At 37.1% G+C, this 72,089-nt stretch overlaps 2 protein-coding genes across 3 annotated transcripts; one reads left to right on the top strand and one right to left on the bottom strand.

Annotated features, from left to right (window-relative positions):
- Window positions 1–27,612: 27,612 nt before the first annotated feature.
- LOC113319337 (3-dehydrosphinganine reductase TSC10A-like) lies at window positions 27,613–29,424 on the top strand. Of its 2 annotated transcripts, none has more exons than XM_026567600.1 (3): window positions 27,613–28,209; window positions 28,408–28,558; window positions 28,669–29,424. In XM_026567600.1, the coding sequence occupies exons 1-3, from the start codon at window positions 27,685–27,687 to the stop codon at window positions 28,998–29,000; spliced, it is 1,008 nt and encodes a 335-aa protein (XP_026423385.1). In that variant the 5' UTR covers window positions 27,613–27,684; the 3' UTR covers window positions 29,001–29,424. The 2 variants fall into 2 exon arrangements, with proteins under 2 accessions (XP_026423385.1, XP_026423386.1); XM_026567601.1 differs by having other exon boundaries at window positions 27,685–28,209; window positions 28,411–28,558.
- A 109-nt stretch (window positions 29,425–29,533) lies between these two features.
- Window positions 29,534–30,897, bottom strand: LOC113315138 (NADPH-dependent aldehyde reductase 1, chloroplastic-like). Its single transcript, XM_026563446.1, has 3 exons — window positions 30,736–30,897; window positions 29,863–30,598; window positions 29,534–29,760 (listed from the first exon to the last, which is right to left on the bottom strand). The coding sequence occupies exons 1-3, from the start codon at window positions 30,856–30,858 to the stop codon at window positions 29,738–29,740; spliced, it is 882 nt and encodes a 293-aa protein (XP_026419231.1). The 5' UTR covers window positions 30,859–30,897; the 3' UTR covers window positions 29,534–29,737.
- Window positions 30,898–72,089: the final 41,192 nt, after the last annotated feature.

Genomic DNA, 72,089 nt, shown 5'->3' with positions numbered 1-72,089 from the left:
TACTCGTAGAGCTTCTTGATCCCACAAAAGTCTTTAAACGAGCGGTCGTAAGATAGTTCACCTAATCAGGATACTTTCCTCTCTGAATAGACAGCTCAACCAGAAACAACAAGAAATGAAGTTTTCCTGCTCTTAGGATAGTTTGCTATAAATTGAAGCTTAGGTATTTATAAACCAAGGATGTTTGGACATCAAGGAATTTCCAAAACCGAAAATATTCTCAAGATATGCGATGAATAGGAAAATTCGGGTTTCTTAATTCCAATAAATACTTGTCCAATATTTTCGAAATCACTCAATAGAAAATCTCCAATTAGTAAATGCACATTACTAATTTTTATTCTCTAGAAATATACATTTAATTGCTGGTAATTAAAGTATATAAAACCAAAAACCCTTAATTAAAAGATTCTCAATTTATTTCGGCACGAGATCACCTTGAGTACTAAGGAATATCTTTGAACAATAAATGATAAGAGTTATTGCTCGTGTTCAAAGTATGTTGACATCTTTTGCACTGTAAATCCTTATTTCATATTTACATGGATTTACATTCTTGGAATCGGTCATACCACACTTCCAAACAAGTTTAGAATTGGTTTCCCTGTATTCCAAGACTACTATGTGATAGATCAAATACCAAATCACATGCATGGGTTCAATCGTTTATATCAATCACTAGGATCAGTTATACCTCAATATGGAAATACTTGTGATCGGTCATACCAGTTACCAGTACCGGTTCCACCAGTTACTAGAATCGGTTCCATCTACACATGGTAATTCTTGTGGTCGGTCACACCGGTTACCAAGACCAGTTAGATCAGTTAGGAGGACCGGTTACACCAATTACAAGGATCTATTAAACATATGTTCATGATCGGTCACACCAATTACTAGGATCGGTTACACCAATTACTAGGATCGGTCGCACCAATTATAAGGATCGATCATACCATCACATGGTGAATACTTGGGATCGGTTACACCAATCAATAAAAACCAGTCATACCAAATCATAAGTCAGGCATTGTGATTAGTTATACCAAGATACATAACCTAAGTTAAGATTGGTTCTACCATCTCACACATATTGGTTATCCAAATATTTGCAATGAATAGCCGGACCAATAAGCCTAATGATTTCCCTTTCGATTCATAAAACAAATTCATAAACGTACATCCTTTAAACAAATGTAAAATATTGTTTCCTAGGATGAAATCTTCACCATAATCCATTCACATAATCATAACAATATATACAAGATTATGTCGATGTCATATCTACGAAGTTCAAAAGATAAGTGTTATGCTTCGTAGTTTAATTCCCTAATACTATGATCATATTATTATGATAATGTCACATCACTAGAGTATAATACAATATGTACAGTATATACAGCTTCGTAGTTATGTTTTCATTATAGCACGACTTGAAAGATATGTTAGGAATGAAACATTTCAAGTCAATATTACTAACCTCAAGTGGAAGGATGATGTCGTTATTTTAGTTCGCTACTTCTTCACATTCTTCAGGTCTTTGGAGTAATACTTGTATGTTTCAACATTACTAGACTTTCTAGTCTATCCTAAACGAAGTTAACTCTAGTATTTAATCAAGCGACTTTAGATGAGTTTTGACACACTAAAATATGACAACAAAAATTGACATACCAACGCTTGGTGGGTTCAACCGAGTTATGCTCTAACAGTTGGGTTATAAGAGTCCTGTAAAAACTGTGCTCTATATAAAAAAGATGTTTATTCTCTTGTCGGTTTTTAATATCGAGTATGTTATCTGTATTAATCTTTATTTCTTCTTTTTAGTGATGGTTGGAATAAGATCCACTATCTCATTTCATAGGAAAGATTAAGCCTCAAAGCCTAAGTAAATTTGTTAAAAAAATTTATTCTAAAATGTAGTAATACTTACCATAAGCTAATGGCCAATTTCTCATTTGGGTCCTAAATTTTGGTACCTATTAGTATTGGCATCAAGTTTTTCCGTTGATGGTTTTGGTCGCTTGACCTTTACTTGACCACTCAACAGTTAAATATGTGGCTAGCACATGCGTGGATCTTTTAATTGAATTTTATTGTCAAGAATTGCTCCACAATCTATCATGAAGACTATCACTACGAACCTAATCAATAAACTTTCTCACATTGATAAATAAAAATCTTCTAACTTGTGGAAAAATCTTGACTTGTGCGACAAGAGAGGATGGAAATAACCCAAAACCGACCAAAACTCGGAAGTTGCTATTTTTGTAAAATTTGAGGTTTTCCTAAATAATGAAAATATATACTTATGAAAAGAAACTACGAGCCATAAACGAAGACTCAAACGGGCGCCTAACAAAGAAGTTATTAGCAAAATGAAACTTTCGTAAAACGGTAGAAAGCGCTTTTACCATGCCTCAGTTCGTCTGATAAGGGTATATGCCCTCGCTTATACATGATGACATTCATAAAAAGTAAGAATTCATCGTCCATTTTTCCAGCATGTGGACTTCCTGTTACGTTCCCCATATCGCCAGAGTATGAGCATTTTTTATGGTGTCGGGGGCATTTGATACCTTCTTTTATGATGCGGTGTTGCTTAACTCATCTATCACTAGTTGTACTTGAAATTTCATCAAGGAAGATCTCAAGTTATGTAAGTTTCTTCAGTACCTAATGCTTAGTCTAGTTTTTCATTAGTTTATCACTATCTCGAGGTTTTATTTTAGGATTGATTTAGTTTGAGTATGTCATTATGGAAGGGGCATGACTTGTCTTACGAGATTTCTTTTTAACGAAAGTTCACCTCCAAGTATTGTACTTTATCTTGGAGGGAGCTTGTTAGAAAAATAAATTATCTCCGGAGGTAGTGGAACATTGTGGTGGAAGCATGTTAGCAAGATAAATGATATTCAGTCATAATACATCCTCGTGGATGAAGCATACCAGAAGGATTAATCATCTCTGGACGTGATATAACATCGCAGAGGAAGTATGTGTAATCAACGTCGCATAGGTAGCATGAAAGTAAGAGAAATCATCTACAAAAGTATTACATCGTCGCGGAGGAAGCACACCATAAAGAAATCATCTGTGGACGTAATACAACATCATGGAGGAAGCATGTGTGAAGGATAAATCATCTTTGTATGTAATACATCATCGTGGAGAATGCATGCGAGAAAGATAAATTATCTTCGGTCGTAATACAACATCGCGGAGAAGTATACGAGAAGGATAAATCACCTCTGAACGTAATACATCATCATAGAGGAAGCATATGATAAAGATAAATATGATTTAATTATTAGAAATAATATGATTAAGTTTCGGGGATAATATATGTCCCTTTTTGGATATTGGTTGTTCGTTGGTTGTTCATCCTTTGGAATCCACTTTCTACCTGTTACAACCAGTCTTTTCCTTTTTTTAAATATTCATGTTGTGGATTGCTTCGCAACAGAATATGATAGGTCGGTTAGCCCACTTAACATGGCATCCAGTTTGATTTCGCAAAACATTATGTCATGAAATCTTTTCTCTGTTGTTCGATTATGACGTCTATTCGAACTCGTATTTGTTTGCTTCTTCGTTGTCTTAATTTCTTCCTGGTCTTCTCTGCTTCTTCCTGTAGCCTTTTCTTATCCGTGTCCATGTACTCTTTTTCTCAGGTTTGTCCCGAATGACATTCAAGTTGGCTACATAGATTTATTTATATTGTTGGGTGCTTATAAATTTTGTAGGTGTCTTCTAGTTCTTTGATTTTTATTTGTGGAAAGACGTTGAATGGGTATGATAGCTCCACTCTGTTTTTGCTCGTTGTTGTTAGGTTACCTCTGCTGATGGGTAGGCATGGACACTTATAATTAATTCTCCCGAAGGGTTCAGAACGTTTTGGATGCCGACGTAGTTTTTTCGTTTAACTAATCCACGAACCGTATAACTACTCTCTAAGGTGATCGAAAATTTTCGAATGTTGGCGTATCTATTGGTTAGCTAATCCGCATACCATATTTAAAGACAAAAAGGAAGTAAACACGCATTGGGACTGTAAAAACTGAAAAAGCGGGGGTCTAACAACCACACCAAATATTTCGTTCGGCAATCTGTATGGACTAACTCCAATATAATTACAAGAGAATCAACTAGACAGTCAGACTCAATCAAGGAAAAATATCCAAAAGCTATATCTCAATTTCTCAATACAATCTACAATCAAACAGATAGAAATCTGTGAGCATGATTAATATGAGAAATAACTTGGACGATATCAAAGACTAATGCCCAAGTGTCAATCAATCTATATCAACAACCAAAGGTTGGATTTACCAATTGATTGAACTACGCACGACCTGTGATATTTCAATTATATAAACGAATATAATGCGGAAAAGAAATAACACAGACACCAGAAATTTTGTTAATGAGGAACCGCAAATGCAGAAAAACCCTGGGACCTAGTCCAGATTTGAACACCACACTGTATTAAGCCGCTACAGACACTAGCCTACTACAAGTTAACTTTGGACTGGAATGTAATTGATCCCTAACCAAGTCTTACACCAGTTAAGTTACAGTCGCGTTCCTTACGTCTCTAAATCCCAGCAGGACTCTATGCACTTTATTCCCTTAGTTGATCTCACCCACAACTAAGAGTTGCTACGACCCAAAGTCGAAGACTTATAAACAAATTTGTCTCCCACAGAAATGTTTATTCTGATATATATAAATCTGTCTCCCACATAAGTACCTATGAAGTTTTGTTCCATCTTTTGATAAATCAAGGTGAACAGGAACCAATTGATAATCTGGTCTTATATTCCCGAAGAAAATTCTAGAAATATCAATCACCTCATAATAACTAAACTATATGGTAGTAAAACAAGTTATTGTGGAATCACAAATAATGAGACGAAGAGCTTTGTGATTACCTTTTGTATCTTACCTATCGGACATAAATCTCGAGCAAATCTTAGAGAAGATACAATAGAAACTTTTTAATTAATACTCGATTATTTAATAAACTCTCTTAAATAATATTTTTTTCTGGTCCCGAGTCGGGGACAACGTGCCAAATTAGTAATTCGCTAAAATTATAAGATAATACATTTTTGATTACCTATGTAGACCCCATATGAAATATAAATTAATAATCCATAAATATATATATATATATATATATATATATAATACAATAGTGATTTACGAAGACTTTCTGAAAAATGATTTAATTGACTTCTATTTTTTTCTAAAATCAATATCCCATTGAATTTCATCTTTAATTTTTCTTATCATTGTAAGAATTTTTGGTGTTGTTTTCTCATAGCTCAGCAAGAAATTATTCAATGTGATTGCCGCTTTAATAGCCTCGTTTCGTGAAGGGGGTCTATTGTATAACTTTCATCATCTTCTTCCATCTTTATCAGTTCCCGTAACGCTCTCGATTATTTTTTTCATCAGTCAACAATTGTGTAACTTCATTTTCTTTCGGATAATTTAGGACATCTTCGACAATCATTGAATTGCGATAGCCTAATTTCTCGATCAAATTTTGCAAGTCTTGAGTGATTTCACTATCTGTATGTTCATCCAAATTGTCTATAACTTGTGTTATCTATTGATCGAAGTTTACAATGACGAAAGCATCAACTTTGTCTAACATTATGAATATGAAATTTATCTATAAGTTAATAAAATATTAATTAATGTATAAATTAATAATTATTAATTTATCGGTTAATTAATATCTCGTTTAATTAATAAATTTTGATGGTCCCGACAACATTAATTTATAAAGTTTCTACTGTAGTACTCAATACGTTAGAACAAGTAAGATCGGAACACACAACTACAGATAAAATAGTTGTCTGGCTTCAGAATCCCAATGAAGTCTTTAAGTCGTTAACCTATAATGGTTTTAGGAAAAACCTAGGTTAAAGGAGAATCGACTCTAGCCGCAACTAGTATCACACAGAAGTGTGGGGATTAAGTTTTTCCAGTTTCTAGAGTTCTCCCTTATATAGTCTTAGCAATATATCTCTACCATTAGATGGTCTTATCTTTTTACACACACATGAAATATAACTTCATTTAGATATGGTTAACCGTACCTGGTGTATATTGAGTTGGCTCAACAATAGTTAACCAAAGTTAGCCATAGGAACACTTTTGTCTTAACCATATTCATCAAACACTTCTAGATCAAATATGATGATCAATCAAGCATGAAAGATAATCGAATGAATTTAATTGTGTTACTCATAGAGTTGTTCAATTGTTTATATTCTCATAGAATTACACACGACACAATTGAAACAAAATCGGATTTGATTCATGATTGTACAAAGTACTTATTCAAGAATCAATTCATAAACATTAAGCCACGGTTTGCAAAGATTGCATTCTTTAATTTATAAATGTATTTGTTCGTGAGTATGAAATCATACTTAACCGATTTTAGAAATTTAACCGCTTAGTTTGAAAACGGGCACACAAACTTAAGTTCCGGACTTTGGTCTTGTCCAGCAGTTTGCAAATCGGTATGCATACTACCGTTCCGGGACGTAACTCAGGTAGAACCGTTCTCATACTTGTATGCATACTTGGTTCCGGACTTCAACAGTTAAAACCATTTGCATACTGGTGTACAAACTTGGTTTCCGGACCTGAATCATACCACAACATTTTACATACTGGTATACATACTGTGATGTATCCAGAAAAAGGTTAATTGTTCTAAACTCTCATTTCAATCATTGAAACATCCTTAGAAGACGACAATAGCTGTCTCACACAAACTATTGGATTATAAGTAATTTTCAAGTGATCGAATGATCAGTACGAAAATTCCAAGTCGACATCAAATGACTGTCTCACACAAATCATGTAAGATGTTTCAAGGAAATTTTCACATGATCATATTTTGACTTATTATTTAGTTTACAACAAATAAATTGTTTCCAGCTGAACTCGTCAAGAATAATGATGAACGTAGCTAAAGCAAAAATCTTTCAACACATATTTCGAAAAATGGATAACCGAGTTAAACTCAGCTCGAAATATCAAATGTGTATAATGTAAAAGTCTATATATCTATACGACCTAGTCTCAATAGGAGATGGAATAGAATAGACTTCTGAGTGATGGATAAGTTTTAGTCTCCACATACCTTTTGTTGATGAAGTTCCTCCAAGCTTTCCTCAGTAGATCTTCGTCTTCAATCGATGAACGCCGTGAAGTCTAAAGCTCAACTACACATTCTATCCTAATCCGAGACATAGCTATAAGTAAACTAGAAATCAAGACTTATAGTTTTGATCACCTAAACTTGACAAACAAGCTTGAGATAGCAACGCTTGCGAGTTCGACCGAGCAGTGCTCTAACAAAAACTGACGATAATGTCCAGTATACGGACTATACATGTTGACTTTCATTTTTTTCAAGGTTATTCCAAGCTAATATCCGTATTGGATACACTTTATTAATATACTTACGTGTTTTCGTAATACTTATGCGATTTTCAGACGCACCACTAAAGTATTTTAAAAAACTTGTTTTTCTTGCATAACTTATACATTAACAAAATAATTAAATAGTTTTTTGTTGGAGAGTTTTACTAGCTTAACTATAATAGTTTAAAAAGTGATTTGTGGGTGAGTTTTCACGAATATATTCCTCCGACAGAGAACTCACAAAACAACATATCTTTCCGTGTTATATGAACAAATAATGCACGATTGGAATCATAAACTACTGAAAGTAACATAAGTAAAGCTTGAAAGCGAAGATAATGTTGCGAAATAACTATGCGAAAAATAAACTTAAAGAAACTTATGTGAGAAGCAAAAATTAATAGTAAAAAATATAAATCAAAGCATAACTTACTAAAATTTCCCAACTACATAAGGTTGGGTCGAAAGCTCCCCTTAGTCGGCGATAAAATATAGAGAAAAACTCATTACCAAGATAGAACATAAGTAAACAGGCACTTAGAGAAATAACTTGCACTTCGTTGATATAATCTTCAAGGTGGGACCTTAAGGAGTTCAAGATGGGATTCTTAGCTTTAGGGCTAAGATTAAATATTTATAGTCTTGAGGGAGCATCTCCTTAGTGATCCGGTGCTCCTCACGGGAGTATACTAGCTAAGTTACATAGACTCTACAATATTCCTAGACTTGGACTTGGGGTTGATGCCTCTTTATAATACTAGACTTATGGGATTATGGAATATGATATCCATAATTATTTAAAACTTCCATCGTCTATAATTTTTATTTTCGAACTAGGTATGATTTAAATGAGAATGTTATAAATACCCTCCATTTTTGTTGATCATGCACAAATACTTCTGAGGGGTAAAAAAATAATCTTTTTCGAAGTTAACTTGAGAAAAGTTGCTTTCTCTTCTGGAAACAACTTGTACTAGTTTCTTTCGCCGTTGGAAGCAACTTGTTCTAGTTTTGCCCACTTTTGGAAACAAGTTGTTCTAGTTGCTTCTACTTTTAGAAGGTATGGGTTCTTTTTAAGTTTGATAAGAGTAGATTTTAAGAGGTAGATTTTGAGGGATATTTAAATAAGTTTCCTTTAATTTAAAGATCGGATTTTGAGAGTGAGTTTGAATTTGTGTAATTAGTATTCAGTGTTTTTAATAAAAAATTACTTTTTTTTTGTGATTTTAGGTTGTCTTTCTTTTTTTTCCTAATGTTATTGTTCATATTCGATGGCTACTTCATACCATGTGTACTATTTATGTTTGTCATGAGTGCATTTCTACTATTGCTTTGCATTTCGATTGGAATTGGATGATATATCGGAGCATATCTCCGAAGACGATCAGTTTGGGCATGTCGATCATCAACATTTAGTCAAACATGATCAATGGCTAATAGAATTGGTTATGATTATGATGTCTAGTGTAAATTATCCTTTTAATAAAAGATTTTCTCTTAATTCTAAATGGTGGAAACATAATCATAACGCAGTCATTCGAATTACATCGATTACTTCTCTACTAAACAACTATTATGTAATGTTATTGTATTAACATTTTCGTGTTGTTTTAATACCTTGTTTTTGTAATATTATGTTGTATCTCTACACTGTACTTGAATTAGTATGTTTATGGCTTCCAATCTTACTAATATCTTACTAAGGTCGGTTTCTATGGGCATGGAAAACTATGAATTTTGCCATTTTCGCACCCACTATGGAGCTGGCTAACTGGTAAACAGGTCTGGCTAAGTGGAAAATTTTCCACTTAGCTAGGAAAGGTCCAGTCCTTACCGAGTGATCGAGACTCGACCTGGCGATCTAGTTTAGACCGGGAGATCAAGAATTGACCGCTAACAGTTGAGTGTTTATCGCTCAGTGGTTCTTTTACATTTTAACACATCTTCTATCCTACTTTTTCTTATTCTAATACTATTTTAATTTCATGCGGGTCCCACTAAATATATCAAAATCTTTGCACCCACTATGGAGCTGGCTAACTAGCAAACATGCCTGGCTAAGTGGAAAATTTTCCACTTAACCAGGCCAGGTCGAGTCCCTACCGAGCGATCGAGACTCGACCTGGTGATCTAGTTTAGACCGGGCGATCAAGAATTGACCACTAACGGTTGAGTGTTTATCGCTCTGTGGTTTTCTTATATTTTAACACATCTTCTCTCCTACTTTTTCTTATTCCAATACTATTTATTTCATGCGGGTCCCACTAAATATATCAAAATCTTACAATTACCCCATTATACACATACAAATAACTTTTTTTTTTATCAAAAAGGGTCCCACTTATCTAGTGGAGAAACATATTTGTCATGCCACATGGAATAGCAAAACAACTCTTTTGCCTTCCCCCATAGGAACCGAGCTAATATAAAGAAAAGAGATCTTTTCCGACCGTGACCACCCTTAATTACAAAACTATCCTCACCGATTTCACCATCACAACTTTGTATCCGAGGGTGACCCTGTAACTTCACAACTTTCCTATGTTGCACGGACACTCCAAAAAAGATGCGGTAACCATGTCGGACGCGCGAACGGACACTCGATGGACACGCCACATCACGTGCCGCATAAAAATTAATATTGGACATTTTCCGAACGCCAATTGGACACTTCCGAACACGTTATAAATGATTTATTTTGGTTTGGAAAATCAAAATAAACTAAATGCGACACTAATTTATTCTTCAATTAGTCAAATCCAGGCATTATTCATGAAAAACTTTACCATTATTACATTATTATTAACATTATATAACTAGTACAACCGTTGCCACGGTGGGAGGGCCGGCCGAAGAAGAATTTGAAGATGGGTTTGTCTGCGACTACTTTTGCTCAGTTTAGGGAACAATGATATTTTCGCTTAGTTTCGGAAAAAATGATACTTTCGTCCCGTTTCTGTAAAAATGATACTTTCGTCCCGTTTCAGAAAAGTGATACTTTCGCTAAACAGAGCGAAAGTACCACTTTTCCATGAAACGGGGAGAAAGTATCACTTTTCCCGAAACGGAGTGAAAATATCACTTTTTCCGAAACGGAATGTGAAAGTATCACTTTTTCTAAAACGTAAAATTAGTTGATCCATGAACCAAAATATGGTTGCATGATGTGTCATGCATCCTTTGTGGTGGTTTGCATAATGACTATGCATTCAATTTTCGAGAATTGTGACTAAAATGAAAGTATCACTTTTCTTGAAACAGAGGGAGTACATCGTTTTATTAGTTGCAACGCAAAGTTAGTTGCATAAACCAAAATATGGCTACATAATGTGTATTATGTATCCTTTGTAGTGGTTTGCATAATAGATATACATTTAATTTTCTAAAATTGTGCCTAAAATGATAAATACCTCCTAATTTTTCGTAAAAATTCTAAATTTGATATTGTTATTTGTACTCATTGCGTAGCTTTTTTTATTACCTTTCCAAAGAGATAAAATTTGTAAAATTCCAAGACACGGATTTTTATATATGTTATATTAAAGTTTGCTTTCCAATTATACCCCTAAGACACACAAGGAGTTATAGCAATTGGACTAAAAGGGAGGGATAATTGTGTAAGGTGAAAAAGACCAACCATGGACACCAAATCCAATCTTTTTGTATCAATTGATGACTTAGGATTTACAAATAAGTGGTCATATAAAGATCCTCCCTCGTTTCGCTCGGTCTGCCCAATTAGTAATCAATTATTTTAAAAATAACCTCGTTTCGCTCGGTCTGCCCAATTAGTAATCAATTATTTTAAAAATAAGAACAATTATTTTGTTGTGTAGATTGTAGTAATATTTGATTTTAATGATGTGAGTAATATATATAACGTGTCCCCGTAACTCATTTTTTTGAGATTTGACGTGTCCCCATAACCGTGTCGTAACTGTGTCACGTGTCCGTGCAACACAACAACTTTCTTTACCCCCTCTTCTTTTCCCTGAACACCTCCACCGTTAACCATCACCACCACTATAACCAGATCACCACCATCAGAACCACCACCGTAATCAGCAGATTCAGCACCTCCACCAACTTTCATGAAAACCAAAATTAAAAAGCTACAATTTTAATAAATTCCAACTCGAATGATCATTGAGTCTTTCATCACCACCACTACCATAAACAGCAGTAGTACCACCACCAAATTTGAAAAATTAATGAAAGGGTAAGAATAAGATCATAATTAAGACCTCATATAGAATTCTCGGAAATACCCTAATCTTCCCAACACCAGCGATTAACATTCACCTATAATCCACAAGTAGAGTGCACGTGCATTGCACGTCAAACGTTGAGTTTCAAATACACCAATCCGGTTAGACCATTCCAAGATGCATAAGAAATGATGGAGAAAGCAAGTCACGAAAAGTTCTCTTGCGACTTAGAGACTGCAAAATTCCTAAAGCATGTTTTTAGAAAGTTTCGTTCTTACTGCAACGTTATTCTAATTCATACACATTCACACAGTCATGATTCTCTAACATTACCCTTATAGGTCAGTTGTTGGCTTAGAGCTTTGAAATGACAATGCATTCCTGCATGATCAAAGTTATCGGACTTTCTTAGACATTAATCAACATTTACAAAGAACGAAGAGAGTTCAAAAAATGTTACCAAGGCTAAATCAATGGATTGCACTGCTAACAATCAAAGGCACGATTCATTATCAAATCCAAAAAAACACTCAAAAGGACAGCCATATCAAACTTTATGTTGAATCATAAAGTAAGTAGATATATGAGTCATAAGCTTTAAAGAATGAGAGAAATATCTCGTTCAATTCATCAAACAACAATCGATAAAATTTTACAGATTTGCAGGCATAAGTGTAAATGAACTTGACAGATCTCCCAGGCTCACTACTAAGTGATAAAAAATGTCCAGCTTTATTTTAACCAATCTAGCAAATAGAATCACTGATGCTCAAAATAAGATCTCGATAGAGAGCTTAAATCATATCAGATTCATAAAGAAAAATCTAAATCAATTCATATACAACCAAGATCTAAACCCAAATCAATTTTGAAATCAAATCCAACACAATAGAAATCATAATATAAGTAGATTGATATTATTACAAGTGCACGATTAGAAGAATCGGTACGATTAGACGATGAAAAAATCACCATTTCTGCAACTCTAGAAGAACCTCTCGGGGAAGGAGAGAAGAAATCATCTTTTTTACGTTTCTGGTCCTTACAAATATATAAATAGTATTTGAGTTTTAGTCCTCGCAGTTGTTGCTTGTTTACAGAGAGATCCATATCGATCAAACGACTGAGTTTTAAGAACTTGAGATCGCACGGCATAAATCAAAAGTACGTGGATAGACCAAACATACGTGCGGGGTACGAAAAATACGTACGGAGGCGAAAAATACGTGCGGATACCAAAAATGGCCAAGGATTTTGTTTCCCTTGTTGTCATTAAAGGGGGAAGATTTTGCAAATTTTAACGAATTAGATCAACCTGAAGTTCAACTTATATCAAATTCGAAAAAATGGAAAATTTAATTCTTTGTCAAAACCAACAAATTGATTCACTTAGCTATTGATTACTTCATTTCGACACATGCCCCTCCTGTTTTCACTGAGTTGGGGACGCAATTAGTGGGACGGTGTTAGTATGAGGGTAAGAACAGAGTTATTAGCAGGAGGGGGAGAAGACAAATGCGCTTTAGAGTTTGGGTTTCGAACGACATCGCCTTGCTGCCTTATGAAAACCAAGTCGAGGCAAAACATGTCGTGAGCTCCCGGACATGTGGCTTCTTTTCCCCCCCTTTGATAACCAGAGACATGTGTCATGGTGAAGGCAATACTATTTTTTTTCTTTCCTTCTTCATTTATAATCGTTAATTTTTTCTATTGAAATTGATAATCCAACAACAGATCACTGTAGTTTATTTTTCCTCTCAAAGTTTAAATGCAAAAATATTGAGCTCGCTCTTGGGATAATTTTGTTGCTCCAACAAATATTTTTGTTGTTGTGTAAATGGATATTAAGAATCGCACAAATATTAAAATGCGTAGTCATTAAGGCAAGTGCATCGTGCGTGCGATTTTACTAGTTAATATAATCTAAAGAGGTATTTCTCCTTTTTTTAAAAAAAAAAATCAACTGGATAACTTGGAAAATAAATAATTTCTGAAAAATTTAATTCTAAAAGCTTAGAGATACGTATCACAAATAATTAAAAACTAAAAATAATAATAAAATTTTGAATCATAAATCTAATATATATATATATATATATATCCTACATCAGGTCCGCCATCTTGAAAAGACTTGGACCTTTAGTTCACCAAATACTGCAAACGACACGTGAGACATGTCCGTCAAATAATATACTTTAAATAAGTTGATGATCGCAGAATAGAACAATATATTGTCATAGATGAACATATATATATTTTTGAACTATAAAGAACTCATATAATTCTGGTTAGACTGGTCATGGTCAGCTCAACAGACATGTGATCAATAAACTTCAAGTATTGAAGTAACTTGTCAATACTGCTACTACAACAGTAAGTTAACATGTGTTCAAAATTTGAACATTGATATGCATGTAGAACAAGCTCAAGGAAATTCAGTTTAGGAAGTTCTGCGACTTGAGACTAGTTCAATATGTATTCTTAATTTTTTTTTGGAATGTCAGATGTAAATACAAACATCATACTTCTGATACAGAGCGGAGGCGATTATACAATTTTTTCCTTCATCAAAAATTCATCATTGACACTTCCACAGTGAGCTATACACAACTTAGACACATTAGTCTTAATTGATTTTTAATTTTTAACACATTTTATGCACATCTGAAAAATGCGGACGCCATTAGGAGATTTATTCCAAATATTAATGGTTGTTTCTTAGACAAAGTTTTGTCCTAATCTTGAACCGAGAATTGAGCTTATCTGATAATAGAAAGTTAACAACTCAACTTCATGTCTCTAACGAAAAATATCACAAACATAGGTTAATTTATGTATCCAACGTAGATCTAGCGAGTTAAATGTTATCCCTGAAGAATTTAAGTCTCTAAAACAACTTTTACATTATTTTATGATCGTGGAAAGGCTATGTTGAGGCCTTTGTGTCGACGCTAAAATATAGCTACTAAGTTACTGGACAACATATACTCAATGTTAGAGCATTGCTCGGTTGAACCCATAAGTTTTGCTATCTCAAGCTTGTTGTCAATATTAGGTGATCAAAACTATATCTTGATTTCTAGTCTACTAAGTTAAGTTTTGGATAGGTTAAAATTGTAGTTGAGTATCAGAGATCACCTTTGAAGGCTGAATATCGACAAAGACATTTGGAGAACTTCTGTATCAGGTATGTGAAGACTGAACTATTCTATTTTACTCATTGTACCATCATTCTATCTATTGAGACTATGTCGTATGGCTTATAGTAGATTAACAAAGAAGATGTTTCGACTCAAGCTTGTCTTGTGAAAATCTCGAAGTATGATTTAACGATTGGATGTTTAAAGGTCTTTAACAATATTAGTTCTATGAATTAATTTGTGGATCAATTGAAAATTGCCTACGCAAATGATCATATCACTTGGGAATGTTTCAAACATAAAAAGAGAGAAATATGAACTTACTGAATTTCTACTCAGGGTATGTTGGCGAATTCAGTTTTGAAAAGACGAGGGTACCCAAATATACCTCAATCTAAAACTTTTCCACCTATAAGTTCTTACTCTGAAAGTGATTGTCTATGAACTGAATCGAGACAAAACAAGTAATCGGTTCACACTCGTGTGATCGTCTATGGATATGAGATCGAGACAATAGGACAACAAGATAACTTGTGTGATTGACTATGGATACAAGATCGAGACAATACAACAACGAAGTATGTTTACTTGATAATAGGTTCGGACTTAACCAAACATAATAGGATTGCTATCAAGTAAATAGGAATTAACGTTTGTGTATTTTACTTCTAATTATAATAAAACAATTATAATTGAGGAAATAGAAAAGTAAAAGACACAACAAGATTTTGTTAACGAGGAAACCGCAAATTCAGAAACACTCCGGGACCTTGTCCAGAACTGAATACTCTCAGGATTAAGCCGTTGTACAAAATCTAAACAAACTTCGTATAGTTGAGACCAAGCAACTAAACCTATAGTTCACCTAGTTCCGTCTGTATCTCTGCGCCTCCAACTTGTAATTAGTCACGCACTTGGAACAATTCCTTTGGTTCGTATTCCAAACAGTAAAGGAACAACAAATCTGTTCGGTAAAAAATCTTTTCAAACAAGTGATATGAGTTTGACAAAAGGCTCTTCCGTTTATCCCAATAAACTCCTTTGTCAGGTACTTATATCTATCTCAATACAACTACCAAAGTAATTGTCTATATTTTGTAATCAATACTCTTAGTCACAAGGACAATATATTGTTGTCGATCTACTCAACTAATCAATCAAGATTATCACAAAGATAAACCGATTATAGTTGGATCCCCAGCGGATCAAGTTTTGTGCACACGAAAGATTATGAGCTCAAACAAGCAATCTTCTTTGTCTTCAAATCTTCTTAGATCTTCAATAAACACCTGCACACAATCAACTTGAATCTCTTGTGATCAATCACACACAGAACGAAGTCTGTTAATAATGGATTATTACAATACGTCTTTAGATCTAGAAATAGTCTAAAGATCCCCATCGAAACTTCGATCTAGTTTGAGTGAATCTTATATCATAAGAGAATATTCTAAAGCATAAACAAACTAGGTGCAAGCAAAATTCGATCACCGTTAGTCAATCAAATCAATCGAAAACTAATAATAAATTGCAATTATCTATTTTCCCATCAACGGTACTCGTAGAGCTTCCCATTCCCAAAGAAGTCTTTAAAACGAGTGGTTGTAAGAGATTTCGCCTAATTAGGGCACTTTCCTCTTCGAGTATACGGCTCCACTAGTAACAACACAACTAGGTAGTTTTGCTGGCTCTGAGGATTAGGTTGCTTTAAATGCAAACTTCAATATTTATATACCAAGGAAGTTTGGACACCAAGGAATTTCCAAAACCGAAAATATTCTCAAGATATGCAATATATTTCCAAATTCGGTTTTCATAATTCTTGGAAATGCTCTGTCCTAATATTGACCGAAATCTCAGTAGAAAATCTCCAGTTACTAAATGCACATTACCAATTTTATTTTCTAAATATATGCATTTTAATTGTTGGACATTAACAACATATAAAACTATAAAGCCTTAACTAAAAGATTCTAAATTTATTTCGATCCGAGATTCTTTCCTTTATCTATTAAGGAATATCTTTGAATAATAAAAGATAAGAGTTACTGCACATGTTCAAAGTATGTCGACATCTTTACTTTGTAAAGCCTTTTTCATATTTACAATCTTGTAACCGATTTTCCACACTTCCAAACGAGTTTAGAATTGGTTCATCTGATTTCCAAGAACTATGTGATTGATCAAAAACATTCAATCACCAACCATGGGTTTAACGGTTCTACCAAAACAAGTTTCGGTTCTACCTCCATGTGGGTACTAGGATCGGTCATTCTAGTTACCAAAAGTTGGTTGACTGGGTACTAGGATCGGCTTCCACATATATATGGTATAAACTTGTATTCAGTTGCACAAGTTATAGGATCGGTCACACCAATTACTAAAACTTGTTAACCTACTACAAGGATCGGTTACACATCTTGTAATTAGTCCCAACCAAGTTCTAGGATCGGTCACCTAATGACTAGGAATGGTCACACCAAATATAAATATCGATCATACCATCTCAGGTGATTACTTAAGGTCGGTTTCACTAATAAAAGTCATACCAATACAAAAGTCAGGCATTGTGAATAGTTTTACCAAGATATATAAACAAGTTATGAGTGGTTATACTAAACACACATATTGGCAATCCAAATATTTGCAATGAATAATAATACCAATAAGCCTAGCGATTTCCCTTTCGATTCACAAAACGAGTTTATGAACTTACTTCCTTTAAACAAATGTAAAACATTATTTCCTAGACAAGATCTTCGCCCATACCCATACACATAATCACAATAGCATTCATACGATTATGTCGATGTCTTATATACGAAGTTCAAAAGATAGACGTTATACTTCGTATTGTAATTCCTTAATACTATGTCTAACTAGAGTATAATCATTCACAGCTTCGCAGTTACGTTTTCAATATGCACGACTTGAAAGATACGTTAGGAATGAAACAGTTCAAGTCAAATATTACTAACCTCAAGTGGAAGGATGATGTCGTCGTTGTAGCTCTTTACTTCTTCAAGTCTTCACGTAATACTTTTAAGTCTCATATCCTAGTAACTTTCTTGCTAACATACAGTAAGTTGACTCTAGTAAATAATCAAGCGACTCTTTAAATGAGTTTTGATTCACTAAAATATGACAACCAAACTTGACATACCAACGCTTGGTGGGTTCAACCGAGCTATGCTAACAATCTCCCCCTTTGTCAATTTTAGTGACAAAACTCTTACATCATATGGATAAACAAATTACAAAAATTCATTACACATACGCTTGATTCTGAGTTTCAATAGCACAATAAATTGTATACATTCAATCCATAAATGTCGTTGTTGACATTATAATAACAAAGCTAATATTCCCCCTAAAGGTAAGATAGGTAGATTTTCTATCCGCACGTCTTTGTTATTCTCTTTGTAGTCCATATAACTATAAGTATCAATATGATATGTTACTCCCCATTAGTCTATGCTTTACTCTTTCGTTAGATATAACGTTTAAGCACCATTGTCTTTTCCTTAGTGATACCAAATCACTTGTTTACTCCATATATTTCTCCCCCTTTTGTCACAAAATGACAAAGGTATGAGCAAATAGAGGATAAACCGAAAGGATCTTACAAATCTCAAAAGACTTGCAACCTATAAGAGTTAATCACGAGGGTTCCACACACCATTTTAGATAACCAATATCAAAACCGAAACTGCAAAGTAATTTTGTTTTGATATGTTACCAAGGAAACAATTGCCCGAAGCAATTTTCCCTAATAGTTTAGCAAATCAATAATCGACTAAACACCTTAGTTCTTTTGCTAAACTGATTTCACAAATACAATCGCTTATTCGATAAGACCAAAATAAAGATCAGAATTAACTCTATTTTTCTCATCAGGTTCTAATTATTCAAATAATAACTTAGACCTTTCACTTTTAAACAAGACAAGTACTAGGTTAGTTAACTAGCATTTCTTGTTAAGGCATTCGATTAGACTTGAATAACCGAAACCTCCACTTTGATAAGTCTACTAAGATCAGAAATAACTTAGTTTCTCTTATTCAGAATCCAATTGGACGAAACAATTGATCCCGAAAACCCTTTTTGTTAAGCCATAAACAATTCATAGAAACCAAATAAATCAACTTGCATAATTATTTACCTCAACCGGAAGCAATTGAAACAAACATAAACATTATAGTACCGTAATTGCACCGTAATTTCGTAAGCCTAAAAAATTGATACCAAACAATAAAGCAAGATAACAATAGTTTTTCTTAACCGGAAACAATTGAATCACACACATACATCCATGCACAAATAATGGAATAAACATCAATTGTACCGAAATTTTGTTAAGCAAAAGCAATAAATATATGCAATAAAATCAGGCTTTTCTTAAACAGGAAAACGATTAACTAACAAATTCGTTACCTCAAGTTCCTCCTCCTCTTCACCCCAGAAAGATATGTCATTAAGCGCAAGTTCACATTAAAACTCTCCCCCGTTGTGTTGTCATCCTCTTGCAAAACAAAAGAACAACAACAAGGACCAACCTTTACCAGAGAAAGGTTGAAAATTGGTTTTAACTAATGTGATGCAAAAGTGGAAACCGTTTATGCTAAACCAAAAAATTCAACATATTGTGACTTTTTCACATATTAGTTTCAATCGTAACCCCTTGTGATCCTTTGATAAAGCCTACCAACATGGGCTAGAACTTAATCCTGCTAAACCAAAAAGTCACCCAAACCATAAGGGTTCACACAATATGAGATCAAATATCAAGGTTATGAAAACCGAAATCAAACATCTCATAACATACATAGCAATAATATAAAGCATTCAAGCACATGCTATGTAATCGAAAACTGTCACAAGAAAAATTATAAACTAATAATTTTATTCATAAATAATAGATAGTTTTATTCAAAATAGACTTTATTGAAATGATCAAAAACTAATGTCTATTTTTCTTTTGAAGACAAATATTAATCTTCATTTGTTTTCTCTTCAGATCTTTTTCAGAGTTTTGGTCCTTTTCACCTCTCAGAAACTCATTATTGATCTCTAGAATTCCTTTAAGAGTTTCCGGATCATTACGAGAGGCAAATGCTACTGTTTCTGAATACAGTCTAACTGTCTTCCAAGACATAAAATATGAAACAATAGATCTCCATTCCTATAAATTTCATCATTTGAGAAACTGGTTCCCTTTCCTACTCTAGTCTTGCTCATTTGATTGATAATTTTTTAAGAGACAGTTTTGGTGACTTTGTCATCTTTGAAATTATTCCTTGTTGTGTGTTCACACAAGTTGGTGATGAAACAAGGATATCCAAGATTTCTATGGAATGATGTGGTATTGATAGATTCGATGATGTTAATCATTTGATTGATGATTATTCCACATATGTCAATTTGTTTTTTCCCTTCTAGAAGAAAGTATACAAGCTCAGCAAATTCCCTATCCCATAGTGATGAATCTTTTGTACTAGCAAAAAGAGTTGCTATAGCAAGTTTAACAAAAACCCTTAAGAAGAAGGGTACTTCTTTAGTTATCATCTTTCCCTTTTTCCATTCAACAGTTTTTCCAGTGATAAGTTTTGAAATGTTATCGTGCTCAATTTCAGAACCGGTAATCATACGATTTCCCTTCACTTTGTAATTGATGATCTTTGATATCATTTTTTTGTCGACATGATGGAAAGTGCTTCCAACCAAAGTGCTAAAAGTAAGTTTTTCATGATAAATATTATGAATATTAGCATAAAAAATCCTTACTCTTTCTGTTGAATATTCTTCAAATCCGAACATATTTCCCTAGATACGGTCTTGAACAAACTTCACATACTTGGTTTCTGAAACGTCTGGATCGAATCTCTTTTCCTCAGTGAAGCTTACTCCCTTCAAGGCTTGATATCATTCAAAGCATGTTTTATCTACATAATTTGTAAGATCATGTTTGCCTTTGATCAAGTGAGGATACTTGATTTTTTCGATATCTCCAGGAGGACTGAATGGATTTAAATCCAGTTTATTTGTTTCAGAGTTTTCTTCTCTTAATTTCCTATTTCTCATATTTGCAAAAATATGAAAAACCTTAGTTACGGTTTCGATCAATCTTCCCCAATATGTCTGTAAACATAGCAAGTGGTTATCTTTTATAGACAATTCCGATTTTACATCTAGGTCTTTCTTTTGGAAAACCGGTTTTTCATGGTCTGGATCTTTATCTCGGACTGATTCTATGTTTCTGTCCAAAAATCTGTTTACTCGCTTATTACCAGAATTTGATAATATCATTTGAAATTCACTCAAGAATTCTCTAATAGAGTATACAGAGATAAATTTGAACATACTATGATATTTGTTAAAAATGTCATTAGAATCATAAATCCTGTAATATTTCAAAAGATCACTTGCTTCATTAAAACAGTTATGAGGTGTATGAAGCAATCCATTTTTAATAGAATTATTAACTGAAAATTCGTTCCTTGTAAGATTACACGTTTTCCAAAATCGCATCCCAGGTAGCGATACATTGACAGTCTTCCATCTGAAAATGTACATATATATACTCTGGTAGGTCATCCAAAATATATTTAAGATTCCATATTTTTCAAGAACACAGTATCCATGGTTCATATAATAATGAAAATTTTTGAGAGGAATCTTATGCATTTCCAAGATACATCATGTCACATAGAGAATTGTATCATTGTCACAGTTAGTATCAAACACAATGATATACAATCCTATCGGATCCAAAGGATCATGTACGTCATCCAAGACATACATAGATATAATTCCAATTCCTAAAACATTTAGGAATAAGAGTATTACATACTTCATTCGTGTCTTCCACCACGAGTTTTTGAAGTAGTCAAATCCTGTCGTTATGTTAACTGAATCAACCATTAGATTCAATTTCTTATAGGTTGGATCGCACCAAACACAGATTGTTAGATCTTTTCTTGTTTTTCTGCTCTGATACCAATTGAAAAGACGAGGGTACCGAAATATACCTCAATCTAAAACTTTTCCACCAATAAGTCCTTTCTCCGAAAGTGATTGTCTATGGACTGAGTCGAGACAATACAACTAACCGGATCACACTTCGTGTGGTCGTCTATGGATATGAGATCAAGAAAATACGATAACAAGATAACTTGTGTGATTGACTATGATACAAGATCGAGACAATACAACAACGAAGTATATTTACTTGATAATAAGTTCAGACTTAAACAAACACAATAGGATTGCTATCAAGTAAATAGGAATTAACGTTTGTGTATTTTACTTCTAATTATAATAAAATAATTATAATTGCGAAAATAGAAAAGTAAAAGACACAGCAAGATTTTGTTAACGAGGAAACCGCAAATGCAAAAAAACCCCGGGACCTTGTCTAGAATTGAATACTCTCAGGATTAAGCCGTTGTATAAAATCTAAACCAACTTCGTATAGTTGAGACCAAGTAACTAAACCTATATTTCACCTAGTTCCGTTTGTATCCATGCGTCTCCAACTTGTAATAAGTCACACACTTGGAACAATTCCTTTGGTTCGTATTCCAAACAGTAAAGGAACAACAAATATGTTCGGTAAAAACTCTTTTCAAACAAGTGATATGAGTTTGACAAAAGGCTCTTCCGTTTATCCCAATAAACTCCTTTGTCAGGTTCTTAGATCTATCTCAATACAACTACCAAAGTAATTGTCTAGATTTTGCAATCAATACTCTTAGTCACAAAGACAATATATTGATGTTGATCTACTCAACTAATCAATCAAGATTATCACAAATATAAACCGATTATAGTTGGATCCCCAGCCGATCAAGTTCTGTGCACAACAAAGATTATGAACTCAAAAAAGCAATCTTCTTTGTCTTCAAATCTTCTTAGATCTTCAATAAACACCTGCACACAATCAACTTGAATCTCTTGTGATCAATCACACACAGGACGGAGTCTGTTAACAATGGATTATCACAAGACCTCTTTAGATCTACAAACAATCTATAGATCCCCGTCGAAACTTCGATCTAGTTTGAGTGAATCTTATATCAGAAGAGAAGACTCTCAAGCATAAACAAACTAGGTGCAATCAAATTTCAACCACCGTTAGTCAATCAAATCAATCGAAAACTAATAATAAACTGAAATTATCTAGTTTCCCACCAACTGTACTCGTAGATCTTCCCAATCCCAAACAAGTCTTTAAAATGAGCAGTCGTAAGAGATTTCGCCTAATTATGGTACTTTCCTCTCTGAATAGACGGCTCTACCAGTAACAACACAACTAGGTAGTTTTGCTGGCTCTAAGGATTAGTTTGCTTGAAATGCAAACTTCAATATTTACAGACCAAGGAAGTTTGGACACCAAGGAATTTCCAAAACCCAAAAATATTCTCAAGATATGCAATATATTTCCAAATTCGGTTTTCATAATTCCTGGAAATGCTCTGTCCAAATATTGACCGAAATCTCAGTAGAAAATCTCCAATTAGTAAATGCACATTACCAATTTTATTTTCTAAAGATATGCATTTTAATTGTTGGACATTAAAAGCATATAAAACTATAAAACCTTAATTAAAAGATTCTCAATTGATTTCGATTCGGAATTCTTTCCTTTAGATATTAAGGAATATCTTTGAACAATAAAAGATAAGATTTACTTCACATGTTCAAATAATGTCGACATTTTTACTTTGTAAATCATTTTTCATATTTACAATCTTGGAACCGATTTTCCATACTTCCAAACGAGTTTAGAATTGGTTCATCTGATTTCCAAGAACTATGTGATTGATCAAAAACATTCAATCACCATTCATGGGTTTAACGGTTCTACAAAAACAAGTTTCGGTTCTACCTACATGTGGGTACTAAGATCGGTCACACTAGTTACCAAAAGTTGGTTGACCAGGTATTAGGATCGGTTACCACATATATATGGTATAAACTTATATTCGGTTGCACAAGTTATAGGATCGGTCACACCAATTACTAAAACTTGTTAACCTACTACAAGGATCGATTACACATCTTGTAATTAGTCCCAACCAAGTTCTAGGATCGGTCACCCAATGACTAGAAATGGTCACACCAAATACAAATATCGATCATACCATCTCAGGTGATTACTTAAGGTCGGTTTCACTAATAGAAGTCATACCAATACAAAAGTCAGGCATTGTGAATAGTTTTACCAAGATACATAAACAAGTTATAAGCGGTTATACTAAACACACATATTGGTAATCCAAAGATTTGCAATGAATAACAATACCAATAAGCCTAGAGATTTCCCTTTCGATGTACTTCCTTTAAACGAATGTAAAACATTGTTTCCTAGGACGAAATCATCACCCATACCCATACCCATAATCACAATAGCATTCATACGATTATGTCGATGTATTATATACGAAGTTCAAAAGATAGACGTTATACTTTGTATTGTAATTCCTTAATATTATGTCTAACTAGAGTATAATCATTCACAACTTCGCAGTTATGTTTTCAATATGCACGACTTGAAAGATACATTAGGAATGAAACAGTTAAAGTCAAATATTACTAACCTCAAGTGGAAGGATGATATCGTCGGTGTAGCTCTTTACTTCTTCACATTCTTCAAGTCTTCACGTAATACTTGTAAGTCTCATATCCTAGTAACTTTTTAGCTAACCTTTACGAAGTTGACTCTAGTAAATAATCAAGTGAATCTTTAAATGAGTTTTGATTCACTAAAATATGACAATCAAACTTGACATACCAACTCTTGGTGGGTTCAACCGATCTATGCTCTAACAAGTTTGTAAACCATATATATCTTAGATTCAGAAATACAGGAAGGTTGGCGAACCAGTTCGCAAACCACAAGTTCAGTTGGGAACCGTGGTAAACTGGATTTTATAAGTTTGATTAATTAGCTAGCAGTTGGTGAACGCGGTTCACAAACTGAGGTCAACTGAGTTCGGTAGTCTAGTAGGATTGGCGAACCTGGTTCACGAATCGCAGCACCCTGACTCGTGAAGAAGCCTTACGGTTGGCGAACCATCGTACCAACTATCCCGAAAATGTTTAATATATGGTCAAAGACTTTTTATTTTAATATGTTTAGCATTTCTAGAACTCTCTTAAATACTTCTAAGACTTCATTGATCACTTAAATTGTGTGAATTATGATTAGTTTCTTAAGTGTTTAAGTGAACATCAAATAGCTTTTAGTTCTTTGGCTAACTTGCCAAACCGAATAATCATTATACATGGTTTAGTAACCGAACCTATGTGTATAGTCTTCTATTGTAGTTTGAAGACCTATTGTGTTTGCTTGATTCTCAAGATATCTTAACTTTAATTCAAAGCTAACCCTGGTCTTTGAAAACTATAAATAGAGCATCTTTGTCAACTGGGAAAATCAATCCACGACACTTTGTGTCCTAGTTGATTCTAGAGTCGCCACTATTGACCTTTTAGATGTAAGACTAAAAATACTTCGCTTGGGGATTCGTGAAGCCATGTCCGATTATCTTTACCTTGATAGTTCATGAATCACTATCTTGTTATCTTGTTATCGAGGTTTTCGTAATCTCTTTCAGGAAAGATAGATAGTAGTCATAAAGTTCTCTTCGTCTCAGACTTTGTGATTTCTCAAGATTGATATCTAAAGACTGATCTTAGTTGATCTTTCGACGATTTTTCTTGAGAGGTGGTTAAGAATCTAGGTTGCTTTTGGGGAATCGTAAGTTCCGGATTTGTGAGGTTTTCTAGCTTGCTATTGTAAACATATTTCCACACTTTCTCTCTGATCTAAATGGAAATCAAATAGGTTTATTTGTTAGAGGAAGATTGGTATCAAAAGTCTTCACTTCGGCTGGGAAACTCTTAGGTTGTAAAAGACGTCAGCTAAGGGAATAAAGCTCATAGAACCTTGCGAGGTTCAAAAGACGTACGGAGTATGACTATAACTGAATAGATTGGAGGGTGGATTCAGTCTCAACTACATTCCAGTCTGAAATCTAATAGTAGGCTAGTATCTGTAGCGGCTTAATACAGTGTGATGTTCAATCTGGATGAGGTCCGGGGGTTTTTCTGCTATTGCGGTTTCCTCGTTAACAAAATTTCTCTGTGTCTTTTTTTACTTTTTACTTCCGCATTATATTCGTGTTTGGTATAATTAAAGTAAAATCAAGTGATTCGATAATCAATCTAGACATTTTTTTTAATCAAAACTGTATAGAACCTGCAAGAGTTGTTCTTGAGAATTCGTATCTTGAAATATAGATTATAAGACTTGTTCTTGTTGGAATTCGGTTCACGTACTGTTACGGTACATACTAGATTTTCTTGGATATTGATTTTTGAGATCGTCCAGGAGTTCTTGTACTTAATCATCTTCACGGATCTTTGATCTAAACTACTGATTATACAAAAAAGATAAACTGTATATACATATTGTTCAAGGATCATTAAGTTGGTCTACTTGCAATTGTATTAGGTTTTGTCTTATATGTCCAGATGAAAAAGTTAGTGGTGTATTTTGGTAGACCCACGTTTTCACTCAAGTTAAACCCAAGAAGAACACGAGATACATATAAAAGAAGACATAATAGAGAGAAAAAACTTGCATTCCATTAGAGTTCGACCTTACCCTTAAGGAATAGGGGTCTTATTCATTGGGATTATGATTACATGCCCCTTGACCCAATCAATGAAAGCACTACAACAGAGAAATTGGATTCAAGGTTTGTACACCTTGACCCAATCAAGAACACACGAAAAAGGTTTCTGATGATGCTTTAGAAAGAGAGAAAACAAGTTGAATTGATTGATGAGAGTAAGAGAATGCCTTCACTATAGGGATATTCATGCCTATTAGTAATGCCTTTTCATTACCAACAGACGCTTCCAAAAGCCATTAATGGTGGTTTATGGGAGAGACGCGTTTGTTCAAGTTTGAATAGAAACTTCTAGGTTTTCCAAAGTAAAACCGAAAAAAAATTCCACGAGACGCAGGTCGAACACAGTCGGAAGGGGCTACGCCCCCCGGATAGCGGCAAACAATCTTGAAAATATCCAACAACATTTTGGACCAGCTAACAGGTCTGATCTATAAGATTTTCCGTTTCATCCCTTTGTGTATTAATATACTTGGTTAACAGTCTAAAACTCCAAGAAATCCTGTTACATGATTCGAGTAAAGAATCTAAAGGTCACTTTGTGCGACACCAGTTACTATCTAATTTGTGCAAGGGAGTGGAAAGATTAAGGGTCAGTTTTTGTTGGGCCACTTCCCAGCTATATTGTTTCCTTGAACACACCTACTTTGCAACTTTGTGTATCATCAAAATTTAAACAGCAAATTGTTGCATTCATAGTACTGTGAATTATCGTGAGCTAGCTACTACTGTCTACTTCTCTGCAGTTTGTACTTCAGCACTAATGATGCCATTATTGATTCTTACCTACATTTTGTTGTCTGTTACTGTATTTCATGCATGAGTAAAGATACACTTTCTGAACTAAAAATGTTGTTTGGTAGGAAATAGAAACAGGTAAACTATTGTACTGCGTTTATCTCTTAAGTGTCCAGAAGAAAATGCTTCCTTGTTAATCTGTCTTTTTCAATTTACCGATCAAAAAAATAATAATCTGCTGTTTTAACTGTGTAGTGTGTACCATTCATGCTCACTTGTTAATTAGGGTTAGTCTCCCTAAATTTGTTCCATAACCTTGCCCTTGTAATTGTTTTAGGGTGTGAACATTCTATATATACATGGACTTGTGAACTACTTATCATAATCCAAAGCTTTACCGATCAAAAATAAAATAAAATCCAAAGCTTGAGCTACTCTCCTTTAATGGCCACAATACCAATTCTAATTGTCATTTTTCTTCTCATTATGAGTCTTTATCTAACCCTTCTTCTCAGACCTAAACCCATCAAGATCCCAGTAAAAAATAGACATGTTTTCATCACAGGTGGATCAAGTGGTATTGGTTTATCTCTAGCTCATCAGGCTGCCTCTGAGGGTGCCCGTGTAACCATACTCGCTCGAGATCCTAACAAGCTCGAACAAGCTCGGGATTCGATACATTTGTCTACTGGTGTCAATGTTAATATCGCCATTGTGGATGTTAGAGATTTTGAAACATTAAAAGCAGTTATGGATGAAGCGGATCCTATTGATGTACTTGTTTGTAATCAAGGTGTGTACATCGGTGGAGAATTAGAATTCCAGAAAATGGAAAATGTTAAAATGATGGTCGATGTGAATTTGATGGGAACTTTGAATTTGATAAAGGCAGCTTTACCTAGGATGAAGAATAACCGAAAAACTCGAGGCCCTGCTTCTATTGCTCTCATGTCCTCACAGGCTGGTCAGGTATACCTTAAATGATATCATTATAAACTCGGACATAATTTACATTTTGGACATGTAAATCTGGACTATCGCCATACTTTAGTAACCAGTTTATGGATTTGGCTACATAAAATATTCTGTGTAATTTAGTTGGTTCCAGCAATTGAAACCGAGAACATAACCACTTGATTTTGTTTGCTCTCTTTTTCTTCTACAAAGCAGTGTGAATTTTATGGGTACACAACATATTCGGCTACAAAATTTGGTCTCCGTGGGCTGGGAGAGGCATTACAGATGGAGCTAATTTCAGACGACATTCATGTCTCTCTTATTTTCCCTCCAGACACTGCAACCCCAGGCCTGATCGAAGGTATATAGTTGTATTTTCCAATTTAAAAAGCCTGCTTGCACGTTTGCCAACAAGTGAGTGATGAATTTGACACATGGGTTCTGTTTTCTTTGATTTACTTGATATTGCAGAGAAAAAAAGAAGACCAAGAGTTATGAGAAAAATTGCAGCATGTTCAAGTCCAATGACAGCTGATGAAGTTGCCAGGAAAACTCTAGATGGAATAAAATCTGGAACTTTTCTTGTCTCATGCAATTTTCTAGGATTCTTGATGTGTTTAGGAGCTGCTGATCTTGCACCACAGAGGTCAATCCTCAGTGCATTTGCTGAAATCTTCGCTGCCGGCTTTATTAGATTCTATGCAGTTGCTTTCTTATGGAGGTTTTATGAAATGGCATCAAGGTGTAATACTAATTCTTCACACAAAAGAGCAGACGGAATTATGAAAAACAGTTCAAACTGATATAAGACTACTTCTATTCAAGGATCTTCCTTGAGATTATGTACGTCGGTGATAAGATTATATTATTCTGAAATTTAATCTTATGTTGTGTGTTCAAGTGTTCTGTGAGTTTAGAATATCCATGAAAAATTAAACAACTGATGAGAAAGAAATGAAACTCGGGCTAGGGTACTAAATTCAGAGTCTGATATGCTAAACCATGGGATCAATATTGATTCTTCAAATTAGTTTGTAAAAATACAAAATTGGTCTCAGGTGGAGGAGCGGGTGAGAGGTGCAATAAGAACAATGAATGTACTTTTCTTTTGTTTCATCGCAGCTATATCACTTGCTGTGACCCGACCTCACTTGGATCACCCTCTCTATCTAAGGCCATCTGCATGCTCTTTTGCCTTGAACAATAATAAATATCTCTGGTGATCACTTCTTGGCATTTTATTTTTATCGCACTATTATTTTTACTCGGTCATATATAAAATCATTCTTCAATGAACAAAGAAAATGGGAGCTGAAGAAAGCATCTTTGTTCCATTTTTACCAGATACAGCACAACACCAAGAGTACAACTAACTAGATACACCAAAAAGAAAAGAAAAAAAAGCTACTTCCGTACATCATAGGAATAGCACCGCCAACGAACATAACAGACCTGCTAGTACATTTATACAACACACTGGCCATATGCGATGACCTTGTTATTAATAAGCTCCATAATTAAACAACCCCACTGCAAATTATCAACCATTGATCACGGCACCACCTAAAAGAACAATTGAAAGAAAAAATAGTTAGTCAACCAAAAGTGGAAGAGTCTTCAAAAGAACCAACTCTTAGCTTGAAGGATCAAATTCTACCAACTTACCATTTGGGTGAAGTACTTGTCCTGATATGTAAGATGAGTCGATGTTAGATGCAAGGAACACATAAGATGGTGCAATCTCATGCGGTTGTGCAGCTCTTCCCATTGGCACTTCTGATCCAAACTCCTTAATCTTCTCTTCTGAGAAAGAAGCCGGGATCAACGGTGTCCAGACTGGACCAGGTGAGACGCCATTCACCCTGATTCCTTTACTAACCAACTGAAGTGACAGTCCTCTGGTGAAAGACACGATGGCACCCTTAGTTGAAGTGTAATCAAGCAACGAAGCATTGCCTTTGTACGCGTTTATGGAAGTAGTATTTATGATACTACTTCCCTCTCTCATGTGCTTCAAAGCATGTCTAGTCATGAAGAAGTAAGAGAAAATGTTGGTCCTGAAAACTCTTTCGAGTCTCTCCTCATTGATCTCCTCGATTGTCGTACTTTCATACTGCTCGGCGCAGTTGTTCACAAGAATGTCGATTTGTCCGTAGGCATTCACAACTTCCTCAACCACGCGTCTGCAGTTCTCATCATATCCCAAGTCCATTGGTATTGCTATGGGGTCTTTTGAATCTTGAGTTTTGGCCTCTGTTATCATTTGAAGCGTGTCCTTTGCATCTTTGTCCTCTTGACCTTTCACATATGTGAAAGCCACTGTTGCACCTTCAAGAGCGAAACAATAACAAACAGCTCTTCCTATTCCTGAATCTCCACCTGTAACTAGGGCAACCTTCCCCTGCAAGTTGTTCAATTCCACACACACTAATTAGATCATGATAGGATATCAAAAACATAATTTGCAGCAAAATTATGGTGTATTTTTAAAAAAGTCATAGAAAAAACGTGTATTCTCTATGAGCAAAATCACTTTACACGAAGTTTGTTAGCAGGTTTGTAGTCATCGTGAGCTGCTTGAGGAATAGGATCCATGACATGCTCTTTCCCTGGTTGTTGCTGTTGCTTTTGTGGAGGAAATTGTTGACCACCTGATGACATGACAACTCTCTTGATCTCTCTTTTAAGACGAACTAAAGTTACGTTTTCCTAGATTTTGATCTGAATATACGCACAAGCAAACTGATGATCTTCGATGAGAATGATTTAGATCAATGAGAGTGGATTTATACTGAATGTAATGACTTGGCCACTGCCACGTTTCATGTAAGGTGAGTAGGTGTCAACTGCATGCTGCAGACGTGGCCGCTTGGGTTTCTCTTTAGATTAGAAGATAGAATCACTTGGATGAACCTAGAAGAAGTTTTTGACCTATTCATACGGTCCCCTCATGTTTCTAGCTGTGATTCGGCCAAGATATGCAAACCTTAACCCACCACTTGTCCAAAACAAGTAATAAGATTCGTTGAATTTTGACCAGATGGATGTTCTATAAGATTTTATATAGCTGGAACCGCCACTCGTTGGACCGAGGTGCTGTAAATCCTAGAGTTGCACAGAAACCGAGCCGAAAATCCGGACCGTCCCGGAACCGTACCTGTTTTTGTACCGAATCGAGGAAGGGGTACAGGTACCGGTCCAAAAAATAGGAACCGAGGCTGAGGAGGTACAAGTACACGGTCCTGTCCAAGTCCCGTACCGTCCCGGGCCGAATGTACCGAAGAATTCTAGCCATTAGATTTAGGGGTAGTAAACTAATAATAGCCATTAGATTTAGGGGTATATATATATATAGAACATAAGGCTAGGGTTTCTCATTTTCTTCTTTTTTTGTTTCCGTCTTCTCTCTCTGAGAAGGAGAAGAACTCCATTAGATTTACAAGGAAGAGTTTTCTTCACTTCTCAACTCCACGAACACCAGTTACTTACACCATCAGTTACACTTACAAGTTACACCACCTCTCGATCCAGAAGAAGAAGTAGAAAAACTCAGCGATTGTGTTTCTATTGTAAGTTTTTTTTGCTTTTTTCTTCAATTTTAATCAATTTCTATTCGTTATTGTGTTTAAATCGTTTGATTTGGACTACTGGGTTCCTTGATTTTTTTTTAATTTGAGATTTATTTTGATTTTTGATGACCAATTGGTTGGAACTGGATTAATTTAATTTAGGGTTTCACAGGGTAAGTTATCACGCCAAGGAGAAGACGAAGGGAAAGGATTCAAGGAACCATCCAACTCAGAAATTGTTAACCAAGGGTAAGTTCATCAAAATCTTTGCTTGCAATCCTATGAAATCTTCTTATGTTTCTGTGAAATCTCTCATTTTTGTAGGGTATTTCTGTTTGTTTGATTTTGGGGTTTCTAATTCAGTGATTTGAGATGCTAGAGATTGATTGGAGATACTAATTCAGTTATTGGAAATATTGCAGTTTGCACCTTTTGGAACTGAAAAGATGATGATACTGTTGAGTTTCTTCTTTTAATATGTGTACTTTCTTTGGTTTACTTAATAGTGATTGAAAGCAGACTGTAATTGGATTCATCTGAGTTTCATAATTTTTTGAAATAAATTTAGTGAACTTTCTTTGGTTTGATTTAGGTTTGGTTGAGGAACTGTAGATGACTTTGTTTAGTTGCACAACATAACAAAGATTAGTTGTCTAGTTGCATGGAAGTTGTGTTGTAGTATTTGGTTGAACTGTATATGACTTTGTTTGGTGTTCTCTGGTTACATGGAAGCTGTGGTATTTGGTTGAGATGCTTGAGCATATAGTTATTGATTTTGAGAATATTAGCTATTGTTGTTGTTGTGGCTTGTGAATTGAAACCATGTTTGAATTGTGTATATATTACTTTTTTTAGTAATAGTTACTAACTTCCTAACTTGCTATGATTATTTTTTTGCAGAGATACTGGGTCATATCAACAATAATGTCACCACCAGTGCAGCCATGGAATAGATCTCCACAACCACTTCACCACCAATGCTACAACTTCAACTTCAACTAACTTGCTATTAGTTGTTAAGACAGTAAAACTTAAAAATTAAGACTATTGTATTGTAGTATTGTTTGTGTTGGTCAGTGTGTGTGTTTGTGTGCTACTGCTACTTGTTAGTTGTTATTTTTTCAGATTTTCAAGACTTTGGTTGTTTGACACTTTGGATAGCTAGTATTATTGCTACTTGTTAGTTGTTACTTTGTTCTTTGATTGAGATATTGCTTAATATATTGAAAAATAGGTAAGACATGTACTTAATTTGTCTGGAAAAGTAACAGGAAAATCTGTCTGGAATTTTGACAGAAAGTACTGATTGGTACCGGAACCGTACCTGGTACCGTATGTGTACCGAATGGTACCGGAACCAAGGTAAAAGGTACAAGTACCGGTCCAAAATTTTGGAACCGAGGCTAGGGAGGTACAGGTACTCGGCCTTGGCAAGAACCGAGCCGAACCGTACTGTGTGCACCCTTAGTAAATCCTATACAAGAAAAAAAAATTTAGTAACTAAACGATAATAATCCGGATGGAAACGAGGGGATATCTACGATGTCGTGGAAACTTCTGAGTAACCCAAGTCTGGTTCTTCTCTCTTTTAGAAACTCATCATTAAGATGGTATATATGTGTAGCCCAAAATTTACATCGTACGACTAAGATTATTAGTTTTAGATTTGATTTTGAAAAAACGGGGGTCTAATAACACCACCCAATATTTCGCTTAGCAATCTGTATGGACTAACTCCGAAATATTTTCTAGAGAATCAACTAGACAGTCAGACTCAATCTAGGTAAAAGTATCTCAAGGAGTTAATATCTCTCTCTTGTTTTTATTTACTCAAGCTAATAGAAATCAGCGAGTCCTAATCAAACACAAGGAATAACTTGGATGGTACCAAAGACCAATGTCCAAGGATCAATCAATGACAATCAAACATCCAAAGGTTGGATTATACCAATTGATGATCTATACGCACAACATGTATTATTTCAATTATAAAGATAAACAATATAATGCGGAAACTGAAATAACACAGACACCGGAAATTTTGTTAACGAGGAAACCGCAAATGCAGAAAACCCCCTGGACCTAGTCCAGATTGAATACACACTGTATTAAGCCGCTACAGACATTAGCCTACTCCAAGCTAACTTCGAACTGGACTGTAGTTAAACCCCAATCAGTCTCCCACTGATCCAAGGTACAGTTGTACTCCCTACGCCTCTGATCCCAGCAGGATACTGCGCACTTGATTCCCTTAACTGATCTCACCCACAACTAAGAGTTTCTACGACCCAAAATCGCAGGGTTTAACAATAAAAAAATCTGTCTCACAGACAAGTCTATCAAAGGATCAATTTGTCTCCCACAGAAAAACCCTAAAGTTTTTGTTCCGTCTTTTGATAATAATCAAGGTGAACAGGAACCAATTGATAATACGGTCTTATATTCCCGAAGAACAACCTAGATTAAACAATCACCTCACAACAATCTTAATCGTATGGTAGCGAAACAAGATGTCGTGGAATCACAAACAATGAGACGAAGATGTTTGTGATTACTTTTTATATCTTGCCTATCGGAGAAATCAAACAATCTCTAGCCAATCAATATGATTGTACTATTACGATAGAAGATGCAAGATCAATCACACAACTACGATAAAAGTAGTATCGGTCTGGCTTCACAATCCCAATGAAGTCTTCAAGTCGTTAACCTGGTTTTAGAAGAAGAAAACCAAAGGTTAAAGGAGAACCGACTATAGAATGCAAACTAGTAGCACACGTAAGGTGTGGGGATTAGTTTTGCAGAGTTGCTAGATGTCCCCTTATATAGTCTTTCAAATCAGGGTTTTTCCTTAGTTACAAAGCAATCAATATCCACTGTTATATGAAAACCTGATTTAGATTCAAGCTAATATTTCTCAACCGTTAGATCGAAAACTTAGCTTGTCATACACAAATGACTGTTGTTTATGGGTGAAAACTATTTCTGCTGGTTTTGGTAATTTGGGGTGTGTGGATGAGAAATGAATCTAAACCCTAAACAAATGCACTGCACGGGAGTGCTTTTGATTCGAGAGATCAATCTGTACAATTCTGGCCTAAACCAAGAAATGGTCGTTCCAGACTTGCTTCGGTCACAAAGTGAAGGAGATGGGGTTGATCTTAGGGAGGGAAGCGAAGAAGGTGTTGAGATCGTAAAGGCGTTGGTTGTTTTTGACTTGTATCAGAATACCGAACTGGCTTGTAATAATGTAAGCAAAGCTCTGCGTGTTTGAATACGTTGTATCAACACTTGGTTTCTGTCTTGTCTGTTTTTTGGAAATAGGGAGGAGAACCTATTTATACAAGTCATTGAGCCTAACCCTCATCTCTCGTGGGAAGTGGATGATGGAGTAGTGGAGTCGTGTTAGTGTCACACGATCATTCTTTTCCCACTTCTCCCATCATTACTAACCTTCCATGTCTTCCTGACACGTTCTTGTGATGGCGCGTTGCACGCTGCACGCTGTAAACCGCCAGACCAATACCCCGGTATGTATCCCCCAGTTTGTGGCATGCTTGATGGGGAATGGGAAACCTATATCTTCAGCGTCTTGTGCAGGAGTCTTGCCCGTTCCTTTTCGAGAGGAAGTCGTGTGTGCTGGAGACGCACGCCTGGGTTGTTGTTCCGTTGCTGAAGATTTCGTTTTTCCTCCTTCGCCCACCACGCTCACAGAGGGACCAGTGTTGTACTGCTTGTTGATGAGACGCCTACTCCCTCGACTCTCACGTGAATCTTCGTTTCGAACAACCCTGGTACTTTCCAACAATGTTGGGCGGTTGTGGTTGAACGCTTGGAAGCTTCATGGAGTTCGGAGAACGTCTGGAAGCCCAGATTCTCTAACAAAGCGCGGTATATGGGTACCATCCCGTTAATGCATAGCTCCACCAACTGGCGTTCGGTGACGTTCGGATCATGACAATCTAATGCTTGAGTCATGAACATCTTAACGAAATCGTTCGGATGCTCGTTGTTCCGCTGGGAGACTCTCCCCAGGTCTGAAAAAGTGATCTCCTCAGACACAAAGAAATACTTTCTGTAGAAAGCACTGACCATCTCCCCCCAATTGGATATGTTGTTAGGAGCGATGTTGTTGTACCAGGTGTATGCTCTTCTAGTAAGTGATTTTGAGAACTCTTTGAGGCGGGGGACATGATTGTATTCATGCTCCCCCAAAGACTCCAAAAATCGAGAGATGTGTTCACGAGAGTTACAGGTACCGTCGTAGAGGGTGAATTGAGGAGAGGTATATCCTCTGGGAAGGATAATCCGCTGCACGTCTTGAGGGCATGGAGGTTGGTGTTGGTGCATACCTATTGGATTTCCTTTGCCACGGTTTTAGAGGAATCTCTCCAGGTCCTCGCGTGTAATGAAGTTTGATGGTTGGTCCCTTTCTCTTGGACGCTCAGGAGCCACATGAGTTTTTTCGTCCATGTGGGGTCACGCCGCTGAAGTACCTGCTTTAGGTGCGTTGAATGCGTTCCTTGTTGTCTCCAGGGGATGTTTTGGCTCTTGTGGTAACCGATTAGTTAAGGTCTTGAGGAAAGTGAGTACCTCTTTCTGAGTTGCAGCCATGTCCGCCTGTGACTTAGAAAGGGCTTCTTGTCTCTCCATCAAATCCACCATAGTAATAGGGGGTTGTCTTCCCTTGGCTCCTCCGGCTCCTCGTCCTGAGGGAGAAGTGGCAGTTGCTCTGGTGACGACTGGAGGCGTTAGAATCGAAGAGATGCCGGGGTTGGCGGCTGCTCCGGCTCTGGTGATAGGAGGTGTCACGCCCAAAGGAATATCTCCTTCTGCTCCGCTGGTGCTGGTGGTAGATGACGTAACTCCACGAGATACATTGATCGTATTTAAAGGCTGCACGGTAACACCACTAATCAGGATATCAACGCCGAAAGTGTTGTCGGTACTGGTTCCGTCGGGATTTGTTGCTGATCCATACCTAAGATCCACCATTTCTGAAATTGATAAAATTGAATTGGAATTGAAGAAATTGACTTCGCAACCGAGAGATTAATCTCCCACTGTGGTCGCCAATTGTTTATGGTTGAAAACTATTTCTGCTGGTTTTGGTAATTTGGGGTGTGTGGATGAGAAATGAATCTAAACCCTAAACAAATGCACTTCACGGGAGTGCTTTTGATTCGAGAGATCAATCTGTACAATTCTGGCATAAACCAAGAAATGGTCGTTCCAGACTTGCTTCGATCACAAAGTAAAGGATATGGGGTTGATCTTAGGGAGGGAAGCGATGAAGGTGTTGATATCGTAAAGGTGTTGGTTGTTTTTGACTTGTATCAGAATACCAAACTGGCTTGCAATAATGTAAGCAAAGCTCTGCGTGTTTGAATATGTTGTATCAACACTTGGTTTCTGTCTTGTCTATTTTTCGGAAATAGGGAGGAGAACCTATTTATACAAGTTATTGAGCCTAACCCTCATCTCTCGTGGGAAGTGGAGTGACGGAGTAGTGGAGTCGTGTTAGTGTCACACGATCAGTCTTTGCCCACTTCTCCCATCATTACTAACCGTCCATGTCTTCCTGACACGTTCTTGTGATGGCGCGTTGCACGCTGCACGCTGTAAACCGCCAGACCAATACCCCGATATGTATCCCCCAGTTTGTGGCATGCTTGATGTCTCGATTGTGTGGATCGTGGGACCCACATAAGGTAGCATACGGTGCTAGGTTAAATAACTAAGTTATTTGGGAAACCGATATTTATGAAATATCGTGTGTATTCCATGCATGTAATGCACCGAATATATTCAATATGCATGAAGCATCGCTGTTTTAAAGCTTATCGGAGTAAGCACGGATTAAGCGTCTCAAAACAGCTGCACGCATAGCTACCTTCAAGTGATCGTTTGGAGGCTGCGTAGGCAAGCCTTCCCTTAGCCGATCACATGATGTGGTAGAGTGATGTATGGTGATTACCACGACACCTTATTGGCCAACTAACTCCTAGCCTGGGCTGCCTAACCAAGATGGTAGAGTTGGAAGGATGAGATGATATATGACACTCATCTGCGACCGTTGATGAAGTTTTAGGGTTTTGAAAAGGTGCGCAAGCATCACTCTTCAGCTTGGTCGAATCCAAGCATAGGAGACGTTTTTGGCAGGACCAACCAGGCATGCGTGTAGACGGCTTGCCGGTGTACACGTTTGTACCTCACTGTCCCATGAAGATGTGATCTAAGCCACTCAATTTGTCCGGCAAAGTTGAGTGGTTGAGATCGGTTTGTGGCAGAGATACGTTGCCGCAAAGGAGTTGGAAGCCGCACGACATGCCTACTTCGGGAGCGCGTTTCGAGACGTTCAGCCATGATTGGCCTTGGTCGATCGGTCATGCGTATAGATGGGCCCACGGTGATCAAGTTGACATGCTCGAGACCTTTTAAGTGTACATCTACACCCTCCATCCATGATTGCGAAGATGGACGCTCGTGATCAATTAGCGACACATGTAACATGCCGCAAACCCTAATTAGGGTTTTGGATCGGTCGTGTGTACATGAGTTCAACCTAACGGTTTGGAAAGCTATGCTCCTCCTTTGAGGAGGCCGACCATGTGGACCCACATTGAGCCGGTGGTGAGCATGTGTGTACTTGTCCCACGGTCATAGGCTTGATCTAAGCCATCCAAACATGCCGGTGAAGTCGGATGGTTGTGATCAATTTAAGACACTAGTGGACTTTCCTGTGATCTTTAAAGCATCATGTCGGCCGAATTTCGAGCAAGCGTTTGCTCCTCCCTGACTAGGTCGTGAGAAGGTCGGTCAAGTAAGTAAAAAGGGGGCCCGCCGGTATGCACGACAACGCTTGTCCAACCGGTCATGGGACGATCTATGTCATCCAACCATGCGGGTGAAGTTGGACGGTCGCGATCTATTTTGAGACCGACATTGGCAGTCTTGTCCGTACAAGCTTTTTCAAGCTGCTCCACACCATCCCAACCATCCTACTTTAGGCTGGCGTTCGGTGGTTTTTTGGGAGGCGTGGTATGTATTCGACCGACCAGGGAAAAAAAGGGCTCACTGGTGGTCATTAAGGTGGTAGCCTGCTCCTGCTGAGGATCGTCTAGGCTGGTTAAATCATGCGGCCAACTTGCGTGGTCGTGATTGTTTCTGAGACTGACATGGACACCCCAGATGCTCAATCGGGCTAGTATAACACACCGAGAGATGTAGCCTGTACGAGTATTTCGTGCATGCCTCATTATCGATACTTGGAGATTCGTGTCACTCTGCTGAGAACAACATTCAGTCGTCATGCCGCACCAATAATGAGGGTTCTGCGGGAAAACATCACTGGAAATACAAGGCTAATCGCGCATTAATTAATAATGTTATAAATTCACAGGGTATATGGGATTGTTGTAACATGCTCCAACCTGGATGAATTTTGTGTATTTAATTCACATAATACTGGGATTGTTGCCACATGCTTCTTTCTAGGTGAATTAGTAAAGTGAGGAAATATTCATCACTTATCAATGGCTTTATCCTTTGATGGATGTCAGCGCATAAATTTAATTTTATAATTTTAGCCCTGAACTAAAATCCACCATCAATAACTGTACGCTTCTAGGTTTGAAAACCGTACCCAAACGTGTACATTGTTGGTTCAACAATAGTTTACCAAAAAGGTTAACCATAAGAGCATTTCATACCAACCATGTTCTTCTTCACCATAACTAGTTCAAATGACTCAAATGAACTAGTTAAGAAAGTTGTTTAATTGCAAGGAAATCTTATGTAACTACACAAGACACAATTGAAGCAAAGATGATTTGATTCACAAGAATCGGTTCATGAAATTTAATAGCCACGGTTTGCAAAAGCATTCCTTAGTCTTTTAAGATTAAGTTCAGAGATCATCTTTAGATATATAACCTTCTCAAGTTCGCAGACTAGGTTCGCGGACTTAAGACACCGGACAGAGTTTACAAACTCCAGCAGAAATTCTCGCGTTTGAGAACTTCGTCGGTTCGCGGACTTGGCTCACGCAAGTAGTTTGTCAACTCCAGCAGAAATTCTCGAGTTTGAGAACTTCGGCAGTTCGCGGACTGAGTTCGCGTACTTGGCACTTTCCATACTTCCGGTTCTCTTGATCAACAAAATTCGAGAACTTCGGTTCAAGGAATACATTGGTTATGTAATCTAAACTCTCATTCCAATCATTGAAACATTCTTAGAGGACGTTATACAGTTGTTACACCATTTCTCGCCAAAGAAATTTTCAAAGTGATTGAAACATTCATGACTTTCGTCACTAGGTAAAGATAAACTTGGTTGAAGCGAAAAGCTTACCAACACATATTTCGATGTAGTTGCAGGAAATCCTACACTACACCCCTCATATAATTTCATTATTATTCAACTCATTTTTAGGTTTACACTCTTAATTTTATTGATCAATCTTTTAATGTTCTTATAAGAAAAGATAAAGGAATCAAGAATGAATTTTTCTCTAGACTTTCTCTCTCCTATTCACTTGTTTTTTACTCAAAAAGATCTCTCTCCTTCCTTTACAACTGAACGACCATTTATAGGGAAGTACATAGTGGATGACAGCTAATCTGTCCTTTATTTTCGAATATGGCTTGCGACATTCTCGCAACCTTACAAATGTTAATCTCGCAAACTCTCTAATTTTCACAGGACCATCACATCTTTCTCATGATTTTAGCTGACGTCGTTTATTATATCATTTCTGAAATTGTTCTGCGACGCTGTTGTGTTGTGTTGTTGATAATTTCGCTAAGATATATGTTGCGAGATTCTGATCCTACATCTTGCCTCTTCTCATATTTTCTGCGAAGTAGAGAATGATGTGAGAAATGCCGCAGCTTTCTTCTTCATATTCTGCATTTATCACACGTATCTTTTTCCATCTGTTTCTTGACACGTCTTTTGTAACCGCTGTTTTTAACCGCTTATATCTTTCCGTATTAATCGTGTTTTCTTCTCGAGGAAAATTCCCTCTATATATATTCTTTCCACTCTTTTTCTTTCTTTTTATTTTCTCTGCAACTTCATCGTTCTTCTGCAAATTCCGTTATTGCAACTTTTCTTCTTTCTTCTTCAATTTTTAAGTTCTTCTTCATCTTCATACTATTTCTTCTGATCTTCATCGTTCGTAATTTTCTTCGAAAAATCTCCTGCTATTTTTCCATGGATTCATCAAGGTTAGTTTTCTTTTTTCTTTTATGGGTTTTGCTGAAATTGATCTTGTTTATTGCCTTATTTGATGTTGTTTATGTGATTCCCATACTCTTGTTATTTCAGCAAAAGCGCCTCCAACACTAATTTACAGTTCAGAACCCTAACATTCCCAAATCGCAGCATAAGGTTGTTGCGCATAAAAGAAAGTCTGCGAATGAGAAGGTAGTAAGAAACACTATCCTTTTCTAATAACAATATTGTTGCCTCTGTTTCTTATCTGGATTGTAATTCGCAGGGTGATAAGATGTCAATAAACCTCTCAAGAAATCTCGCCACCTTAAAACTGTTCCAACTTCTGTTCCTTCCACTTACTCATCTCTTCTAAATCTCCTGCGACATCTTCGCAAGATAAACCTTTATCTCCAATTCGCGAAAAAGCTGCCTCAGACTTCATTTCTTCAGCTGACCTTTCAATGATTGAAACCCCCTTGTTGATCTGTGAATGAAACTCTTCTCTTCCTATTGAGAATGTTTCTCAACCTTCTATCACCAGTTCTCTACCTGAGTCTTTCTTTCGAAAGAAACCGTGGAAGGAATAGATATTGCTTTCAAAGTTTTATCTGAAGTCTGGATGATGGCAAGAAGTCTTCATTGATCCTATCAAGTCTAATGTTTGCGAAATTCTGAGCAAGCATTTGGGTTCTGACAGAGCTGCTTCGCAGCAGCTTTGGAAAAAGATGTAATGCTCTTCGTCTCGAAAATCAAAAGCTTCAGAAATTTTGTTGGATCGTGACAATCTTCGCAAGAAGAATGATGAATTGAGAGGTATGATTTTCTTATATGTGTCAATTTGCCTTTTAATGGTTTTATCCTTCCCATATTTAATTATCCTTGAAATCCCTCTTTCGCATGTTAAGCTTAAACCAGAAACGAATAATGGAGAGATATCAATTTGAATCTGCTGTTGAAGAAGCCCGTGTTGATAAAGAAATTTGATGGATCAATATAACCAATTAGATAACCTCTATTCATATTCTCTTGATCATATAAATAATCTTACCAATGAAAATACCCAATTAGTTCAAGACAAGATTTATTAAGTAATGAAGTATCTCGCCTTTCTTATTCTTTAACTAAAGCTAATTTAGGGATGGAAACTTTATCAGATGAGAATAAAACCTTATCTCAAGAGAAGCGAACTTATTTAAACAAGATGGCGATATCTTCGCAACAACTTAGCATTCTTCAAAGTATGTGATGACCAAGAGCAATCTCTTCGCTCTTTGAGAAATGAACTTAAAGAAGTAACAGAGTCATCTATCGCTGAAAGAGATACACTCATTCAAGGTAGAATAGCTTTAAGTGTAAAGGCGAATCAACTTAAAGAACAATATTCCAAATTAGAAGAATCTTATTCTTCTCTTGCGAAGAAAAATGCCTTTCTTATTTCTAAAGAGAAAAATCTTCAGTCTCGACTTAAAGGTTTAGTTGGAGATAAATTTGATGACGCAATGGACCGTTGGGAGAATAGTTGTCTGTCCTTGATTCAACACCTTATTTCGCAAAAGGAAGGTAGTCATAATAGTTTGACTGCCTTAACTTTTCTTTGTCATATTTCTGATTCTTCATCTTATTGAAATTTTGTATTCTACTTTCGCAGAGTCTGAGAAGAATCTTCATTCCTCCATTTCTGTTTTGGAGGCTAAATATGCCAAAATTCGCAAAGAAAATGCATTGCTCGTCTCTCCTTACTGGTTCTCGCGACCGAGCAGAAAGAAGACTTGGTTATCTTGCTTATTTTAAGGATATTCAAGATAGAAATCATCAGAGAGCACTTCTTCGTCAAGTTCATCTCCGGGCTGAAGTCCTTGTAAATGATATTTTATTTGTCCAAATCTCTTCCTCCTACATCAATTGAACCTTGGAAGTAGATGATGATGAAGTTCCTCGTCCTGCTGATAGTGATTATGATTATGAAAGTGGTGCAGAGGATGATTCTTGGAAGATGAGAAGAAATTCCTTCTAAGGAAGCATCTGCTGGTTAATCAAAATGAGAAAGAAATCTCTCCTGAAGAAGTAATTGTGGCGATAATCAAGGTGCTAGTCAAGGCGAAGATCAGAAACGAAATGAAGGAGAGGCTTGCGATAATGAGAACATTGGCGAAGAACGTCTGTTATCTCTGCTACTGGAATTAATACTGAAGCTTGAGCTTCTTATCTAGTTTATCTTCTTGAATTGTCTTACTTTTATCACTTTTGCGAATAATATTCTTCAACCAACTTTGGAATCAATTTTCCTTTTAGTATTTTGCTGATGAGAAAGATAATGCTTCTTGTTTATTGATTCCCATACTTGCCTCTCATTATCTTTCTTGCAAAAAATAATCTGTTACGAATACTTATAAATATTTGTTTTATCATGTGGTCTTATTTTGCCTTCCTAATTAAAGGTCTTATTATGCCACCTCTTGTCATTGCGACAAAATCGCAGGACGTCCTTGCACTTTCATGCAAAAACCCATTGATCTTGCCTTAACTTTTTCTTTTGTATTATGGCCTCTTCAGGAATGTTGCGACAATATGACAGGCCTAAATATTCTTGCGAAAATAAAGCCCCATGACATTGCCGTCTTGCGACGAAATCGCAGGACGTCTTCGCACTTTCATGCGAAAACCCATTGATCTCGTCTTATCTTTTTCTTTTGTATTATTGCCTCTTCAGGATTGTTGCACAAATATGACAAGCCTTAATACCCTTGCGAATAAAAAGCCTCATGACATTTGCGTCTTAAGACACTTATCAGCTCCCTAATGGAGGGTGCCGCCCTTATCTCCCCCTGGTTGCCCCTTCAAGGAGGCGTACTTCTACCATACAAGGTTAGCTCCTCCCATCCAGTCTTAACAACAACCAGTTGTTTTCGCAGCCTCTTATCCCTTTTACCTATAGGGCTTATGGTTACGAGACTGCACCCTAAGTGGGGTTTTCTTCGGCCGAGTGCAGTATAAGCCAAGACTTGTCAAGAATGGCAAGGTACGCTTCAAACGTCCCTGGCACTCTTGACTCAACCGTGTACCTCGGCCTTGATCAGATCTGCACTCCTTGGGAGAGTCCTTATTACCTTAGTCGCCCAACCCAAGTCATATGCTTAAGCTGAGAATCCAAGGTGCCTCTCCCGGATGGGCTTTATTGACCCCAAATCTCCATGACTCAGGTTGGTGGCGGTGTAGCCTTTCCCTGAGCCATGCAACAGGTACCCCCTAATATGACGTACTTTAGGTCTTACATTTGCCTCTTGCGAAATTTTATTCGCGAACTAGGGTGTACGCCATAAAGGTTCGCCCCTTTCTTTTATGTCATTGTTCTGTGATTATCTCTGCGAAAATTTCGCACATCATGATCTTGTTTTGATATGAATAATCTTGCAATTATTTTTCAGAATCCATAACTTCTCAAAGCTTCTTACGGATAATACTTTTTAAGTACAACCTGTTCCATGGTCTGTCAAGTCTATGACCAACATCTCCCTTCTGGATCCATTAATCTATAAGCTCCTGTTCCAACTATCTCCTTAATGATGTAAGGTCCATCCCATTTTTTCGCTAATTTTCCACCATTTTCTCGCTGATATATTGGTGTCTCTCGCAGAACTAAATCTCCTGGTTGAATTCGCGTACTTTGACACGTTTATTATATTCTCGGGCTAATCTTCGCTGATAATTCTCCATATGTTGTAAATCTTTTTCTCTTCTTTCTTCTAATTCATCAAGTTTATTTAAGATCAAACCCGCACTAAGATTTTTCTCCCAAGCTTCTCTTTTTGTTGTCGGAATAACAACTTCTGTTGGTAACACCGCTTCAACTCCGTATGTTAAACAAAAAGGTGACATTCCAGTAGCTTCTCTTCTAGTTGTATTATAAGCCCATACTGCATTATGTACTTGTTCGCACCATGCTCTGTGATGTCCTTCCAATTTCTTCTTTAATATATCTGCAATTGTTTTGTTTGTTGCTTCTACCTGCCCATTAGCTTGTGGATACAAAGGAGTAGACTTTCCACATTTTATCTTGAATGCATTAAGTAGCATTTCTATATTCTGTCCTTCAAATTGTTTCCCATTATCAGATACCAACTGCGCAGGAATTCCAAATCTGCAAATGATATTTTCGAATATGAATGTAAAGATATCTTTGTCGCGAATATGTTGTACTGCTTTCACTTCTGTCCATTTTGTGAAATAATCTGTTGCGACTATTAAATATCTTCTTTGTCCAGAACCTGGTAAAAATGGCCCCAATATCTAAGCCCCACTTTCCAAAAGGCCACACACTGGTTGAAGATGATAACGGTGCTCCAGGTGCATGTATTTTCTTTCCATGCCGCTGACAATCTTCGCAACGCCTTGATATTTTTTTGCATCTTCGTGCATGTATGGCCAGTAATAGCCTTGCATTTTTGCTCTATGTGCCAAAGATCTTCCCCCGCTATGATTGCCAGCATCCCCACTATGTAACATTTTTAGCACTTTTTCTCCTTCCTCTCGTGTCAAACATCTGAGTGAAGGTCCGTTAAAGGATTTTCGGTATAGCAACCCATCTCTTAATTCATAATTCGTTGCGCGGCTTTTTAACTTGTGTGTTTCCAATCTATTTCTTGGTGTTTCTCCTTTCGCCAAATATGCATGAAGTTCCATTCTCCAGTCTGCGATATTGTTCGTTTGTTCTTCTTCTTCATTGTCTATTATCATCACATCTCTTCTTCTTCTTTATTGATTGATGGTGACAGAAGTGTTTGTATTTTTATGCATCTCGCAGTTGGATCTGTCATCATGCTTGAGATGAAAGCAAAAGCGTCTGCGAGTCTGTTATCCTTTCTTGAAATGTGCCTCCATTTTATTTTTGGGATTTTCGCTGACAATTCTTCAAAGCTTCTTGTATTTCTTCAAGGATGGTTCATTTGTAGTATACTCTCCCTTTATTTGGCGAATAACTAGCTGCGAATCACTAGTGATCCTGGCATTTTCTAGTTTCATTTCTATTGCGAATTTTAAGGCATGTATCACAGCTTCATATTCCGTTTCATTATTAGTGGATGAATTCCAATCTGAATGAAAAAGCCATCTTTATTCCTTCTGGCGAAATTAAAACAATTCCAACTCCATTTCCTTCTCCATTTGATGATCCATCTACCAATATCTCCCATCTATTTGGTTCTGTTAATAAATCTTTTGGATCTCCGTGTTCTTCTTCTATATCCATCATTTCTTCTACTCTACTTCATCTTCTTCTAAAGGAAATTCTGCCAAGAAATCTGCAACAACTTGTGATTTTGGTGAAGACAAAATTTCATATTTAATATCAAAGTGGCCTACTTGTGCATTCCATCTCTCCACTCTTCCTGATCTTTTAGAATTCTTCATCACTGATTCAATTGGTACTTTTGTTAATACCTTTATCTTGTGCGCTTGAAAATATATGCGGAGCTTAAATGATGCATAAACTAATGCTAAGATTAACTTCTCAATCTTTGAGTAATTCTTCTCGGCAGTATTAAAAGTTTTGCTAATGTAATAAATGGGTTTCTCCACTCCTGCGTCTATCGCAATAACACAAACTTAATGCATGCGACGTCGTCGCAAGATAGATCAATAATTCTTCTCCTGATTCTGCTTTTTGTAAAATAGTTGTATTCATAAGATGTTCTTTGATCCCTTGAAAAGCTTTTTCACATTCATCAGTCCATTTAAATTTCGCACCCTTCTTGAGTATATCGAAAAAATATTTGCATTTGTCTGATGATCGCGAAATGAATCTCCCCAGCGAAGCTAGAAGCCCATTCAACTTTGTACATCTTTTATTGTTGCTGGTGTTGGCATGTCACGAACTGCTTGCACTTTTTCTGGATCAACCTGTATTCCTTCCTTTGATACAATGTAGCCTAAAAATTTTCCCGATGCAACTCCAATAGTACACTTCTCAGGATTCAATTTAATGTTATACTGCCGCATTTGTTCAAAATCTCCCTCAGGTCTTGTACATGGTCTTTAGCTTCTTTACTCTTTACTAACATGTCATCCACGTATACTTCTAATGTTTTGTATCCATTTTGCGAACACCTTCTCTACCATTCTTTGGTATGTCGCTCCCGCATTTCGCAAACCAAATGGCATTTTCGTGTAACAATATAAACCTCTAGGGGCGAAGAAAGCAGTATGTTTGATCTTCTTCAGCGAGAGGGATTTGGTTATACCCTTTGTACCCATCTAAAGACGATACTCTATCGTTTCCCGCTGGGATTCCACCATTTGAGGAATATCTGGTAACGGAAAACTATCTTTGGGGCTTTGTTTAAATCAGTGAAATCTATGCAAATCCTGATTCCTTTGTTTTTCTTTGGGACAATGACCATATTCGCTATCCATTCTGGGTATTTAGCTTCTCTTATGATTCCCGCATCAAGCATTTTCTGTAGTTCTTCTTCTATTTGGGGTAAGTGTAATTGTTCAATTTTTCTTATTCTCTGTTTAAATGGTCTCACATTTTTGTTAATCTCCAACTTGTGGCATGCAATTGATGGATCTATTCCCGGTATCTCATCCATGCTTCCTGCGAAAACATCTTTATATTCTCGCAACAGGTTAACAGTTCTTTCTTCTTCTTCCACATCCATTTTGGTTCCAATTCTCAATATTAGAGGTTCTTCTATAGTCCCAACGTTTATTTATTTTGTTGGTTCTGCGGCAGTGTAACTGGGTTTAGGTTCTCCCATTGGTGTTGGTTCTTTTATTGTTTTCACAGGTCCTTCTCCTTCTTCCGAAATTTCGCTGGGTATTCCTTTGCCTTCTTTTGCCCTTATCATATACTCTAAATTCTTCTTCTTTCTTTGCTTCCTTTGCCAACTTTCTGCGAAATTGTTTCTTTTTTGCTTGTCCTTCATAATGCTTTACTTCAATTTGATGACATAATTTCGCATTGTCAACATCTCCTCTGATTTCACCTATTCCATTTGGTGTGGGGAATTTAATACATTGATGCAACGTTGATACTACACTTTTATCGCATGTATCCATGGTCTTCCTAATAACATATTATATTCGATTCCATATCCACCACGCACAGTGTTACGTGTGTTTCGATTCTCCAAGTGGAATTCGTACCACTATTTCTCCTTTAGGTTTTGTTGTGGATTTTCCAAAGCCGTGAACAAAATATGTTGAACTGGACATTTCTTCATCTTTAAATCCCATTCCCCGGAATGCATGATAAAATATTATATCCACTGAACTTCCTGTATCGATTAAAGTTCTGTTCAATATCCATTCTCCCTGGATTTTGTTGTTGTCTCCTTCTCTTTTCGCGTAATAGGCACTGTAATAACCAATGGAGATGTGTGGTTCAAATTTTCTTTTGGTATTTCTGCCGCCATGAATGTAATTTTTTGCTTTTCCCAATCTTTCAAGGGTGATGTCTTTTCTACCGCCATAACCTTCCTTCCTTCAGAATTTCGTTTATGTATTCTTCCTTTGATGTTTTCATGGAATTCATTAACCATCGTTTTTGTTATCATATTACACTCCAATCTTTTGTCATCTTCATTAATTCTAATCATTTTTCTTTTAACTGGTTCACTGATTTATTTAATCACTTTCTTGATTTGAACATTCTCAACAACAAACTTCAATTTTCGATCTTGAAATCCCTGTTTCTAGCGCCTTCATGTAGTTGCAGGAAATCCTACACTACACCCCTCATATAATTTCATTATTACTCAACTCATTTTTAGGTTTACACTCTTAATTTTATTGATCAATCTTTGAATGTTCTTACAAGAAAAGATAAAGGAATCAAGAATAACCTTTGCTCTAGACTTTCTCTCTCCTATTCACTTGTTTTTTACTCAAAAAGATCTCTCTCCTTCCTTTACAACTGAACGGCTATTTATAGGGAAGTACATAGTGGATGACAGCTAATCTGTCCTTTATTTTCGAATATGGCTTGCGACATTCTCGCAACCTTACAAATGTTAATATCGCAAACTCTCTAATTTTCGCAAGACCATCACATCTTTCTCATGATTTTAGCTGACGTCGTTTATTATATCATTTCTGAAATTGTTCGGCGACGCTGTTGTGTTGTGTTGTTGATAATTTCGCTAAGATATCACTGTTGCGAGATTCTGATCCTACATTCGAGATATAGATAGACGAGGTATACTCGGATCGAAATACCAAATGTGTATGATCTAGTCTATATATATAGCATACGACTTTTGTCTCAAAGAGTAGGAGATTGAATAGATAGACTTTTGAGTGACAGATAAGTTCAAGTCTCCACATATCTTTTTGTCGAGAAGTTCCACCGGTTCCTTGAGTAGTCCTTCTACTTGTATGATGAATCGTCATGAAGTCCTTGATCTCAACTACACTTACTATCCTAGTCCGAGACTTATCTATAAGAGACTAGAAATCAAGAATTATAGTTTTGATCACTAACATTGACAAACATGCTTGAGATAGCAACGCATGCGAGTTCGACCGAGCAGTGCTCTAACAGATTTTTAATTCTACATTTTAAGATGGACTTAATTAACCTTCATTAGTTAATTATTAAGTTGAAAAATAAAAAAAATCGTTGATTGAGAGAGTTGTCAATTAGTGGCCGTTTTTTGTCTGCGTTTTTGGTGGGCAGTTTCTATTTTTTCAATTAATTCGGCCATTTATGTTTTGCATATTTTTGGATCAATTTACCGGCACTCAAAATTTATAAGTGACTCATATTTAACTTGTTGGCTTCCAACCTTCTCTAGTACTCTAAGGTTGGTTCTAGATCATATTTGGGGCACCACGAAGAGGTGGTGATTTTAGTTCAATTGGAACCCAATGCCAACAACTTGAACTTATCGTTAACCACTGGGAGCGTTTGGATAGATCCTAATTGACGTAGTACTCGACGAGGATCATATATTACAAAACCACCTGGATAAAATAAAGGTCCGTAGTACATACCTATCGGCACATGATTATCTTGAAAAACATAATCTTCTTGAACATCTCTCAAATATGGGTCAAATACGACGTCACTCTCATCCAAAGAGTCTAATTTCTCTCTCAGCTTAATAAACACATCTTTCTTATTTCTTTTCTTGGTTTCCTCAAACTCATATCGAGTCGTTGTTGGCGTTGTATCAACCCAACCTTCATGTATTTTGGTCAATTTCAATTTCGGGTAATGGTCATATAACCACACCTACATCAATAATGCAAGAATTCTCAAAATATCCTCCAACAAAGAAACGGAATTCCTATTGTTAATCAAGAATTCTGGCAATGTTAAAAAAAAATGCTTGGTTTTCCTCTAAACTGTAAAGGTTTGGCACAAAATGAAAATTAACGTATGTGTCGAACCTTAACAGTATAAGGATTGGCTTGTATTGTAGGTTTACATTTAAGCCGAACCTTTCACTGAACCACCAATATTTTGTGTTAAAAAAGAAAAATTTGAACAACAAATTCAAATGTAATGAAGATAATTACCTGAAGCATAGTGAAATTTCCTCCAATGTTTGTACTTGCCAACCTAGATGCTTGTGCGAGTTGATTGAGTAGGTAGGAAAGTGACGATGTCCCCCAAGCATAACTATTAACGGAGTAAACATCCTTGAAAATTGGAGATATTGAGCATTCACCTTGTTCCCAGAAAGGTCTAGAAAGATATCTCTTCCAAGAGTGTACAACATATATGTTGTTGCAGTTTGCTTCACTAACTCCTCATTCATCACCAACTCTCCATTTTTAACCTTCTCCGCTGTATCCGAAAAATAGTTTTTCAACCTGAACAACTTGAACTTCTTGTTTTTCTTGTTGTATGAACCTTTATCATCTCGGATAGAAGTCACCTTTCTTACAGAACAACAAAACTCTAGTTCGGTTATTGATCTTGGCCAACCTAGAGCTTCCTCCGCCAACTTATACAACTCAATCCAACTCATATTATAAAACGCAACATCCACGCTTTCGCCGGTGACACTAAGTCCCGTAATCTTATTCGCGTCGTCAGGAGTGATTGTTATCTCGCCAAAGGGGATATGAAATGTGTAAGTCTCCGGAGCGAATCTCTCGGCAAAGGCGGAGGCCGTCACTCTATCACATTCCTGATGACCATATCTAATGGCAGGCCATAAACCAGAGGCTTGAACTATAGAAATCACGTGAGGAACCTCTTTAAACAAATACCAATGTGAAACCCTTTGATGTCTCAAAACTCGGACCGCACGAAAATGGTCAGGAGTCTCATATATCCTCTTAGCCCAAGACTCGTTATAACCAATCAACACCTTTCCTCCATCGGCTGGAAGACCGTGTGGTAAACCATCCTCTCGCGCAGGCATTACATCATCATCATCAGGAATGTGAAACCCAACAATACGGGGTGTAACATCTTGCTTCTCTGGTTGTTGTTGATCTTCCACATCTGGTTGATCTTCCACACCTGGTTGATCTTCCAAGTTTTTTATTTTACCCTTTTAGTTCCTATACATATATAGTACAAAAACATAATTAAGTATAATCCTACAGAATACACGGCAGATCCTAAATAATATAAGTTACAGAAACAAGTTCAGCTTATAATTAAGTCAGTCGAAACAGCCGAACCTAACAAATTCAAAGATCGACGATGTTTAAAATACGCCGAACTGTTCTTCAATATAAGTTCGGCTTCTAGTAAATAAAAACTTATGAGCCGATCTTTTCTCTGTGTTACGAAAAAAAACCTAGGTTTTTCTAATTAAACCTAATCTAACAATCAAAGAATTGCATTTATCAACAAATTAAATAGTTAAGTTTGTAGAAAATACCTTTTAATCCTCATTTCTGGGGTTTCTTCTTCACTTGATTGAACTTCTTTGTCAATTTCAGTTTGAACTCCTTCTAACGATTATTGGTCTTCAATTGACGGATTAGAAGAAGATTTTGACCGCCTACCAATTGCTTTTTGTTTTCCACGAGCCATTTTATAGTTGTGTTTAATCGACGATCAAATTTTTATGAATCGACGATTAATTTCGGAGGTGAAATATGATTTTAGCCGTTTTTCTCCGGCTAGAGAAGAGGAGAGGAATCGAAGAGGTTCTTCGGTGTTTCTTATGTTATGACCCGAAAGAGAATTTTTTGCTTTTATATCACCTTAAGGGCAGTTTAGTAATTTATGCGTTTCTAGAATATTCTAATACTTTCCAAATAGTTCGGCTCTTAACAAATTGGCCATTTAAGCCGAACATCTTTCCTTGGAGAATTATCGAGTGTCAGTAGTTTGGTTCAGCTCTAAACGAAATTGGAAATTTATGCCGAACTTATTACTAAGAGAACTATAGAATATCACCAAAATAATTCGGTTGATACGCATTAAACACTTATAAGCCGACCTTTTTACTTGGAGTATTAAGGAATCTCAGCAAGTAGGTTCGGCTAATACGCATTACGTATTTATAAGTCGAACCTTATATTGTAACTTAGATATCACCATTGTGCTCAAAGCATAACATTTCACTTAAACATAAAAGCATAACATTGTACTTAAACATCGTAACATTGTACCGAAATCATAAAATTGTTTTCTTCAAGTAAATAACATTGTGTTAAATTCAAACATTACTTAAAAACCAAACAATAAAAACCTAGTGTACTTCAATTTGAACATATTCATTCATTGAACACGCTCGTGTTTGCTACCTCCACCACCCCTTTTTCCACCACCGCGACCTTTTTAACCAGCACTTCCACTTGCACCTTCACCTTTGTTGATTACTCCATCCCAACGGTTGTAAAGATATTCTTGATCTTCCACGGTGATCTCTGCATTGCAATCAAGTTTCTTCTTCATGATCTTCAACATGTCTTCACCCCCGGCCACCTAATAAAATTTAGTTACAACAGATAAGCAAAAATATACAAAAATATTGAAAACAACTTTAATAGTATGCACTCAATATACCATAGTTCGGTAAGCCTTTGCAACATCTTCAACAATGCCCTTTTAGTTCTTCCTCATCTTCGGCTCCACTTCCTTTTGTTTTTGCTTTCCCCTGTTAGCATCTACCAAAGCTTGACTTTCCCTATTAATGATTAAGGGATGTGAAATTTTGTTATACCAATCTATATAAGCCGGGTCAACTTCGCAAGGATCGTCACGCAACTCTTCTAAGTTGACCCAACTTAATTTGTTCTCTTCCAATTTATCCCAACAACCAGTGGTAGGATCGGGATCATATTCGGCATTCCATGAACTTTCCGTACTCTTAGTTCCCTTAGAACCCTTGGGCAACAACTTGAACTTTGATTCCTATAGCACCGGAATCGTTTGGATAAATCCATATTGACGGAGTATTCGACGGGGATGAAACAATGTATCTACCCACTTGTCATCTTCCTTGGAAAAATTCAATTCCGGGAAATGGTCATATATCCATACCTACATCAACAATATGAAGGCAAAAAACCAAAAAAAATTTTATTAGAATCAGTAGAATTGAATCATTGAGGATTTCAACTTTGGGAAACAGAAGAAAGTTCGGCTGATATGGAAAACACAATTAAACGCCGAACCAAATAAGCTGATCAAATATAGTATCACATTATCAGGTTCGGCTTAAACAATTAAAATCGCAATAGCCGAACCTTATTAAAATTAGGTTCGGCATAAAAATAAAATCTAATATTAAGCCGAATTTAATCATGAAAATAGAACTACAGTGTCTAAACTTACCTGAAGCATGGTGAAATAACCTCCAATATTTGTACTTGTTAACGTAGAGGCAGTTCCAAGTTTCTCGAATAGGAAAGAAAGGGTCGCGGTTCCCCAAGAGTACTTGTGGCAGCTTTTCAAATCCCTTAACAATTGAAGGTATTGAGCATTAACCTTGTTCCCACTGTTATCGGGAAATATAACACTTCCTAAAGTATACAACAAATACGCGGTAGCAGTGCGCCTAGCTGTGACCTCGTCCATAACCAACTCTCCTTTTGAAATTTTCTCATTTGTGTCTCCAAAATACTTTTTCAAAGCGGTGGACTTGATTTTCTTCAACTTCTTTGTGCTAGAATCCACAAACTTCACCTCTTTAGCAGCGCAGGCAAACTCCAATTATGTCTTGTCTTTTGGCCAACCTAGAGTTTCCTCAGCCAGTACATACAACTCATCCCAAGTCATTTCATAAACCTCAGATTTCACAGTTTTCCCCTTCATTCTAAGGCCACTAATCTTCTGTGCATCATCAGGAGTAATTGACATCTCGCCAAAGGGGAGATGAAATGTGTAAGTCTCCGGACAAAATCTCTCACAAAAGGCTGAGTTTGTAACTACATCAAATTCCTTTTGTGCATAGAAAATAGCAGGCCATAAACCAGAGACTTTTACTAAAGCCACCACCTCCGGAGCCTCTTTGAAAATATCCCAATATGCGGCACTCTGGTGTCTAAGTACGCGGACTGCATCCCTGTGATCCGGAGTCTCATAAATTTTCTTCGCCCATGACTCCTTGTAGCCAATCAACACTCTTCCACCATCTTCCGGAAGACCATGGGGCAAACCATTCTCGCGATCATGTATCACATTATCATTACTAGGAATGTGCTTACCTGTCTGCCTTGATGTATCAACTTTCTTGTTCCCTTTCTCTTGTTTTTGTTGGGTTTCTTGTTGTAGTTCTTCTTGTGGTTCTTCCTCTTCATCATCATCATCCTTATCTTCATCACTGTCACCCTCTTGTTGTACAGGCAAAGAGCAAGTCGTGTCAATTCCCCTTTTTCCTGCATGCAAGTTCTTAGTGCCTCCACCTCGAGGTTTGGGAGTTTTTGAATTAGAAGGAGTCACTTCCATTGTTCTCCTTTTAAGCTTGTCTTTGAATTTTCCCGGATGGGTGCTAAAACAAATGATAAACCTTAATTAGTTTTCCAAAATAAATAAAGATGATTCTACTAAACAATGTGATAAGTCACATATAAATGGACAAGTTTATAGGAAGCTATTAGCCATACACAGAGTAAAGTTCGGCACATTCAATATTTATCAAAATGAGACGAACAATGTGCCAACGGTGTAAGATGGATTACTAAGTAACCGTATCCAAGTTCGGCTGATTATCATAAAAAAATAATTATAAGCCGAACATATAGGTTCAGCTTATTCGATATTCAAAACATAACATGTTTTCAGCCAAACTGTTCTTCGTCTGTAGAAAAAAAATAAGTTCGGCTAATAAATGTCAGACGAACACTACTCTGGAACTACCAAAACCTCGAGGAATCATCAATTACATGTCATGAAATCAACGAAATACGAAAAAACAAGCAATGAGTTTGTGGTAAATACCTTTTTATGTGCAATTTTATGGAATCAGGGTTTATTTCTCGCTCTCCAACACCAATTAATCCACTATCCTCATCATCTCCATCTTTTCCAAAAACCCTAGATTGGGATGATACAGAAGCAACACCAGGATTCGGCACCGTATTTCTAGGGCATCGCTTAACAAAAGGTGCCATATATGTGTTTAATCGAGAACTTAATCGAAAAATGAAATTTTCAGAATTTGGTTGCTGTTTTTGGAGAAGAAGAGAGAGAGAAGGGTTTTTGGTTTTTAAAAGTTAAAAATAAAATGTTAAGTAACGGTTAATTAGTGGGTTAATTAGCGGATAACGGTTAATTAGTGGGAAGATAGTTAATTAGGGGATGAGTTAATTAGTGGGAGAGTTTTAGGATTAGCATTTAATTAAGTGGAAGGATAGTAATGTAATTTAAACTATGTAAGGGTATTATAGTAACTTAAGCATCACTAGAACACCCCTTATCATCTTGCATTGGATGGCATAATAAGTTTGTATGCCCCAAAATTTTCATATATGCCCCAAATGAGGGTTCAAGTTTTGTCAGATATGATAAGGGTTTTTATAGGTTCATTAATATGAAAATATATGAGGGAGCCTAAACGGATGGGGGTGAGATTGTGTCACAAGAGGGGATAAACTAACTCTGTCTTCCATGTTAATTTCTGCAATATTACGCTATTGGGGGCTCGAACCTAGAACCTCCTAGAATACATGAAACTGTGGAAAATGGGAATGACCAGCTGAACTACCTAGTACCCGTTTTAAAAAATCATTGATTCACGGTCAATTATAATTTGTGTACTCACCGACTAATCCAGGCTTTAGATAAGGATAATTAAGTTTTGCATTCAACGCATATAATTACGTGTACAACTCCTAATTAGTCGTTGAATACTCAAAACGGCTTGTATCAATCACGTGTCATTTGCGTGCCGTACTTTTCAACCTTAGATAAGGTTGTTGTAACTTGCAGCGAACGAGGATTATCAACAGAATCACTAATAATAACTATGCAAAACGCTATGAGAGTGACTTCTGTTGGACTCCTCCAACACCTTCTTCCTTAACTTCCTGAGATTTAGTGTTACATTTTTCTTGTTTATCTTTGGCAGTGACTAAATGCAACCCTGGTTTTGAATATTTACAACCCTCAACTAAAAAGCAAATTTTTTGTTGACCTTAATGTTGTGGGTGATAAAACTCACAGTAAAAAATTGTGCTTACTCATGGCCGACTTTTTAGATCAGCTCGTCGTTCTACCTTCTATTATTCCCTGAAACATTTAATTATCGATGTTGCAGACCAGTGATGGCTTCCATTAGAATAATCTTAAACTCTTTTTTCACTTAATTCAAGTGACAAAAACAGATTTCATCCAAAGGATAAGAATCAAAGTCAACCCAGTCCCTAATTTATAAAAGAAAAATCTGAAAATCGGGTCCTTCATAATATTTATTCGCGTGCAACGATGCAAACTAATCCAAGCGAATATCACTTTATTTTTGTGTTTGGCGCAATTGTAAGAGAATTCATATTGTGGGTACACGAAATAGGCTCGCCACGTGTCGGACATAAAAGGAAAAAGTATGGCTAGAAAATCTCACTTAAAGATCCAGTCAGGGACTTGTCAATTCGAATGTCCGAATTACCTCGTCACAGATCAATTCCGCGAAGTACAAAGGGATGCATACAGAAGCGAGGAAACTTGCACGAAGAATCTAAGTTACGAAAGACCAAGCTAGACTGCCCAACAAGATATCAACGGCGAAACCGAAAGGACGAAGTACAATAACTTGGTTGAAAAGATAAATCGCGAAGTAAATATATTGGGGAGCAAGAAAAGAGACAGGTGTCCCGACAAACCCATGTGAAGATAGCGAAAGAAGGGGGAAAACTTTATGAAAAATGGCCTAGCGAAGTATAAAGCGCTCCCGAGAGAACTTGGCGAAGTAAAATGAGTTGTACACCATTAGGGTTGATTGGCCTATAAATAGAGGTCCTTGGACAAGGCATGAAGGATCGGATTTTGGAGAGGGGAACTTAGCTTAGAGAGTGAGACTAGGGTTTCCTTGTATTTGTTTCTTTGATTAATTCATCAATAAATATTTTCTAGTTTATACTACTTAACATGTCCTAGATCTTAGTTACTTTCCTTTTGGGTGTATTACTGGATTTCCAGTAGTTACATTTTGGCGTCCAGAACCAGGGAACTTGGATTGGGGATTCATCCTCATATAAAGAGTGGAGAGAAGCTGAAGTTGTAGGAGTGAGAGATCTTAGCGAGATGTCCCTTTTAAGATTAGGGTTTAAAGGATAATCGATATTGAAACTAGGATAAGTTGATGACTAGAACACCAGATCGAGCGGCACACATGATAGAGACGAGGATAAGCAAGCGATTGAGGCCAAAAGAGGAGGACGAATGGAAAGAGGAGGAACATCAGCTGCAGGAGAAAGACAAGGCGTGAACCAGCAGCGGACTGAGGAGGACAACGAAGATAACTTTAGAGAGGGTTCTGTACACACTTCCGACACGGACACCATTGTAGGAGAAGAGATGACTCGTGAGGAAACGGAGGAGAATATCGGTGAAGAAGACATGACGTTGGATCAGCTGAGGAAAATGCTCCGCCTTGAAAGGGAACGAGACAGGGATCTAGCGGAGCAGCATGCCCGATTGACGAGGAAAAACGCCAGGTTGGTGCTGCAAAATCGCCAACTGAACGAGGAAGCTGCAGCTGACGCCACGGATTCAGAGATGAACATGATATCATCAAAAGAAGAAGAGTTGCAACGAAGGAGATACACCCGCGAGGACGACGGAGGAGAGCGAAGAAGGAGGCGACGAAGAGAAAGCAGTGAAGAAAGAGAACTGAGAAGGGCATCGGAAATATTAAGTTGGGAAGATCGAAGGCAAAGGTATGAAGAAGAGCGGAGATATGAGGAAAATGAGAGGAGGCAAGAAGATGAAAGACAGCGTGAATTCAAACTGAGGAATGAGGAAGAAAGGAGACATGGTGAAGGAATGCTCAGCGTGATGAGAGGTGGCCGTTGGGAAGAAAACGGAGGGAACCTGAACCAGGAAGTCTTGGATGAGCTGTGAGATATGAGGATGCTGATAAATAATTCGTGAAGAGGCGGCAGAGTGCAGCTGGCGGAGGCAATAGAAGAGGCCGACAAATCTCCATTTACCTATGAGATAATGTACGCGGGCATCCCATAGAAATGTGTGCTGCCGACGCTCCCGAGCATATTCAGCGGATCCGAAAGTTTTGTGCAACACTTGAGACAATACACTCTTTCGTTGATGCAATGGGGACGAAATGATGCAGTACTTTGTCGATATTTCGCCGCGAGCTTGGCTTGGGAAGCATTGGTTTGGTTTGACGAGCTACCAGAAAGATCGATTTCGTAGTTCAAAGACTTATAGAGAATATTCCTGACCACTTACATAACTAACAACATGCTGAGGCCGGGGATTGGGACTCTATTCAATTTATGAAGGAGACTTATGGAAAGCCTACGAGGATTGGTAACGAGGTGAAGGACGGTATGCAGCGAGCTTGCAGAGAGAGTTGACGAGAAAATTTTCATCTTAGCTTTCGTGAACGCGTTAATCCCAACTGACCTGCTGTACACTCAAATATTCATTATTCAAAATTCTTTGACGATGAATGAATTAAGAGAGTACCAAGAAGAGTACATGGCGTTGGAAGAAAAGCAAAGGCAAGTCAGCGAAGCAGCACCGATTCCAGCGAAGGAAGGGAATTCAAGGCTTTACCAAGGGCAGTGCATATCGTGGAGAATGATCCGAAATATGAAAAAGGAGAGCCATCAACTCCAGTCCCAGCGAAGCTAGTAGCTGTATCAAGTGGAGATCAAGAATGGATCGATCAACAAAGATATGAAGAGTCAAGACGAAGGAATTATGAGCCACGAATCTACAACACGGGATATCAACAAAGAAACAATCAAGGGCCCAGATTTGGAGAGCGAAGACCAAATGCACCAGCTTTTGAAGACGTAAATCTCCCTAGACTTAACACAACTGTGGAAAAGGTATGGGAGGCAATAGTATTAACAGAGGAGATCCCACCACCACCCAATTTGGGAAGAGAGCCACCTCCGGGGACTAGAAGTCATGAGTTCTGCAGATATCATCGCTTTCATTGGCATCACACAAATGATTGTCGAAACATTCGACGAAGTGTACTTCGTCTGATAGAGCAAGGAAAACTCGCAGATTTCCTAGAAAATTATGTGCCACCACCACCACCTCGTGACAATCAATAGATATACCGAATTGAAATATATCGGGAAGCACAAAGGCCGAATTGTAATACGATAATACATAAAGCGAAGAGCATCCAAAATTTCCACGACAACATACTCAAGAGAGTACATAAGAGGGACTTCGAAGGAAATGAAATATTCAGCGTCAATATGAAGGAACCGTTAGAGGAATGGCAGAAAAGAGAAATAACGTTCTCAGCGAAGGATGCACCCGAAGGAGGAAATTCGTATACAAACCCATTGGTTGTAACCCTGAATTTTGGGAAATACTCAAGGTGGGAAGAAGATCAAGCCGAGAAGGGGAAAATCTGGGCAATTGACAGGATCTTAGTGGATACGGGGAGTTCGGTCGACATACTCTTTTATCATACATTTAGAACCATGGGATACAAGGACTCGGATCTCGTGCCATCGACGTACAACATATATGGGTTTAACGGGGTTGCATCTAAGCCAAAGGGAGAACTAGTTGTAAAGATTTTCGCTAGCGAGCTGGAAACGAAAGTCACAGTCTGCGTAATAGACATAGACTCACCTTACAATGCTCTTATAGGAAGACCATGGATACATGGGATAGAAGGAATTACATCTACATATCATCAGGCCATACGGTTTCCTATGCCAAGTACAATTAGGGGAGATCTCAAGGACGCGCAAGATTGTATTAAAAAGGATGTCCATAACTATGAGGAGAAACTAAGAAAGAAAATAGAACAAAAAAAAGAATGCGAGTGAAGAAAGAAGGGCAGAGCAGCTGATGGTATTAACAATTGGGATAAGCGAAGAGCTTGTTGCAACACAGAAAGACATAGAAGAGGCGGAAAAAACGACGATTGATGATGAGAAGGAACGCGATATGACTCCGAAAAAGGGAAGCCAAGCTGAAATAAAGAAAAGCGGAAAGGCGAAGAAGAGAAAAACAGCTGAAGGAAGTGAGATAACGAGAAATGAGAAAGAAACCTCTGCCATCAAGGAAAAATGAACCCCGCGAGGAGGAGAAAAGACAAACACCTCTAAGCGCAAGAAAGTGTCTATACAAGAGGTTGAGGGAAGCGTTGAATTACACGAGTCTCTAGATAAGGGAGGAAAGGCTTGCGAAGAAGAAGAGATGGAGCGATTGAAGAAGGAACTCTATCAAGAAGGAAGGAAGACTTGGTGAGGGAGCGCATAAGGTTGGAAAGACAAAATGAGAAGCTTGTAATTAAAAAAAATCATCTGAAAAGAAAACAAGCGGAGAGCAATGCACAAAGAGGAAAATATGCTCCGGAAGGGGCATTAGCAGCTGAAGGACGTCGTGAATACCGACGAGGAAACAAGGGGCGAGGGGAATAAAATGAACGGGAAGACCTAAAAAGAGACATAGAGAATAGCAGGAGGGAATTCAGAGAAAGAGAGTATCTAATGCAGAAATCGACGATGGCCGGTGGGAAAAGGAACAGTATCCCAATGAAAAAAAGGCAACCGGATTGCATCCAGAACTGATGAACAAAGGCGCAAAAAACGAACCATGCAAGCCAGAAATAGCGGCACTGTTCTCGTTAAAGCAAAGGGAAAATGAAAGTTTGTGAAGTCTAGTAGCAAGATGGGATACGATTTGTAGAGAACTAAAAGGAAGGATTTCATAGGAAGATTTAGTACGCTCGTTCATCTATGCGCTGTCAACTAGACAACCCTTATTCGCGACTCTGTTCAAGATCAGGAACGAAGTGAAGATGAAGGAGTTGAAAAGATATCAATATGATCACATTCGTATGGAAGAAGAACACTGATAATCGTAGGAACAAGATGAATGTACTTATTTTAATCCATCAATTGATAATGTATCAAATTTTCAAAAGGATGGCATTGAAATTTTGATGAATCGTATCATGAATATGAATTTTCAAACTTACAAGATAACCAAAGAAAGATAAGACCTCGCATTAGGAGGCAAATAAGATTCACGAAGTAAACAGTTTCTACGGAAACTTAAAACCTTCGGGAAGGCTGAGAATCCACGACATGCACCCTAGTTCGCATGAAAATGCAAGAGGCAAGACCTAACGCATGTCGTGAACAACTCTCAGAGAGAAATCTAGGGGAAATGATAAGACCTATCCGCCGAGGGTCCCTTTTATGAAGGACTTCGGAAAGGATTGCAGAAATATGACCAAGGCGCCGACGTATTCAGTTGAGCTGCGGGTGCCTGGGATGTCTGGAGCGTTACCTGCCATGTCCGTATGGCAAGTTTTGGCTACGATGCACTCGATCCCAAAGAAACCTCACTTAGGGTGTGACTTCGTAACCCCAAGCCATATCGGCGAAGGTGATAAGAAGTCACGAAAACAACTAAATATTGTAATAACTGGACGGGAGGAGACCAACATGCATGTTAGGGTTAACCTCCTTAAAGGGGAAATCATGGGGAATATAAAGGAATGGCACCCTCCAAATTAGGGAGTTGTGTGACCAAAAAGACGGAAATGTCATGGGACTAACATTCATGGGAATGGCTAGACCTTTCGCATTGTCGCGAGATGGGGTCAAAATAAATGTTAAGGCGAGGTTGATGGATTATTATTCGAAAGAGTAATAAGCGCCTGAGACTTCGTCGAATTAAAATCCTTAAAAAAAGATGAGGCAAAATAAGACCTTAATTAGGAGGCGCACTAAGACCTTGTATAAAGTAACACATAACAATTAGAAAGTGAACAATAACTAAATACGGTGAGACATTTCATGGATTCCTAAAAGAGAAGAAGGCAAATAAAAGATGTAGCGATATTCAAAGCTTGTGAAGCCGCAATGAAATGATAAAGGCAAAGCTACCAAGGGAAAATGATAGTTTGACCTGTACGACCTCGTCTTGATAGGCTAATGCTCAATAAGAACAAGAGGCAAGTATATACTTTTACATTTTATGTTCTTCTTTAGCATTATCCTCGCAAGACTCAGCGTGTCACCAAAGTAAGACACCCTGTCGAGAAAGGCAAAGGAAAGAGCAAGCGAAATAAGAAAGTCGAAGATGGAGACAGCGTGAGAAGCGCAGACGAAATTCAAAATAAGACGCGGTGAGATGCCTCGTGAACCCCAAGGGAAGGAAGGATCTCGCAAGGTTCAAAGCTTATAAAGGCACATCTGGGGAGGTATTGATTAACTTTGCGCCCTACTTCGGAAATACACAAAAGAATAAGAGGCAAGTATATACTTTAAATTTCATTATTCTTTTGAGTATTTCCTAGGTAAGTGTATACTTGACAAAATAGAAAATTATAATATTGACATAAAATTCAATCAAAGTATTACCCAAAGTGTAGGATCAGAATCTCGCAACAATAATGCCTAAGCGAAATTATCAACAACACAACACAACAGCGTCGCAGAACAATTTCTGAAATGACATAATAAACGACGTCAGCTAAAATCATGAGAAAAATGTGATGGTTCTGCGAAAATAAGAGAGTTTGCGAGATTAACATTTGTAAGGTTGCGAGAATGTCGCAATCCATATCCGAAAATAAAGGACAGATTAGCTGTCATCCACTATGTACTTCCCTATAAATAGTCGTTCAGTTGTAAAGGAAAGAGAGAAATCTTTTTCGGAGTGAGAAGCAAGTAAATAGGAGAGAGAAAATCTAGAGCAGTGGGTATTCTTGATTGCTTTATCTTTTCTTGTAAGATTGTTCAAAGATTCATCAATAAAATGAAGATTGTTAATCTAAAATGAGTTAAATGTTAATGAAATCATATGAGGGGTGTAGTGTAGGATTTCCTGCAACTACATAATGGCGCTAGAAACAGGGAACATTGAAGATTATTCTAGAAAAAAATGAAGATTAATATTGAGATTTGTGAAGATTTGGAGTGATTGATTAAGAATTTTACATAATTTCTTGCAATTCATTAACATTGAAGAAATGGTTAGAAGAAGAAATACATCAGAACAACCAACTAATGTTAGAAGAAGCAAGAGAATTGCTGGAAGAGAAAGAAATGAAATGAGAGAATCTACTAGAATGAGAAATAATGGAGAAAATCAAATTCAACCACCAGTTCAACAAACACTAGTACAAGGAAGGAATATAGATTATGATACATTGAGTATACACACTTGGCAATCAAATTCCGCAGAAGAAGTAGAAGAAGAGCAGCAAACCAGAAACCATAGACAGGTAGAGAGAAATCAAGAAGAAGATGAAGGAATAATTCATGGAGATGAGGAAATTGGAGCGTTAGAAACGTTGAGACGAAGAATACATGAATAAAGAAGAGCTGAGGCAGAAGAACGTGCAAATCTAACAAGGAAAAATCACGAATTGAGGATGGAAAGTATGAGACTACAGAGTAGAAGATCGAGAAGTATTACAAAATCATATTCAACATCGACTAGAAGAGAGATGAGGACTGATGAAGAACATCGCGAAAATAGAGAAAGGACTGATGATCGTTACGTTCCATAAAATGAAACTTTTGATGATATGCAAAATCATAGAAATCAAGAGAATGGACAACTTTAGGGACGAAATGATCAAGATGGCGAAGGGAATCGAGATGAAGGAAGGAGAATTATACATGAGAGAGAAACTCAAAGAAATCAACAAACGATTGAAGAAGAAATTGAAAGACATTATGCTGAACAAACACGTTTAATTTGCGAACGTGAAAGATTGAGAGCGGAAATGGAAGAACAAGAGCTTCAGGAGACAATTCGCCAGAACAATCACGACAATCGAGAAAGAAGGTGTACACAAAACCGGAATGACGGTAACATCAATGAAGAGTATGATAGAGTACAGAGGATGGTTGAAAGACAGCGAATGGAATTAATAAGAAATGAACAAAATCATGAAGGGGAAAATGAGAGACATCATCATATGCGAATTCAAGATAGAGATGAAGAAGAGATTCGCAGAAGAAGACGAGATGAGGATAATGAAGAAGAGATGCAAAATTTCGCGAGAGAAGAAAGACATGAATGAAGAAGAAGGGAGGCGAAATTAAAAAGACAAATGGATCAAAATTCAGGTGTAAATAAACAAATCTTGAAAGAGTTTGAAGAAATGAGAGGAATGCTAAATAATAGAAGAGAGGTAGGCAGAAGACAATAAGATGAGGCTATAGAAGAAGCTGCGAAAACTCCATTTACAAGGTAAGTACAACTAGGAGGAATACCTCCGAAATGCAATTTGCTCGCATTAACCAGCATTTTTGATGTAACAACTTGTGCAATTCAACACATTAAATCCTATGTGAGATGTATGTTGCAATGGAAAAATCATGATGCCGTATTATGCAAGTATTTTGCATCCAGCTTAACAGGGGAGGCGTTAAAATGGTTCGAAGGTCTACCAAAGAATACAATAACATCCTTTAATCATTTGCAGAATACATTCCTGGGGGCATATATAAGTAATAATTCTTCGCGGCCTGGTATTGAAGATATGTTTTGATTAAAACAAAGAATTGGCGAAAGTTTGAAGCACTTAACTAAAAGATGGAGGACTATGTGTAGTGAAATGGTTGGCCGTGTGGATGAGAAATATTTTATCTTATCATTTATCAATGCTATGTTTGCAACCAACCTATTGTATATCCAAATTTTCAGAGTCAAGAATACAATCACAATGACTGAATTGCGAGAACTTCAAGAAGAATATATTGCTCTAGAGGAAAGGCAAAATGAAATGGAATCATACCCAGTTGCGAACACCAGTTCACAAACAGCGAATGCAAGCTTATTACCCAAACTAATAAACACAGTGGCGAACTTCGCAAGTACAACAAGAAGGTGACGGGTAACAATCAACAGAAACTGGTGGCTATGGGAAGCCGAGATCAAGAGGAGTATGAAAGAGAAAGAAATTTCTACAATCGTGGTGGAAATAACAAGATTCAAAGACTCGATCAGCCACAAGAAACTTATGGAGGTCAAAGACAAAACTATAATAGAGGACAAGGAGGTCACAAGGTAGTATGGGAAGAAATCAAGATGCCACCTCTAAATGCAAGTGTGGAGAAAATATGGGAAGCTATAATTTTGATGGAGAATATACCAACACCATGGAACATGGGAACGGAACCACCTCCAAACCACAGAAGTCATGAGTTTTGTTCTTATCATCATTTTCATGGACATACTACAAATGATTGCAGAAATGTAAAAAGAATTATTCTGAGAATGATAGATCAAGGAAAACTAAACCACTTTTTGGTAGGGCACCCACAATCTCAACCATTGCCACCACCACCAGAGCATCACAAAGTAAACACGATGAAAAAAAGGAAACATTCTTCATAGAAGTTGGTGCAAAAGCAAAGAATCTATTCTGTCACTCTATCGTACATTCATACAAGACAATTGAAGATTTTCATGACAATGTTTTGAGTAGAGTGTTCGCAAGAGATAATGATGGAAGAGAAATTATGAATATTGCGAAAATCTCGCCACTAGAGGAATGGCAGAAACAGATTATTTCTTTTACCGCAGAAGAAATCCCCGAAGGTGAAGAGGTACATGATAATCCATTGGTAGTAAAATTAGAAATTAATCCAAAACCGAAAGAAGATGAGGATGATGAAGCTGAAGATTCATGGGAATTAATAGGATTCTAATCGATACTGGAAGCTCTGTGAACATCTTATTTTATCATACTTATAAAACTATGGGAGGAAGAGATGATGATCTTATACCATCAACATATAAGATATATGGTTTTAATGGTACTGCCAACAAGCCTAAAGGGGAGGTTACTATGCGAATTCCATTGAAGGGAATATCTTCTGAAATCCTATTCTGTGTCGTTGATGTAGAATCACCCTACAATGCATTAATTGGTCGACCTTGGCTACATGGGATTCTAGGTGTAGCTTCAACTTTCCACCAGTGCATCAAATTCCTCACCCCAGCGGTGTAGGAATCATAAAGGGAGATTGGGTTGAAGGAAAGAGGTGTTACGAAACTGAGGTAGAATCTGCGAAGGAAGAGCAAACAAGAAGGAAATTGGCGACACAAAATCAAAGAGACACAAAGAAGTGAGAGGTTGATGGTGGATGCAATCGAACGAAAAGAAGAAGAGATGTTGCGAAACTAATGCTAGCTCAGAATAAAAATGGTGAACATACCACTACCAAGGAAGCAGTAGCAGAAAATAACAAAGAAGCAGAGGATGCAAAGGTAATAAAAATAAGAATGTATGAATGATTATTTGTTGCGACACTCTCGCAATAAATAAAATTCTCAAAAATACATTTTATTGAATGACAAAATTGAGATTGCGAAATGCAAATACGATATGATGATGTGCGAGAATCTCGCAGAGATAATGAATTTACAAAGACAATCAGAGAACAATGACAAAAGAGAAAGGGGCGAACCTTTATGGCGTACACCCTAGTTCGCGAATACAATTTCGCAAGAGGCAAATGTAAGACCTAAAGTACGTCATATAAGGGGGTACCTGTTGCATGGCTCAGGGAAAGGCTACACCGCCACCGGAACCTGAGTCATGGAGATTTGGGGTCAATAAAGCCCATCCGGGAGAGGCACCTTGGATTCTCAGCTTAAGCATATGACTTAGGTTGGGCGACTAAGGTAATAAGGACTCTCCCAAGGAGTGCAGAATCTGATCAAGGCGCCGAGGTACACGGTTGAGTCAAGAGTGCCAGGGGCGTTTGAAGCGTACCTTGCCATTCTTGACAAGTCTTGGCTTGTACTGTACTCGGCCCGAAGAAAACCCCACTTAGGGTGCAGTCTCGTAACCATAAACCCTATAGGTAAAAGGGATAAGAGGATGCGAAAACAACTGGTTGTTGTTAAGACCGGATGGGAGGAGCCAACCTTGTATGGTAGAGGTACGTCTCCTTGAAGGGGCAACCAGGGGGAAGATAAGGGCGGGACCCTCCATTAGGGAGATGATAAGTGTCTTAAGACGCAAATGTCATGAGGCTTTTTACTCGCAAGGGTATTAAGGCTTGTCATATTTGTGCGACAATCCTGAGGAGGAAATAATACAAAAGAAAAAGATAAGACAAGATCAATGGGTTTTCGCATGAAAGTGCGAAGACGTCCTGCGATTTCGTCGGAAGACGGCAATGTCATGGGGTATATTTTCGCAAGAATATTTAGGCCTGTCATATTGTCGCAACATTCCTGAAGAGACCATAATACAAAAGAAAAAGTTAAGGCAAGATCAATGGATTTTTGCATGAAAGTGCAAGAACGTCCTGCGATTTTGTCGCAGTGACAAGAGGTGGCATAATAAGACCTTTAATTAGGAAGGAAAAATAAGACCACACAGGAATGAGATTTTGAAAAGAATCAAAATTCACTTCGCACAAGATTGCGAAATTATACATAAACAACTGCGAAGTTGAGGCACAAAAGAAAAATTTGCAAAATCTCTCATTTGGATACAAATAACAGAGGAAAGTATGGGAATGAATGAAATTAGAAAATGTTGTTTGTTTCCATATGATAGATTTACGCAAAAATTCAAAAATTAATGATTATATTGATTAACTGTATTGCAAGGAAGAATTGTTTTAATGCAGGTCAAAATGAAAGAAATTCATATATTAAGGAATATGGGGTATCAAAAGAATTCGCAAATGTACAGAAAGAAGGAATAAATGTACAAATATTACAGAAGATAAAAGAAAGAAACAAAGACTACTTCTTAGTTGATCCTTCATCATCTTAATCAGAATTGTTCCCTTCTTTGTCTGCATCAGAACTTTCATCACCATCAGAACCTTCATCACCATCAAATTCTTTATCATCATCTTCGCTATCGGAAATAGTCAGACTGGGAATGTTCTTTGGGATCTCCTCCAAGAGACAAGGATAATCAGAATGAGGAATATTATGGTCATCACAAACCATTTGAATAGTTTGATTGCGAAAATGCATAGCATCATTCTTAAAGTTCGCAACAGTGATCTTGATTTGATTCTTTAATCTGGATTACTTGTCGTTGCGAGAAGAAAGATTCTTTGCGAGTTCCTCTTTTTCAGCTTCAAGTACCTCAATTCTTTCGCGATATCTACTTTCAGAATCTGCGAGAAAAAGGCAATCAATTAATAACTTGATGAAAATTCATAAGAAACAAAAGATTAGTGAAGAAGAACAGTTAATAACCTTCTCTGTCAGAAATCATATCTCTAATCAAGGCTGTATGCTCAACTTGGAGACTAACATTTACACCTAAATCTTTTATGGCATCATCTAAAATTTTCGCATCCCAAGCGAATTCATCCTCATTATTTATAAGAAGACGAGAACGAATTTGGTTTTCTCTTTCGCAGAGCTCGGTATTCTTTCGGTTAGCTTCATCTCGTTCAAGTTGAACTTCAAGAAGGGTCTCTTGGAATTTCGCCAAAGCCTTAGCACCTTGATCAGAGATGCGATCCTTATCATCTATGAGACCGCTAATTTTGCTTCTTAGCTCATTGATTTTCTCTTTAGAATTAAGAAAGAGACGCCTAAATCGGTTGGCTAAGCCTAAACTGGATCTATGGTCAATCTCTAAGAGGCGAAATTTGGATCTCAGTTCATTCAGAGAAAGAGATGAAATTTTATCATTTGAGAAACTATTTAAAGATTTATTAAGGCGCTCAAGAAGGGTATCATTATCCAAGGCATTAGGAAATGAACGAAGAATAGTAGCTTCATCAGAAAGACCATAAATGTCTGCAAAAAGGATTAATCAAATAAGATAAAACAACAGGATGAATGAATGAAGGGAAAGGAGGAAAATAAACATACCATAGAGTTGATTATTAGCTTGCTGAAGACTAGAGATTTTATTCTTGTATGAAGAAGAATCAATTTCCAGTTGTTTGTTCTTCTCGCGAAGATCTTTGACTTCAATTTCCAGTTCCTCATTCTTTGCACGAAATTGAAAATTTTTCTTTTCAAGAATTTCGCGTCCCCTCTCCAGATCTGAGGCAACAGCGAAAGAAGCTTTTCCAGCCTGCGAGAAATGTAAAAAATATTAAAATAGAAAGAGATTTTGAGTTACAGTAATGAAGAAGTAAAAACACGAAAGCATACCAGACTATTAAGAGAATGCAGGAAGTTGGGGGTAACTGATCTAGAAACTCCGCGAAGAGAATTATCACCATCCATTAAAGGAACATCGCAAATTGCAGCGAGAGATTTGCAGGTATTAGCGAATTGATTATCTCTCATTCCTTGCCAAGAATCAGAAAAGAGGCCAGAGAGCTTAGCCATAGAAGATTCAGATGGAGAATCTTTATTTGCAGCAAGGTCATCATTATCCTCATCATCCTCATCACTCTCGGAGTTTTCTTGAGAAGGAATATTTGAAGGAGAGGAAAAACGAGTTTTCTCTTCTTTGAAGGAGGAGCAGTTGGTTTTTCTCTGCGAAAAGCACCTTTGCCTTTATCACCAGTCCTCGCAACATTGGCAGGTTCTTCTATTTTAACAATAATCTTCACACACAGATAGAAATAAGAAATAGAAGCAACAGTATACTGTTTAAAATCATAAGAAAATATTTCTTACCTCTTCTGTGTATGAGCGAAGAGCTAACAAGGTACTAGCCTTCCTAGTCCTATGATAGCTATCTTTCAGTTTCTAGATCTGTAGAATGTCGCAAGAGTCAGCGAACAAAAAAATAAAGACAAATAAAGAAATGTAAAGTGAGCAAAAATGGAAGAAACATACCTCTTTCTCCTTCTCAGGCCAAGAAAATACCCAAGGTTGATAAGTAGCGAGATTCTCAGGATGAACATTTGACCCAACAATGTAAGGTCATTTTAGCATTAAGGGAAAAACACACCATTTATCATCTTTGGATTGGCGAGGAGTTGTGTTCTTACCAGAATGCCAATCAATGTCTTGCATGAGTATTTTAGCATCATCAATATTATCTTTCCTTTTCAAGCGAATACCGCAGCGAGTATTCTCTTTCTTCATGGAGATCAATTCATAATTTTCAAAGAAACTCGCTACTGTGTATTTTTCAGCAATTATCTCCAAGTCTGAATTTAGGATCCCTAAGTTCTTTGGAGTAAAGAGATCCTTTACCAGCACCACGGTTAGAGAATTCTAACACCAGACAGATGCAATCCCCACCCAATTGGAAGATAGCTCGCGAAAATCCCGAGTGAGCGAGAATTTCATAGAACAGAGGAATATCTGGGTCATAAAGAGGAATGGGGAGACCTGCGAGAATTTGACCTAGTGAAATTATGATTGATTGATCATCACAATGTTGATCAGAGAAAAGTTTGATAGAAAGAATTGACTTGGCACTTTCACCAAGAATGGTAGAAAGTGTGAAACCTTTCTCAGCAAGATCTTTTTGGACATCTTTTAAGTTTTTCTCATGTTTGTGGCCACTTGGAGGCATATCTGAATATAGAGTATGGGAATGGATAAAAAGTAAGAAGATTGAAGAGGGAAGAATTACAGTAGCAGAACTTACGATGAACAATAAAGTTGCAGAGATGAGAGAATAAAAAGAGAAGAGAAAGTTAAAAGAAACTGGAAAGAAGAGTAAGAAGAGTATATAAAGAAGATTTTGTTTTACTCGAAGAAATAAACACCATTAAGGAGAAAAGACGTGAGCGGTTGAAAAGCAGCGGTTACAGAAGACGTGTCAAGAAATAAATGGAAGAAAGGATAGGTGTGATAAATGCAGAATATGAAGAGATGGACAGTTGCGGCGTTTCTCACATCATTCTCTACTTCGCAGAGAAGATATGAGAAGAGGCAAGATGTAGGATCAGAATCTCGCAACAATAATGCCTCAGCGAAATTACCAACAACACAACACAACACAACAGCGTCGCAGAACAATTTCAGAAATGACATAATAAACGACGCCAGCTAAAATCATGAGAAAAATGTGATGGTTCTGCGAAAATAAGAGAGTTTGCGAGATTAACATTTGCAAGGTTGCGAGAATGTCGCAAGCCATATCCGAAAATAAAGGACAGATTAGCTGTCATCCATTATGTACTTCCCTATAAATAGTCGTTCAGTTGTAAAGGAAATAGAGAGATCTTTTTCGGGGTGAGAAGCAAGTAAATAAGAGAGAGAAAATCTAGAGCAGTGGTTATTCTTGATTCCTTTATCTTTTCTTGTAAGATTGTTCAAAGATTCATCAATAAAATTAAGATTGTTAATCTAAAATGAGTTAAATGTTAATGAAATCATATGAGGGGTGTAGTGTAGGATTTCCTGCAACTACACAAAGAAATCAAGATGTTTTCCCCCCCAAGATTGGGAGCGCCCAGAAAGATAAATTGTTTCCAAAATAGTTAAGCATAAAACTAAAATACGAAAGAAGAAAAATTAAGGTTGTTGCTGAAGAGGGACGTCGTCAGAGATAACATCACCCGCTCCTCCAAGACCAGCACCATTACTAGCAGAGGCACCCTTGGACTCTTCCTCGACCTTCGCTTCGTCGATCTTCCGCTCCCTGCCATCTTCAC

The sequence above is a fragment of the Papaver somniferum genome, chromosome 10, assembly GCF_003573695.1.
Source record: "Papaver somniferum cultivar HN1 chromosome 10, ASM357369v1, whole genome shotgun sequence".
Taxonomy (NCBI): Eukaryota; Viridiplantae; Streptophyta; class Magnoliopsida; order Ranunculales; family Papaveraceae; genus Papaver; species Papaver somniferum.
The sequence above is the reverse complement of the archived record's forward strand: the minus strand, read 5'-3'. Positions and strand labels throughout refer to the sequence as shown.

What these genes read in the sequence shown, in the direction of transcription:
- LOC113319337 (XM_026567600.1), top strand. Translation starts at nt 27,685, where the DNA reads ATGGCCACAATACCAATTCTAATTGTCATTTTTCTTCTCATTATGAGT. An exon ending in TGTCCTCACAGGCTGGTCAG is followed by an intron (nt 28,210 to 28,407) that starts GTATACCTTAAA and finishes TCTTCTACAAAG; the next exon opens with CAGTGTGAATTTTATGGGTA. An exon ending in AACCCCAGGCCTGATCGAAG is followed by an intron (nt 28,559 to 28,668) that starts GTATATAGTTGT and finishes TTGATATTGCAG; the next exon opens with AGAAAAAAAGAAGACCAAGA.
- LOC113315138 (XM_026563446.1), bottom strand. Translation starts at nt 30,858, where the DNA reads ATGTCATCAGGTGGTCAACAATTTCCTCCACAAAAGCAACAGCAACAA. An exon ending in AACCTGCTAACAAACTTCGT is followed by an intron (nt 30,599 to 30,735) that starts GTAAAGTGATTT and finishes AACAACTTGCAG; the next exon opens with GGGAAGGTTGCCCTAGTTAC. An exon ending in ACAAGTACTTCACCCAAATG is followed by an intron (nt 29,761 to 29,862) that starts GTAAGTTGGTAG and finishes TTGTTCTTTTAG; the next exon opens with GTGGTGCCGTGATCAATGGT.